A 71,597-nucleotide genomic window follows, 5' to 3' on the forward strand; every position below is an offset into this window, starting at 1 on the left:
TTCCACATTAAGAATGGCTTTGGACTGTAAGAAAATAATTTAATTAAATTTTTATATAATTATATTTAATTTTATTTTTTAAAATAATTTTTTAAATTAAAAAAATTAAAATTTTTGATTTTAAATATAAGAATTAATAAAAAAAATCAATTAAATTTATCCGTTGCATAACTGAACCAAAGTTTATGCAATTATTTAAAAAAAAAAAAAAAAGGTTAATGGCTTGAACCAAAGCCACCACAAGCTCAAGAAAGAAACGTAAAGAACTATACATCGAACTGTCTGACGAGGATTCAACGAATCTTGAATAGCAAGATGAGGCACGTGAATTTCATGTGATGCCCACGTCTTCCATCTTCTTCTCGTGCATTTCAATTTTCACGACTATTCATTGAACCTGCAGGGCACAGTCTATATCAATCAATAGTATGACTTCACGCTACGATGAAAAAGTTCAAATTTGAAGTTTTAAGTTTGATAAAATTATATATTTTTTTAATTATTATTGTTATAAATTAATTAAATTAATTATTATTATTATAAAATTATATTAAAACTCGACTTATTCTACAAAATGTAATAAATATATCAATTTAAATATAAATATTTCATTTAATAACTTTTATAAGAGGATAAATTTATAATAGTAAAATTACTATATAAGTTAAAATAGGCATACTGAGAGCTTATTTGTCATTATTATTATATTTATAAATTAAAAAAAATTAAGTTAGAGATTAATTTTTAATTTTAATATTTATAAATTAATTTAATTAAATATTTTATTATAATATTTTTATTTTTTTTTAATTTTATCAAATATCTCACTTAATATCTTTTTTATAATTTTAAGAATAAATATACTTATAAGTTAAATTATATAAATATTTATTATAATATTTAATAAAAATAAAAAATAAAAATAAAAAAAATAATTAATGCCCATTAATTTTTTAAATATAATATGAATTTACTATAACTATGTTTGGCAATGATATTGATCATTGAGATACGTAACTCCATAAATATATTAGTAACAAAGTATTAAAATTTGATTTAAAATTAAATTTAGCATATTTTAATTAAAAGATATTTAAAATAAATAAATATTTTTTTAAATAATTTTTTATATCATTATTTAAATAAAATTACTTGTTTGACCTACCAACCTCAACACAGAAGAGAATCTACCTAAATCCAACATAAAGGTATGTTCACCGGTAAAAAATTGGAATAATGATTTAATAATTTTTTTTTAAAGAATTACAAAATAGGGTTTCACATATAAAAGGTCTTTTAAATGAAGAAATAGAAAAAAACTAATTTTCTAATTTTATAAAATTCAACTGAAATTTAGAAATCAATTTTAAGTTATTTTTTAATATTTTTCTTCATAATAAAAATTATATTTTTCAACTATTTTTTAATGATAATGATAATTTTTAAAATTAAAATTAAAAATTAGTTTGAAACAAGGTTTTAAATATATTTTATAATAATTAGTTTTTTAAATATGAAAAATATAAGTAATTTTTTAATTCTAATTTTTTAATTATTAATAGGTATTTTTTTATTTTCATGAAAAATAAAAATAAATTTCTTTAAAAAATTAAAAAAAAATAAAAAATAGATAATTTTTTTTAAGTAAACATGCTCAAATACTTTCCATCAATGAAAAATAACAAATAATTTAAAATTTTTAAACATATTAAAATTATGTAAAAAAATAAAATAAGACAACATGATGAAGGATACATCAATTATTCATAGACAAATCATGGGATTTTAACTCTTATAGCTCTCAATATTTCTTCATAAAATAAAATATAAAATAATGTTAATATGGATAATTATTGTAATATTTCAATTAATTTTAACATTAAAAATTTGAGAGTGTGTAAAATAAGAAGAGTACAATTTCAGAATTAAACTATTAATCAAAGAAATAAAAGTAGTAACTTGAATTTTTAGAGGGGAAAACAAAATTGTGGGTTAGGGAGGGCCAAAAGTGAAGTATTTACAAGGTCATGAGTAAAGCTGTTTGTGAGTTATTTGAAATTCAGTTCGATAATAAATCGGTTCAGTTTCACTCATTTAGGAAATAAGTCGAGCTCAAATTCATTTAATAAATAAATTTAGTTCAAATTTTATAATGTTCGACTCGTTGATATTCACAAATCAACTCACTTGCAGACCTATAAGTCGGCTTAATAATAGGCTTATTAAATAGTTTTATGAACAGACTTATTTGTAAAAATTTTATATTAGTTATTATATTTCATTATATTATAAATATTTTTTATTTTATTTATAAATATATTAAAAATAATATATCATTTAAAATTACGATATAATCAATATACGATATAAAAAATAAATTTATTAAATATAATTATTTATAATTTAAATTTGATTTTTTACAAAAATTAAGTTTTTTATATGAGAGTTAGTTAAAATTACATAATTAAATTTCATATTCATAAACCTAAAATTTACTTTGCAAATAAATAAAGTTATTCACGAATTGCTCGAGAGTCAGCTAGATAAAAAAATTCGATTTGACTCACCTCATTTAGAGCTCGTTTTCTAAACAAGCCAAGTTTAAGATCATGAATATTTGGCTCTACTTCGTATGAGTTGAGCTTAAGCGCGGGTTCAAGTTTTAAAAAATTTTGACAAACCAAACTTGAACTCTTTAAAGTTCAACTTGGTTTGATTCATTTACGCTCATACTTATAAAAATGTGATTTTGATAAAAGCAAAATCCAGTTAAAACTACTTAACCAGTTATAAATAGAGTTTATATATTTTTGTGTTAAATTAAAAAAAATTATAGAAATTCAATTTTAAATTTTAATTTATTAGACAAATAATATATTTGAAAGCACTATTGTTGCACTTATATTGGGATTAAATCTCATGATTCTCTCGTAAATAGAGTTAATTAATTTTATATATGTCACCTCATCAAAAAATCAATAATAAAATTTAAACTTAAAATTTTTGAAGTTAAATAAATTTTTCTTACCACATAAATTAATTTCATAGGAATAGAGATAACTATTTTTTATAATACAAATAAAATTTGTTTAATTTAAATAGATAGATAGGAAAAAAAAGGACAAATTAAAAATAATTATTACATAATAATAATTATATAGATACAATTAATGAAGCGTATGCAAAATATTTAAATGTGAATGGATTAAAAATATATATATTTAAAAATTATTATTATAAAATTAAATTATAATTTAATTTTTAAAATTTAATAAAATTTACAACTTAATTTTTATATTTTTAAAGTTAAGTAATTTAATTATTTTCAATATGAAAATAATTTAATTTTTAAGATCTCAAAGATTAAATTGTTAATAAAATAAAATTTTAAAAATTAAATTACTTTTAGATTAAAAATAAAATTAAGGTAAATTTAATCATTTTTATTAGAATTAATAGTAATTTAATTAAAATTTTAATAGCAATGATTAAATTATAGATTTTATTAAATTTTAAATATTAAATTACTTAATTTTAAAATTATAAAAACTAAGTTATAAATTTTACTATAATTTTAAAATTATAAAAACTAAGTTATAAATTTTACTAAATTTTAAAAATTAAATTATAATTTACTTTTATTACAATTATTTTATGAAACTCCAATTTGATTTTTAATTCATAATTTTGTTATTGCAGATATAATTTTAATGCCATCAAAGGGCACAACTTGAAAGTGACGAAATAAAAGCGAAAGGAATGTAAAACAGGGGAGATGATATAATGTAACCATGGTTAAGAAGAGACAAGGGTTCGGAAAACACGGAAGACTAACCGTGGTTAGGGAACATGGGTTCAATTTGCTGATGGTGGTAGAGTTTGGCCTCTGGTCGGCTGCTGTTGTATATATATATATATACACAACAGCCGATTCCAAAGACGTGAGAGACTGTGAGGGGCAAAGCAGCCATTACCACATGACTCACTAACGCCATCAAGAACAACATATAAGATTTTCTTTCATAACCCCATGAAACGATTCTGCTTCTAAGCTTTTGTTCTTGATGCTTGTATATTAATATATATACTTCTCTCTGGAAACAAACCTCGCTGTCAGAGCTGACTTATAGCGTAAGGCTCCATTCACTTGCAGTTCCATTTGGAAATTTGTCGTTCCTTTCTTTGTTCTGTTTTTCTTTTTCTTGGTTTTCTTGGAATTGTTTAAATTTTAAATTAAAGAAATATCCTATCTTTGGATTTGTGTAAAAATGCTAGATCCCTATCACTCTTTGATGCATTAGTTTCATGGGTTTTATCTTGCTTCAGTGAATTCATTTTAAATTGTATGATTTTGAGCTTGTATTTCTCTATGTTTCTCATTTTTTTTTTTTTAACCTTTATGACTGAGCCAGGCTAGATCTTCATAGTGGAAAAACAAAATCCTATTGATAATGTTTATATATATATATATATATATATATATATATATATATATTGCATTGATCAGTGAAGGGCTTTTCTTTATAATGAAATTGATGATTTCTAGAATTTTTGTCTGTCAGTATTTAATCAGATGGTACAACACAAGCTAGATTAATTTGGCCGTTGGATTGTGGGATTTTATTACTTCAAGAATAGTCAATATATTTCAATCCAATTCCTTTGCAGGGACAGCTTATTTTAAGTAATTTTGTCAGCTCTTCAGCTTATTTTAAGTAATTTTGTCAGTTCTTGCTGCTTCTTGAAGGCTGTCTTATATGCTATAGTCTCCAAACCAATTGACATGTTCCATCAACGTTAAAAAAAACCTGTTTGAAGAGTTTTTCAGGGGATTAATCATCCCTTTTCTTCGTTTCTCTAATCTCATTTCCCCATTGTGTTTTGGGTTTATTGCAGGTCAGGCTTTTGGCCTCTTTCACAGGATTTTAACCTCATCCTTGTTCATATTCAAAAATTCAAAAACATTACTTGTACACACAAGGTAATTGATCAATCATTTTCCTAATCACTCACTTTTATTATTATTTGTTGTGCAGATTATCTGTTTTGTTTCATAATATGTTTGTTCCTTCCATGTTTAGTTGATGTTTGTCCATGTCTTTCTGTTCTGTATGGTATTCTAACTCCTCTTTTGATGCATCTCAGAGAAAACATCAAGAAAAGGGGGAAAACTTCTGGTCTGACCTTGTTTGTCATCTCTGTGATTGATCAAAATCCTCCCTTCTGCTTCATAACTGTCAATTGATCCAAGAAAATGGGTCTCTCAAGCCTTCCAGCCCCATCTGAAGGAGTACTCTGTGTGCTTTTGGTAAACACTGCCTTATCAATCTCCATTTTCAAAGGGATAGTCCGGTCGATCCTTCACATGGTTGGCATCCGTTTATCATCCTTCTCCTCATCATCATCTTCAACCTCCTCACCAGATTACAGTGAAGACCCCGCTGATTCATTTGAATTTCCTTTACCTCCATCAGACACTTACATTAGGGAGTTCCGGAGTAGGAGTCCTGCAACAAGATTTGATGCAGTGTGTAGCTGTAAACAGTCTCAGCATGACTGCCCAGTTTGCTTGACTCAATTCGAGCCAGACTCGGTGATAAATTGCTTATCTTGTGGCCATCTTTTTCATAAGGTGTGCTTGGAGAAGTGGTTGGATTATTGGAATGTTACCTGTCCGCTTTGCAGGTCTCCTGTGATGCCTGAAGAAGAGGATACATCTTGCTTTTGGTGAGCATATACGAAAAGTTTGTTAGTCTCAGGAAATGTTCATGTCAGCGTGTAGTGTACAAGTACTTTACTTGAGTGTATCAGCCAGGGCATGATGTTGTATACTTGTGTTTTGCACGAGAAAGTTCATTACGGATCCTTGAGAGACCATAAAATTTTGTCATACATATTGCAAGGTTTATGATGTTCTATGAATATATCCAACTTTGGTTACCAACTCTTTCCTTTTAAGCATCTTTTGCAGATTCCATCTCTCTTTGTTTTACTCCCCAATTTTTTGCTTGAAATGTATTGAATATGTGAACTGTTTTTAGAATCTGGTTAGAGAAGCACTGCACTAGAAGGATAGTGATGCTTGTGGGGAGAGGTAAATCTGATTGGGATCTAAGAGTATCTGATTGATTTGTAGTTTAGCAAGATTTTTTTCCCAAGCAATGGCATGACAAGAAGAGTTGGAGTCTACCACAAATTCATTGTTTGAGAAAGTTCCTTGCTCCATGGGAAGAAAAAGGGATGAATATGACAGTGGAAAATGATGGGTTTAACCAGGGGATCCCCAGGAATCCTTCATGAAAGGAGTGTGATTAATTTCATTCCATTTTGATATTTTCTCTTTCCCTTCTATCTTCTTATGCTGATTTTAATTCTAAATTTGCTTGGGACTTACATGGATACTTTTTTTTTTTTTGTTAAATTTTGTTGAAACTCATAATATTATTCTGATATGAACTCGAGCTAACATCCAAATGACAATGAAATTTCAAAACTAGGAAATGCAATCCCAGTTAACTTGATTTTTGGTATTTTTCAGCTTTCTAGTCTAGCTTAGGATATCTTAAAGAAAGAATGGGAAGATGCAGGGGAGTTGATCTTTGGTTTCAACTTTCTAGTCTACAAGGAACCATATTTTATCTTGAACTAAAAAAAAAATGTAAAATCCATCTTTTCACATTTGTTTCCAATAAATTACATAAAATGAATTAATGAACATTCTCATAAATTAATATCAACAGCATTACATTTTTTTTTAATGTGATATGCATAAATCCCAGTTAATTATTTTAACTGAATCATGACAAAATTAAAAAATGAAAAATATAATTTTTCTTAAAAAGTTGAATAGCTTATTATTTCACACCTCAATTTTTAAAAAGTGAAATTATATTGCAATTTTCATCAATATCAAAATTAAAAAGAAAAATTGAATTCATTAAGGGTATGATTAAGCTTTTTTTTTTATAATAAATGTTAGAAATTAATTATGTATTTGACTCTTTTAAATTTATTAAATTATAAAAATTCAATGCAAAATATTATAATTTTAAAATTGAGGGTGATACTAGATTTTAAGGTGAGAATTAATTTATGCATTTTGTCAAAAATAAAAAGAAAAATAATAAATATTTTAATATAGATTAATTGAAATTGTATTTTAAAAATAATAGAAATAGTTAACTAAAAAAAATTAAAAATAAAAATTCTTGATATTAATAGCTTAAAATTTTATTTCCAATTAATTAAAACCTTCATAATTCAAATACAATTAATTAAATCCCTAAATTTCAAATTTATTTTATTTTAACCCAAACCCTAACAAAGTTGAGTAAACATTAATGGATCTTAAAATTAAACTAAAATGACACCGTTTCTTATCGTTTGTTTTCATCTTAATCAACTTAAAATTATATTATTATAATTTACGCTTTATAAAAAGAATTTGATTATGACAATAATTAGACTTAAAATTATAATTATTCCAATTTTTAAAAGAAAAAAAAAAGACATAGGATATACCCAGACTCTTGTGTAAATTCTTCACACGTGCGAAACAAGGAGCCACGCCCTGCCATAATACTTATATTGATTAGAAATTTTATATATTAAATATATATTTTTGTAATAATATTATGAGATTTTTAATATATTATATTTTAAATAAATAAAATTTAAATTTTTTTAAAATTATTAACTTTTAAAATATAAAATATATTTTATATAAATTATTAATTAAAATAGAAAAAACTAAATGAATTTAAATATTATTTGAGTAATATAATTTAATTTAGGATGATTTTGGATAATTTATTATAAATTTTAATGAAATTTAAAATGATTTTGATATTAGTTATGTTAATTAATTTCAAATCCAGGGTGATTTTTTTGGGTCGTTCTTTCTATTCGCTCCACGGACAGAGCGACTTGCTTCTTTCATTGCGTTTTCAGTTTCAGCAACTGCTTAAATGACAAAATTACCCATACTGTATTTCCTAATTTACCAGCTGTAGACTGTCTACCATGACTTTTCTTCTTCACAATTCCTAGACCACTTATGTCTAGCCTCACACCAGGTTCATGGAAGTCGCTGGGGCTAGGCCACGGCTGCCCCGCTTCCATTTTCTCACTCCATGCATTCCCTACCGCCTTCTTGGCCCCGAGAGGTTCTCATCACCGTAAGTTCTTTATATTCATTTTGCATTGTATCTTCGTGTCATCTCTTTGATTTTCTTGTTCTTCCTACTGTAACAGGGTTGTTCATTTTTGGCGTATTCTTTTGAGTATTACCGTATTAGTGGCTGGCTGCTGCTGTTTTGTGATTGACCCAGGTTTATTTTGTACTCCCTTCTTATGGAGAAGATGTATTATTGTGTTATAGAGAGCTAAAAATAATGAAATTGAGATTTATTATTACCACCATTGAATTGGGTTTTAGGGAGCTTTATTTAAGAACTCTTGCATTAATTTGTTAACGCTTAATCACACTAAAAATTCAAAAATACATTGAAGAATTGTTTCTGAATTTCAAATTGAATTTGAGATTTGGGGGTGCCTCATCCCATATGACTACCGTTTAACGATAGATATAACTAATCATCGGCATAGGGAGTTTTTGTCCCTCTACTCCTTTTAGATTCCCCTACTTGTAAGTAATGCAAGGACACTTGTAAGGACAATTAATTCAATTATATTGATTATGATATATAAATGAAAAAAGTAATCCGTTTTTGATATATTTGTATCTTATTATTTATTATGTTTGAGATACTTACTCATATATGTGCTTGTGATATTTTCCAATTGACTTTCCGAGCTATGCTAATGTACTCATTTTATTGAACAAATTATCGTGAAATTCTCTCAGCTGACTTATCTTGAAAGAATTCAAGTCAAATGCTACACGGTACATTGGGCTCACGAGGCTTTTTTTTTTATTATTATATACATGTGGTCTCACATCATTTAAAATTAAAAAAAAAAATCTCACGAATCTATGTTAAATGTTTGGATATTTTGTGTGATTAGGTTTTTCTAATAACAAATGCAAGTATTCGGAAAAAAAATGTTTGAGAGCTAAAAAATAATGAAATTGAGCCTCATCAACTTGATTTCCGAATTAATTTAGCAAATGGGATTGAGAAATATTAAAAATTCAATGCCTGAGCAATGGAATCAGGCTAGCATGTTTCCATCTTGGAACTTGTCAAGCCATTTCTTTAACTTTGCTTGCAATGGCAGAATCTTTCATGGAATGCTTAAAACTCGTAATAAGCAGGATTAATGCCAGAAAGCTGGAACAATTGTTTGAGGAGAATACAAGAAAGCTTATAATGTTGCGTAGAAGTGATGTTTTAGGCAACGGGAAAGTGATACAGCCCAAAGCATTATTCTGTCGGGAAGAAGATGCCACTCAAATTGAAATGATGGAGAATTTCATTTTGTTTGCAGTAGAAGAATTTAAATGTTAAAAATGTGAATAGTTAATTGAAAATGGACAATTGGACACTGCAGGACCCCACCGATAAACTTCATTGGACGCCAAACCCTGACTTGTCGTTTTCTATTTATCTTTTTCTTGCTCAATTTTGATGGCTGGACTATTTTTTCTTTTTTTAATCCATCAAATTTATGGAAATTAGGCACCATCCGATTTCGATACTAAATTATTGGGTTAACATGTAATTTTATTTTTTTCAAAATTAATATCTTAATTTGTTAATGATTTAATATAACTTCAATTATTATATTATAATTTATCATTAATTTTTTAAATTTTAATTTAATTCCTTTAATTACAATAACAGATATTATAATTTTTAATATATCTGATTACATGACTCAATATGTAATTAAATAAATTTAAATTTAAAATAAATAAATTCAGTCATAATGATTATTTAATCTGATTTACTCGTTTAACCTGATAAGACACGCAATAACTCATTTATTTAATTATATTAATAGGTTAACCTATTTTATTTTAATTCCCTTAAACATGTTTTGACCTCTTTTATTTATAATTAAAAATATAACTTTACTCTCAATATCTCTTAATGTGTACATTTTTTTTATTATTTTTATGAGTTGTTTAAGCTGGTACTGCCAGGGGCTTGGCAGCCCTCGGTCAGTTTTATTTTTAAAAGGGCTCATTAGAGTTCAAAATTCAACTGTTGTAATCCTTATTGAAACTCTTGTTCATTCTAATAAAATTGAGGAGTTACGCGTCAAGTTTGGTTATGACTGTTGTTTTTTTGTTGATTGTGTGGGTAAAAGTGGAGGGTTAGCTGTTATTTGGGAGGATAAGGATATTATTTCTATTTCTGGTTACTCTAACAACTATATAGATATGAGGGAAATTGACCATATGGGGGTAACGTAACATGAAAAATACTGAAAGATAGTGTGATGTTGTTAAATTACTAAATAGGTGCCAATAGAGTTGAGCTGGAAAGTTGATGGACGAAGGCGCTATTCAAAGTAGCATCCCAAGCCGGACACTATTTATATTCACGTCCTAAACCGTTCCGGCACTCTTTTTGTAGATAATATCTGCATTTGTCAGGTCTGGACTGAGGACACTATTATAAATGACTTACAGGATGCTAGGACGGGATTTATAATGGCGTTCCAAGATTCATTTTTAATATAAATATTTTTTAATTTATAAATTCAGGGGGATTTGAACGCTAATATAGCGTTTTGTTGTAGCAAACATGCTGGGAATGCTAATTACATTAGTGTCTTGATGCCTGTAGCAACGTTAAGCCATTTTTGCTTGGATTACTTCTTGCTGCTAATATGGAGTTTGATGGGAAAATCCCAAATGGGGTACAAGGGGATTGGGAAGCCATTTTGAATTTTGATCCAAGCAACTTTGTGGATTCCATTAAGAGTTGGCTGTATCCATCTCTCAAGGTTACAACGTCTTGGAAAGATTATCCAGATGTAGAATCAACTTTTGCAACAACAGGATCTGTTGTAGCTGGTTTGAGCTCTTATGATGATTGAACTCCTTTGAACTTTAAGAGGTGAGTTAGCTGCATTGGTAAGCTGATGAGTATATATTAAGGGTCTTCTGATTGTCCTGTGAAAGTGAAATGCCTATGATGATTACCTTGGCATTTGAAGATCAAAGTCTTTCTTTTCAAAATAAGGCTGTAAAAATATTTTCCTTTCGTTTGAAAAGAAAAAATGAACCAGAGAAAAAAAAAAAAAAACTAGAGAATCTGACGCTGATAACACCAATAAAAGTGGCCCTTTAAGGTCTCTTCCTTTCTGCGTAAATAATATGGCATATGGTGATACTGACACATCATGCATAAATATGATGAGTCAGTTTCAATTGCTATTTAAACTTGTTTCTCATGCTCTGAGAAACTGATGTAGCATGAAAGAATATTCACTATGCAGATCAAACGAATGATCCGAATAAATATATGCAAATTCAACCTGTTTTTTTTTTTTTTTTTCTCCAAAACTGATGCAGAAAGACCAACTGCTTAAAACATGTTGCTTTCCTCACTGCACCAAGGTTGAATCTGCAGTTTTTTTTTTTTTTTTTACTGGTTGATTTTTTCTTTTCAAATGAAAGGAAAATATTTTTACTGGTTCATTTTGAAAAGAAAGATTTTGATCTTCAAATGCCAAGGTAATCATCACAGGCATTTCACTTTCACAGATCTTCAAAAGCATTCCCAGCATGTTTGCTACAACAAAATGCTAATTATATTAGCGTTCAAATCCCCCTGAATTTATAAATTAAAAAATATTTATATTAAAAATGAATCTTGAAACGCCATTATAAATCGCGTCCTAGCATCCTGTAAGCCATTTATAATGGCGTCCGTCCAGACCTAACAAATATCATCTACAAAAAGAGTGCTGGAAAAGTTCAGGACATGAATATAAATAGCGTCCGGTTTGGGATGCTACTTTGAATAGCGTCTTCATCCATCAACTATTCAGCTCAACTCTATTCGCACCTATTTAGTAATTTAACAATATCACACCCTTTTTTACTATTTTTCATGTTACATTACCCCTGTACGGTCAATTTCCCTAGATATGATGGTTTCTTGTGCTTCAGGAGTTTCTTTCAGGCTCACTGGTTTTTATGGGTTTCCTCAACGCAGTAGAAGGAGGAATTTCTGGGACTTGTTAATCTCACTTTCTCCTATTTGGTCAGGCCCTTGGGTTTGTATTAGAGATTTTAATGATCTTCTCAACCCAGATGATAAGCTTGGAGGTGGGGATCATCCTAATTATTTTTTCCAAGGTTTCCATAATGCTGCTGATTGTTGTAATTTTTCTGACATTCTGTTACATGGGTATCCCTTTACTTGGGAAAGAGGCAAAGGTAGTTCTCATTGGGTGCAAGAGAGACTTGATAGAGCTCTTGCTAATCTGAATTGGCTTGATTATTTTCATAATTGTCGATTATCCAATCTATCTCACTCAGTGTCTGATCATTCTCCTATGTTCCTTTACTTTGAGTTTAGGTGGTTTTCTTTTAAGAGAGGTCGGTTCAAGTTTGAAATTGCCTGGTTGATTAATAATGATTTGAAGGAAGTGGTTAGGAAGTATTGGGTTTCTTCTTCTGGTTCTTTGTTGCATTGTCTTCATGGTTGTGGTACTTATCTTAAAGACTCGAGTAAAAGTTTGCATGGGAATTATAGGCAGTTGATTGCAAGGAAAAAGGAGCAACTGGATTGCATTAGGAGGATGAATGATGCAAATTCTGGTGCCTTGTTCGCTTCTATTAAAAACGAGCTTAATTCTCTAATTGCCCAGGAAGAAGCTTATTGGAAATAGAGGGCTAAACATTGGCTGCAATGTGATGACTTAAATACAAAGGCTTTTCATGCTTATGCAAGCACTAGAAAGTCCATAAATTCAATATCTCTTCTTAAAGATGATTTCGGTAATTCATATGATGACGAAGAGGGGATGAGTGCTCTTATTTCTAATAATTTTGATAATTTATTTGCTGCTTCACGTGACTCTTCAGGTGCGCTTAGTCAATTTGCTCAGCTGGTTCTTCCTACGGTTACTAGCTCCATGAATGAGTCACTTGTTGCTCCCTTCACAGCTGAGGAATTTCGGGTGGCTATCAATCAAATGCACCCAGATAAAAGTCTTGGGATAGTTGGTTTTAATGTAGCATTTTATTAGAAGTGTTGGCCGGTTTGCGGGGTTGATGTTGTGCAGAGTTGTATTTCTTGGTTGCAATCGGGTCTTTTCCTAGATGATTTAAATGAAACCACCATTGTTTTAATCCCCAAGGTTGATAGCCCAAAGATGGTTAAAGACTTTAGGCCAATCTCTTTATGTGATGTAATCTATAAGATTTGGCTAAAGTTTTAGCGAACCGGCTTAAAAAGATTCTTCCTAGTATTATTTCAGATTCGCAATCAGCTTTTGTTCCAGGTCGACTCATTACAGATAATATTTTCGTTGCTTTTGAAATCATTCACCATATGAATAGAAAATCTTTAGGGAAGAAAGAAGAGGTGGCCCTTAAAATTGACATCAGCAAAAGCTTACGATAGGGTGGATTGGGATTTTCTTAAGATGATGATGGTGAGATTGCGTTTTCATCAGACCTAGGTGAGTTGGATTATGCAGTGTATTACTTCAGTTCGTTATTCTGTTGCTTTTAACGGAACTGAGGTAGGTCCTATTATTCCCACTCGTGGAATTCGCCAAGGTGATCCTTTGAGCGCATATCTCTTTGTTATTTGTGTAGAGGGGGCTCTCTATTTTGCTTAGGGATGCTTAGCATCATAACCTCATGCATGGCTGCAGGGTTAGTAGAAGTTGCCTAAGTGTGTCTCCTTTGTTTTTTGGCTGATTACAGCTTTTTATTTTTTCGAGTTGATTTTGTTGGGGCCAATCTTGTTAAGCAGATTTTGAATCTTTATGAAAGAGCTTCAGGTCAGCTGTGAATTTTGGCAAATCTAGCACCTTTTTCAGTCAAAATGTCGGTGCTCAAGCTCGGCAGTCTATTTCTCTTTGTTTGGGTGTGCAGCACCTGTTAAATCAGGGCAAGCATCTAGGTTTGCCTTCCTTGGTAGGGTGTAAGAAAAAGGAGATTTTCAATTTTTTAAAGGATCGGCTATGGAAGAGATTGCATGGGTGGAAGAATAAACTGTTGTCTAGAGCAAGGAAAGAAATTCTGATTAAGTCAGTTGTTCAAGCTCTTCCTACTTACAGTATGAGTGTTTTTAAACTCTCTTTCTTGACTTGCGATGATTTATACAAGATGATGAATTCGTATTGATGGGGTATGAAAGCAGATGGAAGAAGAAGTATTCATTGGATATCTTGGAATAGATTTTGTGATAAAAAAAAAAGCTGGTGGTTTGGGTTTTCGCCATCTTGAATCCTTTAATATTGCGATGTTAGGCAAGCAATGTTGGAGATTTCTTATTAATCTTGACTCTCTTCCTACAAAGATTTTCAAAGCAAGATAATATCCTCGCAATATTGGAAAAAATCCCAGGCTCAGGAGGGGTATAATCTGAGCTTTATTTGGAAGAGCTTATTATAGTCTAAAGATATGCGTTCCAAGGGTGTTCGATGGCAAATTGGGAATGGTATGCAGGTTTGGTTATGGGAGGATCCTTGTTTGCCAAATTCAGATAATTACAAGTTAAATTGTGATGTCATAGCTGGAACTGAAGATTGGCGAGTTAATGAACTTATGCTTGTTCGGAACCAACAATGGGACGTGCTGAAGCTTAATGAGTTGTTTTCGCCTGATGTGGCGTCTTCTATTTTGTATATGATTCTTTAGTTTAGCAGTTCAACAAAAAGAGAGTTTGTGGAAGCTGAATCTTCCTCTAAAGGTGAAGAATTTGTTGTGGAGACTTTGTAGGAATATTGTATCCACTGCTTATAGGTTGGCAGATAAGGGAGTTGATGTTTCTCGTTCCTGTCGTGTGTGCCTTCAAGAAGAAACTTCAGGTCATGTATTTCTTTCTTGTCCTCAAGCAATGGATTGTTGGAGGATCTTGGATGTTGATGTTTCTTGGTTTTCAAGCAGTGTTGTTGAATTTGTTGATTTTTTTATGCAACAGCAAGATCACTCTCTTTGTCTCCGTAGTTGCATGGTGTTGTGGACGGTCTGGGCTGCTCAAAATCTTCTTATTTGGCAAGACAAAATCCGTTCTTCTTAGGATGTTGTTTGGGAAGTTTTGGGTTTCTTATCAGATTGGGATGCTGCAAAAGTTTTTTCTCTAGATTGTCATCTTTCTAATCATCACCAAGTTACTTCTTCTCATTGGGTTAAGCCACAGTTGGTTATTTGAAATGCAACTCTGATGCAGCTATCTTTGCTCCTGAGCTTAAATGTGGTTTTGGTGCTATTTTCAGAGATAGCTCTGGTGCTTTTGTTGCAGCTAGATCAACCGTTATTGAAGGCATTAAGTCTCCTCATATTGCAGAAGCTTTGGCCCTTAAAGATGCATTGGCTTGGATACTTGAGCATGGTTTGTCAAATGTTGTGCTTGAGGTGGATGGTCAGGTAGTGTTCTTTGCTATGAACTCTCATGCTGAAGATAGATCAGAGTTTGGAAACATAATTCTAGACTGTAAATTATTTTTATCACAAGGTTCTTCTTTCTCTTTAATTTAGGGTTAAAGGCGAGCTAATGAAGCTACACATTGTATTGCTAGGAGGGCTTTAATTGTTGATAACCCTATGATTTGGGTTGCTCCTTCTGAGTTCTTGGTTTGTATTCTATTTGAGGACTCTTCGTAATAAATATTTTGTTTCCTAAAAAAAATTAATATTAAAAGAAAATCTAAATTCTTGTTTAATATATATATATATATTAAACAAATTATATAGTAAACTAAAAGAAAAAATTTAGGCTCAAACATTATAATTGATTTCATTATAACTACTCAATTTATATATGAACAAATTATATTAGGTTAAGAAAATATAACTATATAGTGATTCTAAATCTTTTTTGAATGTTGTTAATATTTGAAAATAAAATTTTATTTATCTGCAAGAATAAAAATAAAGGAAGAAATTTAATAAAAATCTAGTATTGATTAAAAAAAATTATGTGAATACACTAATAAAATAAATTATTGACATTATTAATTAATTAATTATTTTAATATAATTTTAATTTAATTCTTACAATAATTTAATAGACGTAATTCATATTTATATATATGAAGAAAATCATATATAAAGTTGAAATGTAGTACAGTTAGTTATTAATTGTAAGAGTGCTGGACAAACCGAGGTTCAAGTCCTATCCCCTCCCTTGCAAACTTCTCAAATTTTTTAAGTAAGCAAGTCATACGGGTTATTAAATGGTTTACATGAGTCGTGTTATATAACCTACTTAGTTGTCTTATTTTATAAATGGGTTATTAAACAATTTATATAGGCCATGTTTGTAACCTATTTAGATGACCTATTTATTAAATGAGTTACATAGGTCATGTCATGTGACTTATTTAATAAATGGTCATGTTCAGATTGAGAGTTGATGACTTGATTAATAATCGTGTGGTGTTCGAGTTGAGTATAATTGTGTCGCATCGTCTCAAAATGAGACACAACACAACACAAATTGCCATCTTTATACAATTATGACAATTAATTAAAATTCGGCTATAATACACACAATTTAAAGTTTTACCTATAATCATGAATATCCTAAAAATTTTTGATTTTTTTTTCCAATAAGCCTATATATAATTAGAAGCTTATATTACAAAGCTAAAAAGAGAAGATCAGTAGTGAAAGGGTGAAGCTCTTCCATGAAAATCAACTCATTAACAACAGAGGATAAAGCAAATTTGGTAAGGGAATGAGCTACCACATTAACATATCGGACCAAATGGACACATTGGAAAACATTTAAGGATTGAGCCTCATAAAGCACCATTTGTAATTTTGAACCAAAATAGGAAGGAAGAACAACTCTATTTCGCGCACTATTCACAAAGAACAGGACATCAGATTCAAGGATTAGTTTGAATAACCCTGCTTCTTTGACTCGACAAATACCAAAATAAGCTATAGCAGCCTCTGCTTCATCAACTGACAATGGATAAGGGAGCTTATAACAACTTAACATTTGAACATTACCATTGTGGTCCCTAACAACCATTCCTAACCCACAATACAATTCATCAACTATAACTACATATTTGTTGAATTTAAAAAGCCTATTCAACTGAGCTTTCCATTTTTGAACAAGAGTAACAATAGGGACTGGCTTGATTGAAAAACTAGCATTTTGGAAATCCTGCAATAATAATTGTTGTGCATTGTGAAAGTATGTAAATTGCAAAGAAATAAAATAAACACATAAAACACTAATATTTATGTAGTTCACCCTCTCAACATAGGGCTACATCTATAAGTATACTATCTTCTACTATCAACAATAATAAATCAATAATTACAAAATTAAGTTGTACTACCCATCAGCCCAAATACACCCAAGAGAATTCACACTACAGAATTGCTCATAGTAAATATATTAGTTAGTCCTCTCATTCTTCTCTAAATATAACCCAATATATTTACTACTACAACTACTACACTACAAAGGGTGCCTTTAACTTTATGGGCAAGAGCTCTCTCACCAATGGAAAAGAATCTCTTCGCTCTTTCTCCACCTTAGGGTGAAGCCTCTCTCCACTGCAATTGACAAGTGCCTCTCATCAATGGGCAGAGCCAAATCCTCAACAATTGGCAAAACCACTCTCCATGGGCAAAGCCAAATAACCTTTTTACCATTCTCTTATTTATAATGTTAATTTCCTCAATTATAATCTGATTCGAAATCCCACTTAATTTAAGAATAACACTAAAATAAGAGTTCTACTCTAGCTCTCCACCATCACCATTGTTGCATGTGTGACTTTCCACATGTCGCAGTAGCTCTACCTTCAACCAAACTCACTAAGATTATTCCCATGCTTTGATACTAATTATTATACACTGCGAAAGCATGTAAACTATAAAGAAATAAAGCAAACATATAAAACACTAATATTTATGTGGTTCAACCTCTCAACATAAGGCTATATCCATAGGCATGCCATTTTTCACTATCAATAATAATAAATCATTAATTACAAATTCAAACTATACTACCCATCAACCCAAATACACCCAAGAGAACTTACGCTACATAATTGCTCATAATAAATATATTAGTTATTCATCTCATTCTCTTCTAGACATTATCTAATATATTTACTACTGCAACTACTACACCACAAAGAATGTCATTAATTATATGGGCAAGAGCCCTCTCACCAATAAAAAAGAATCCATTGCTCTTGAATTCTATGTACTTTCTCCACCCTAGGCTGAAGTCTCTCTCCACTGCAATTGGCAAGTGCCCCTCATCAATGGGCAGAGCCAAATCCTCAGTAATTAGCAAAGCCACTTTCTATGGGTGAAGCTAAATAACCTTTTACACCATTCTTCTATTTATAGTGTTAATTCCCTCAATCCTAATATGATTAGGAGTTTCACTCAATTTAGAAATAGTACTAAAATAAGAATTCTACTCTATATAGAAAATATTCCTCTATTCTATTGAGAAATATTTCTCCCACTCAAATTAGAAAAGGGTCTTCAAAATCAACTAGGATTTTGAGTCATAAATCTAATAATAATAAAGCTCTCTCAATGGACTACTATGGCAAAGAACACAGATCACGAAAAATAGTAGAGTTTCTCACATTTCAAATTGCCCATAAAATCATGCAAATTTTAGCAAATTTTATTGTAACCAAAGTCAATTTTTGATCCTTTATCCAAGAGAGAAACTGACCTTCATGTGCCCGAAATGCCATGGATTGAGCTAGCCTATCAATATTGCATCGACGCAGGACAAGAGAACAAGGCATGATTAAGGGACTCCACTAAGGCACTACACCTTATGCAAAGCAAATCCATCTTGACATCTCTTCTACTCAGAGCCAAATGGAAGTTCTCCTCTACAAGCTTTGCATATTAATTGCTTCACTTGCGAAGGGATTGCCATTGTCTATAGAAATTTCCAAAAAGGATTGGTATTACCACCTAACAATGACGCTGCTACTTGAACTTAGAGTCGTTTGCATAGCTAGGTGGTAGGCACTCTTAACTAAAAAATGACCACTATTTGTAAAATGCCAAACTTTAAAAATCTTCTTTTTGCCCCATACTCAATGCAAATGCACATATTTGTTAGGCTACAAAAGGAAGAAAAATTGCATTAATAAAATCAATGTTCCATACCTTTGAATCCTCCTCCATTAACATGTCAACCGTCGCATCCTCACTAAGAAGCGAAGGAAGAGACCAAATCCAAAATCCATTCTAATTAGGAAGCCATCCATCTCTCAAAATCCTGATCTAATGCCCATTTCCGACAAGCCAGCGAGACCTATTCTCTACCAACCAACAAGCCTGCACAATGGTCTTCCATGAGTAGCTAGGTAGAAAACCTTAACTTGCTTCCATGAAAGAATGATGCGGGTAATACTTAACCTTGAATAGTTGAGCTAAGGTTGAACTATCATCTTGAGAAAGCCTCCAACACTGTTTTGAGAGCATGGCAATGTTAAATAAATGGATATCTCTAAAGTCCATTCCACCATAAAATCTAGACTTGCATAAATCTGTCCATTTGGTTCAGTGGATCTTTCTTTCCTCACCTCGTTGCCCCTACCAAAGCCCGACAATTAGAGACTCAATTTCACTACAAATCTCTTAAGGCAATAAGAAGCAACTCATGAAATATGTAGGGATAGACTGAACCACTGCTTTCAATAGACCTCCTTACCTGCACGTGAGAGATATTTTTCTTTCCACCGTAAGTTTTTGCGCTACTCTATTAACTAGAGAGCTAAACACCATCTTCTTTTTCCTCCCAATTTGACAGACAAACCCAAATACTTCGAATGGCAATCCACTCCACAAGCCCCTAACACTCCCTTCACTGCCTCCTGCATCTCAACTAGAACATGACCACTAAAACAGATTTCAAATTTCTCCAAATTTATTCTTTGACCAAAAACACTTACATAGAGCCTTAAAATTCTGACTAATTCTTTTGCTTCCATAGTAGTAGCTCTACAAAAAATGATGCTCTCATTCGCAAAAAATAAATGGGAGATCACTAGAGCTTTGCGACATATCTGAATCCCTTGGAGTTGACCATTTGTTTGTATAAAATTTTATATTTTAAAATGTTATAATTTTTACAATTTTGAAATAATATATATCAAAAGGTATAATTTAGAGGTATCTTAATTATTTGAATATGGGGTGATTGCATTTATTTACATTTTTTAGTCTCAATAATCTAAGATGGAAAGTATATATATGTGTATATTTTATCCACTTTGTTAATATAGAGGTATCTTTATTTTTTATATATAATATACTAATTTTAAAAATAAAATAAATAAAATTTTAAAATATTTTAAGATTTATTAATTAATTAATATATATAAAATTTTCTAAAATTGTATATAAAAAATAAATCACGAATATAAATAATGAGTACAGCATGCAACACATATTAAAAAAAAGTTAATTTAAATAGATTAGCTTTAAGTTAAGTTTAATAATTATCGAGTTGAACTTTAATTTTATAGGTTGATTCAATTTTAGTTATAAATCATTTATTTGACTTGGATAAATTCAAATTAAATTGACAAGTTGAATTAAAATTTATCACCTCATATAAAATATATTATTGTAAGGATTTACTATAAATATGGTATTGATGTTGGAGTTACTCTTAAAAAAAAAATAGTTTCTTAAATATATTAGTTGAAAAATATTAAAATTGATTTAAAATTAAATTTAACATATTTTCATCATAAAAAATTCAAAAAAACTAAATAACTTTTTCAACTTGTTTTTTCAAATAATTTTTCAATAACATTATATAAAAAGAAATGCTTGTTTGACCTTTAAACCTCAACTTAAAAAGGGAATTTATTTAAATCCAATATAAATGGTCGGTTTACTAGTAAAAAAATGAAATAGTTTTATAAAAAAATATTTAAAAAATCACAAAATAGATTTTCACATATAAAAATTTTTTAAATGGAGAAATGAAAAACTATTTTTCTAATTTTACAAAATTTAACTAAATTTAAAAATTAATTTTAAGTTGTTTTCACTTTTTTTTTTCACAATAAACACTATATTTTTCCACTATTTTTAAAGAAAAATATAATTTCTATATCATTAAATTTATATTATAATTTTTTAAAATTAAAATTAAAATTACCTTGAAAAATATTTATTTATAATGAAAAATTAATCATTTTATTATGAAATAAATAAATAATACATATTAAAAAAACAAGTTTTTAAATATATTTTATAATAATTAATTTTGAAATATGAAAAATATAAGTAATTTTTTAATTATAATTTTTTTATTATTAATAGGTACTTTTTATTTTCGTAAAATAAAAATAAATTTCTTTAAAAATTAGAAAAATGAAAAAATAGATAATATTTTTTTGTAAGTAACATGCTCAAATACTTATCATCTATTTATTTAAAAAAAATAATTTAAAATTAAAATTATGTATAAAAGAAAATAAAACAACATGATGAAGGTTACATCAATTATTCATAGACAAATCATGAGATTTTAACTCTTATAACTCACAATATTTCTACAAAAAATAAAATATAAAATAATGTTTTGATGGTAAAATTATTATAATTCTTAGTTAATTTAAACATTAAAATTTGTGAATGTGCAAAATAAAAATAGTATCATTTCAGAATTAAACTATTAATCAAAGAAATAAAAATAAATTGAATTTTGTTTGAGGGATAAAAAAGGTTAGGGAGAGCAAAAAGTGAAGTATTTACTAGTTCATGAACCGGACTAGCTTCAAAGCTTGTGGAGATGTGATTTTGGAATTAATTTAAGGAGACATGACCCTCTCTTAAGGACTGATATTTTTTGTGATTTGAATTTTAAATATATCTTTATGGACCCGAATTGTGACTTGATTCAAAAATTTCGTGCTGCTACTTGATTATGAACCAATATAAATATTATAATATTCTGTCATTTTGTGGTAGAGTTATGAGATATTTGAAAAACACACTGGAGTTGGGGTTTGAGAGTTCTGAGTAATTGTATCTTGCTCTTTTCATCATAGTGAAACTTTTTATCTTGTCTTGCCAGCAGACGTAGACCTTACGGTTAAACTACGTTAAATCCTATATTATTCTTCTTTTCTTTTCTATACTATGTGATTGTGCAATTTGTGTGTGTACCTTAAATTTGCGTGCATGCTATAACAAAGATAATAAATAAATTATGATAACACAATATAGTTGATTGATTTTATAAGAAATTCTATCAAAAAATATGGGTAGGTGTTGTAGTTTTTAAAGTCGCTGAACAGTTATTTAGATTTTTTATACTTAGTCAGAAAATTCAGAAATTAGTTGCATATAAATGAATATGAAGGGCAAGAAGTATAAATTTCATTGAACGGATTATACTACTAGTCTACTAGATTCTAATAGAAGAAAATTAGCCTTTATATATAAGCTTTGTATATTGCAGATGGATCTAATTAAGGGTGGCCACGGTTCATGAACCGCCGGTTACGATTCCTCAACCGCCAGGTTAGGTTCAATGAAATCATGAACCTGAACTAAATAGCTAGGTGACGGTATGGAAGACGGTTCCTAAACCATTGGTTCCGGTTTGAGCTATGGTTTAAAATGATTTAAGAGGCGGTTCGAAAAAGAACAATTCAAGACGGTTTGGAAGGGGTTTAGGGTATCCGGTTTAATGGTAGTTTAGACAAAAAAAATTAGAGAAAAATTTTATCGATTCAAAATTTAAGTTATATTTGTAAAAATATTTTAATTTTTCTTAGAAATCTTTCAATCAAAATAAAATAATAAAAAAAAGAAAGAAAATAATTTATCTTTGAGAAAAATTTAATAAGTAAAGACTTGAATCTGATTAAAAAATTAGAGATGAGATTAATTTTTTTTAAAGAAATTAGCAAAAAGTGTATGAACTTAATTTTGCCTATGTATCCCTTTAGGATTTAGAGGAATAAAAATTTCTAGTTCTATTAATTACATTTAAAAAAAAATTATATAATAATTGATAATTAAAAAAGTATAAAGAGAAGAAAAATTAAAATAGAAGGTATTAGAAATTTTATTGAGGATTTAAAGTAATAATAAAATAATTGAGATAGTACTGAAAATTTCAGTAAGTATATAAAATAATAAAGTAGGAAAATTGAGAGAGTATTGGAAATTAAAATGAGTGTAGAAAATAATTATTTAGAGAATTTGAGAAAATTTGAAAAAGATTAAGAATTGAAGAGAATGCAGAGAATAATTGTGTAGAGAATGAATTAGGAGTAAGGTACATATTTATTGAATTTTTTTATATTTAAATCAAGGTTTGAAATCGTTGGTTCAATCAGGTTCGGAACTGCCAATTCACGGTTCCTAAAAAATATGAACCTGAATCAAATCGTAGAAGGATGATTTTGGTCCATTTCGAAATCGGTTCTGGTTTTGGTCCGGTTTTGACCGAACTGGTTTTGGTTCAAAACCGGACCGTGTCCACCCCTAGATCTAACAAAAAAAACCTCTATCCTTGATGGAGAGCATATAAACCTCCAAAATAAGTTAGGAAATCACTAGATTTAAAAATAACATGATCACAATACCCAAACCCGTTAGTCTTTCCTTGGAAGAATTAGTGTGGAGTTTATAGCATTGGATGTCTATGGTCTTATTCAGCAACAATTTTTAAGTTAGTGTTCAGTGTTTTAACCATAATCAAAACATTATATTTTTTATTTATATTATTTAATGGCATAATATTAATACTAGTGTTTAGAGGTTGAGAGAGTTGTTTATAAAAAGTTACATCTTATAGTATTTAGAGGTTGAATGATTATTTTAATTGGGATAAATAAGATGATGCCACTATTTTTACATTTAACAACTAATCCAACAATTATTTTTACCGAACACTTTTACTTTACATCACTATATAAACGGCTAATATTTAATAGCTAACAACTAATAAAATAATTAACAAATACCAAAACAGCTAATAGTTATTATAACAATTACTATTACCGAATAAAGTATATATATATCATTGGTGATATTTTAAGTTAATTTTGGGTAAATGCTTTCCCATGATCCAATTAAAACTTCATAATAATCTAAATCAATTAATTAAATTGTATTTGTTAAAATTAGCAATGAATCAATGTTCAGAAGGAACTCCTTTTTTCTAACATAAATGAAGTTTATTCAGTTCACTCTGAAAATTATGACAACTTTCTATTTATAGAGAAAGAGAGTCACACTTCCATCTCACAAAAACAAAACATAAATGAACAATAATTATACAAACGTGAAACTTATGTCTACTCATAATTTTAAAATAAGTATGATAATTAAAAAATATTCTGATTTGAATTCATAATTTTATTATTTCAGATATAATTTTAATATAATCAAATGAAAATTCATTAATTATTACTAGTTGAAATATATCATTTCACATCTAAATTTTACCAAAAAAATCTTGTGACATCCTGAATTTTTAAAATATCTCATAACATATCTCTATTCTTGTAAAGTAGAATTAAGATATTTTTAAGGTCGAACGTGAATTCCAATCGTGCTGATATAACGATATGTTGACAAGAATCTGAATGATATCTTAATTTTATTTTTATAAGAGTTAAGGTATGTTACTAAAGTTTACAGGGGTAAAGTGTGAAATAGGACGTTTTAAAAGTTCAAAATATTATGATTTTTTTTTTAATTTAGGGTGAATTTATATAGTCAGTCATATTATTATGGTTACATTCTTATAAATTACAATATGCCTCTTCATAATTACAAAAAAGAAAAAATTTAGTGTTCCCTAATTTATATCGAAATGAAAGTTTTATAAAATAATGAAAGAAATTTAAAAGTTCTCAAATCTTAAATAAGTATAATTTTTAAAATTTTTTAAAAATCTTTAAAATCGTTTATTTTTCAACTCATCAATTAAATGCATGGAGAAGGGTTGTTCTCGTAAATTTTCATTTTTTAAATAATAAAAATTAAAAAATTATGAAAAACTAAATTTAAAATTTTTTTCGAGTGTTTAGTGTAAATAAAAGGCGTAACACATGAATTAAACTTAAAAAGTGCGAAAGAAAAGCAAAAGAGGAGAAAAACAAAGGAGACTAACCATGGTTAGGGAGCGTTGGTTCAATTTGCTGGAGGTGGTAGAGTTTGACTTCTAGCGCATAGCCGTTGGTTATATTCACATAACAGCCAAAGTGGTGAGAGACCGTGGGAGGCAAAGTAGCCATTGCTATATCACCTCTAAAACACCTATATGGCCTACTAGCCCCATCAAGAACAACATGGATACCATTTTCTTTCATAACCCCATGAAATGATTCTACTTCTAAGCTCTTCTTCTTGATGCTTGTATATAAATACATATATATGTACTTCTCTCTAGAAACAAGCTTCAGTGTCAGAGCTCACTTATAGCGTAAGGCTCCATTCACTTGCAGTTCCATTTGGAAATTTGTTGTTCCTTTCTGTATTCCATTTTTCTTTTTCTTGGTTTTCTTGGAAATGTTTAAATTTCATGTTAAAGCAATTCATGCTCGTATCAATCTTTGATGCATTAGTTTAATGGGTTTTATCTTGCTGTACTGAATTCATTTTAAATTGTATGATTTTTATCTTCAATTTTAGACCACCATCTAAGTCAGGCTAGATCTTCATAATGGGGAAAAAAAATCCTGTCAATAAAACATTATTGATGCACACAAGGTAATTGATCAATCATTTTCATAATCACTTCTGTTATTATTTGTCGTGCAGATTATCTGTTTTACACAATAATATGTTTCTTCTTTCCATGTTTAGTTGATGTTTTTCCATGTTTTTCTGTTATTTATGGTATTCCAACTCCTCTTTTGATGCATCTCAGAAAATAAATCAAGAAAAGGGGGAAAACTTCTGGTCTGACCTTGTGTGTCTTCTCTGTGATTGATCAAAATCTTCCCTTCTACTTCCACAACTGTCAATTGATCTAAGAAAATGTGTCTCTCAAATCTTCCAGCCTCATCTGAAGGAGTAATCTGTGTGGTTGTGATGAACACTGCCTTATCAATCTCCATTTTCAAAGGGATAGTCCGGTCGGTCCTTCACATTGTTGACAACCGCTTAGCACCCTTCTCCTCATCATCATCTTCAATCCTCTTTCCAGATTACAGTGACACCGAATCATTGGAATTTCCTTTACATTCATCAGACGATTGCGTTAGGGAGCTCCGAAGCAGGAGGCCTGCAAAACGATTTGATGCAGTGTCTAGCTGTAAACAGCCTCAAAATGACTGCCCAGTTTGCTTGACTCAATTCAAGCCAGACTCGGAGATAAATTGCTTATCCTGTGGCCATGTTTTTCATAAGGCGTGCTTGGAGAAGTGGTTGGATTATCGGAAAGTTACTTGTCCGCTTTGCAGGTCTCCTGTGATGCCTGAAGAAGAGGATACATCTTGCTCTTGGTAAGCATATACAAGAAGTTTGCTCGTCTCAAGAAATGTTCACGTGCAGCGTGTTGTGTCCACTTGGTGTTTTGCAAGAGATTAAGTTCATTATGGGTCCTTAAGAGACCACAAAATTTTATTATATATTGTGCAAGGTTTATAATGTTCTTGCATCTATCCAACTATGGTTTCCAACCCTATCCTTTTTAATCATCATTTGCAGATTCCGTCTCTCTTTGTTTTACAGTCCAATTTTGCTTGTATGTATTGAATATGTGAACTGCTTTTAGGAAAATGGAATGATGAAAACCCAAATACTTTGGTTAGAATTGCTCAGAGAAGCACTGCACTAGAATGTTAATAATGCTTGCGGTGAGAGGTAAATCTGGTTGGGATCTAAGAGCATCTGATTGATTTCTAGTTTAGCAAGATTTTCCAAGCAATGGCATAACAAGAAGATTTGAAGCTACTACAAATTCTTTGTTTGAGAAAGTTCCTTGCTCCTTGGGAAGAAAAAGGGAGGAAAATGACTCTGGAAAATGATGGGTTTGACCATGGGATCCCCAGAAATCCTTCATGAAAGGAGTAGTAATATCATTCCATTTTGATATTCCCTTATTCTCAAGTAAATTTTAATTCTAAATTTATTTGGGACTTAGTAGATCCTTCCTTTTTTTTAATAAATTTTATTTGAGATTTAGGGCTCCGTTTATTTTGTAAAATATTTTATATATAGAAAATATTTTTTATGTAAATTATTTTTTAAAATATATTTTTTATAAAAATATTTTTAATTAATTAATTATAATATTAAATTAATAACATTTATTTATGTTATACATATATAATAAAATAATTTTTAATAAATTGAGTTTAAATATAATTTTTTTATTATTTTTTTCCTTTTTTTTCTTTTTCCTTGTGAAAAGAATAGTAGGATCGTAAAACTATGTATATTATTGCATAGAATTTTTTTCTTTGAATTAAAATTTGAACTTGTTGATAAGTTTTTCAAAGAATTAGTGAGTAATATATAATTGAAAAAAAAATTATATATCAACCTGATTTATCATGTGAATAAAATATATATATATATATATATATATATATATATATATATATTTATATAGTTTATATGAGTCATTCACATTACAAATCAAGTGAGTGAAAAATAAAATATATAAGTTTCTTCATAATTTTTCATAGACTAATTTTCTTTTTTTTCTTTTTTTGAAAAAAAATAATAGAATTATAGAACCATGCATATTATTGCATTGATTTTTTTTATTTCCATTCAATTAAAATTCAAATTTATTATTGGGTTTTTTCAAAATTTTAGTAAAAAATCAATTAAAAAAAATTTATGTTTAAACCTAATTTATTTTAATTATAGCATCTATTAAATAAAATAACATATTAATTAGAGTAAACTATATATACACATTTTATTTAATGGATGTTACAATTCATGTGATATACATTTTTTCCAATTATGTTCTCTTTTTTTAAAATTGCTTTGTAAAAAGGTACAAATTTATTTTTATATTTTATATTTAAATACATATATTTATTTGAATTATTCAAAAGATAATTATATTAGTTTCAATTAATAAAAAATTTTTTAGTATAAAATTTTAATTAAAAATGAAAATAAAATATTTTTTTGTTTTAAATATAAAATTTAATCAATTAACTAAAAATGTCAAATATTTATGTTAAATTACGATTATATCTAAAATTTTTATTTGTTAATCAAATAAAATTTCAAGTACTGTAATTTAAAGTTAACTTTTCAAATTCAATTCACCTCTTGAATACAATTGTGATATATCTTATCATACACAATTTAAAGTTATAAATATAATTATAAATTGACCTAAACCATTGACAGTTTTTGTACAATTATTTTTTTTTTTCACCTCAATTTTAAAGATATGATCAAACTTAGTCAAATTTTGTCTATTTACTAAACATATATTACTTAGCTGATGGGTGTACCTATTAAGATTGAGTTTTGACTCCCCAATACAGAACTTTCAAAACTAGGATATCAATCCCATATAACTTGATATTGGTTTGCAGTAGGGCTGGGCAAAATTCTGTTTAAATCAAAAAATTAAATCGAATCGAGTCAATTCAGTTCAATCGATTCGATTTTAAAATTCAATTGATTCGCTTCGCTTCGGTTTTACAATATAAAAATTTTGGTTATTTCGGTTCGATTCGATTTTGAAGAGAAAAAATTGATTAAACTAAATCAAACCAAATAGTAATTTATATATTCAAATCAAATCAAATCGATTTTTGAATTGATTTATTTTTATAGGAAATTTATTAATTATATTTAATTTATATATATTAATTGTTTAATTTCATTGATTAATGGTTATTAGGTTCAAACCAAAGTTAAAATTAGACCAAATAACTTGAAATTCAAGTCTAAATTAAAAAACCAATCAAAAATCAAAACTGATCGATTTAAATAGAACCGAACCAAAATAGAGCGATTCGATTCAATTTTTCACCCATTTCGATTCGGTTTCTAAAATTTAATTTTTGATTTTTATAATTTAATTCAGTTCGATTCGATTCGGTTCGGTTCGAACCGAATGCTCACCCCTAATTTGCAGTCTATTTGCAGTCTAGCTTAGGCTATCTTAAAGAAAGAATGGGAAAATGCAAGGGAGTCGATCCTTGGTTTTCACTTTCTGGCTTACAAGAAAGCGTATTTTATCTTAAAAAAACAAGAAAAAAAAAACCTATTTCAATCCATTCATAACATTTGTTTCCAATAAATTACATAAAAGGAAGAATAATTTTTTTTTTTAAATTAATTTTGATTAAAATTTTAAATTCAAACTTCACAAACGATGTTAAAAATGACTCCAATATGATTAAGTTAACAAAATCATTAATTAAATAAATATCATTCTCATAAATAAGAATTAACAACTTAACCTTTCTTTTTTATCATCTAGCATTGGAGTTTGATGGTTAATTTAGTGAAATGACATTATCCCACCATAATTTGATTTTTCATACCAATATGATTATTAAATATTATTTCTATTTAGAATTATAATGAGAGAAAGTAACGGGTTATCTAATAATTCGCTTTATTGAGTATCACCTCAAATTTAATAATAAATCTTTTTTTATGAAATTGAATTAAATTAATAGTGTCAATCGAGAATTTCGGGCCTTAAATTTAAGAGGGCTATAACTGTTATGCTTAGAAAGCCCTATTTTTTATAATTAAAAAGTAAAAAGCTCAACAATTTTTTTAAGTGATATGCATAAATACTGGTAATATTTTAACTGAATGTAAAAAAAAGAAAGAAAATAAATATTTTAATTCAATTACAATTAATTACGTCCATCATGAAATAAACTCAATACAAATGCATATTTTAAAAAAAAAAATTCAATTTTATTATATTTTCACCCAAATCCCAACAAAGTTAAGTAAACGTTAATGGATTTCAAAATTAAATGAAAATGACACCGTTTCTTAATTTTTTTTTTCGCAATCAACTGAAAATTATAATTAATTTATAAAATTAAAATTATTATAATTTATAATTTATAAAAATAAGTTGATTATGATGATAATTGGACTTAAATTTATAATTACTATAATTAAAAAAAAAAAAAAACGACACAGGATATATCCAGACTGGTGTGTAAATTCTTCACACGTGCGAAACAAGGCGCCAAGCCAGAAAGGCCATCCCAATTCCATACCCTTTCTGGCTTCGCTCTTTCTATCCACTCCACAGACGCTCAGCCAGACAAAGCGACTCGCTCTTCTTTCATTGCGTTTCAAGTTTCAACAACCTCTTAAATGACAAAATTACCCATATCGTGTTTCCTAATTTACCAGCTGTGGACTTTCTCCTATGCCTTCTCTGCTTCACAATTCCTACGCCACTGACCTTCAACCCCCCACCAGGTTCATGGACGCCTCCGAGGCCCCTCGGCCACCCCAATTCCGTCTTCTCACTCCACGCATTCCCTCCTGCCTTCTTGGCCCCGAGAGGTTCCTATCACCGTAAGTTCTTTATACTCTTTTTGTGTTGTATCTTTCTGTCATCTCTTTGATTTTCTTGTTCCTCCTGCTGTAACTGGGTTCTTCAGTTTTTTACGTGTTCTTTGAGTATTAGTGGCTGCTGCTGTTTTGTGATTGAACAAGGTTTCTTTTATACTCCGTTCCTATGGAGAAGATGTATTATTGTGTTAGAGAGGGCTAAGAAATATTGAAATTGAGCTTTATTATTGGCATCATTGTATTGGGTTTTATGGAGCTTATTTAAAAACTCTTGCTTTTTAAATTTTTAATGAAAAATGCAAATATTAGAAAAAAAAATGTTTGAGAGTAAAAAATAATGAAATTGAGCTTTATCAACTTGACTCAGGAATTAATTTAGCGAATGGGATTGAAAAAATATTGAAGATTCTATGCCTGAGGAATGGAATCAGGCTACCATGTTTGCTAAAATTCTATCTTGGAACTTGTCAAGCCATTTCTTTAACTTTTCTTGTAATGGCAGAATTTTTGCAGCTCCTGGTCATGTAGTGCTTAAAACACGTAATTAGCAGATTAATGCCAGAAACCTGGAGCAATTTTTGTGTCGAATATAAGAAAGCTTTTAATGTTGCATACATGGTTTTAGGTCATGGAAAAGTGATACTGTCCAAAGCACTATTCTGTCATGAATAAAATGTGTCAAATTGTTGTCCTATTGAAAAGATAGAGAATTTCATTTTGTATGCAGTAGAAGAATTCATTGGAAGAGTTTTACTGCTTTAGCTACTAATGCTGTTTCTCTCAGCATTGTCCTAAAACACAAATTTATTCTACTTTTGAAACAGGTACGTATGCCATCATATACCTTTTGGAAATGTTTTCAGATTTGCACTTTCTAATGGGACTTCCACCTCTCTCTTGAACCCTGTAATGTCTATGAAGAAAGGTGATCTCATAAAATTCCCAATTTAAACCTTTATTGGTTGCACCGAATGCCTATAGAATGTTTAGTTATAAGATAGTATATTTGTCATTGTGTAGATATAAAATGTCTCTTTATTTCTTTGATGTTTCCTCCTTCTAATCCCATCCAAATCATATGCTTATTTGACCAGTAATATATGCTCATTCAAATTTTCTGTTTGAAATTCACCTTGTGTAATTCTTATATATGTTTTGTTATTTTGGTATTTCCTTATTGTGTGTGCATTTTTTTTTTTTTTTGTAATAATCTAGGATTTTGGAATGGACCTCATTGTCTACTTAAAAACACAATCATTCTTATTGCAATTAGACAATAATTTTTAGGAAACTGGAGAAGTGATAAACATCCTTAAACAGAAGACTATATAATTTGTCTGTAAGGGGAAGTCATTACGCACATTTCATTCTATCCAAGTCTCCTTGACATGAAAAGACTGGCCAGTCATATAATGTCCCCTTATAGGGGAAAATATTTCCATAATATATTATTTCTTTCTATTTCTAATGGATGGGCATAATTTTCTTTCTAGGTATTGTTGTTTGGCATAATCCATGCAGGAAGTACTTTCCTATAGTTTAGAGTGGCTGATGAATCTAGCACATTCTGATTTCTCAGGCCATTCAAGCACTTCTTCTGGAGGATTATGTGAGGTAGTTTGGACATTGGAAGCTGATTTGGCACCTGGTCAGGTTGTTTACATTACTGGGGATCCTATTTCATTAGGTGGTTGGCAGCCAGACATGGCTCTTCAGATGTGTTCTACTAAACATGCAAAGTTGTGGAAAACTGAAGTCAAGGTAATTTTTCGCAGCTGTGATAATCATAAAATGAGAAAGTATCCATATGATAGTTCAACAAGCATCAGATAAATTTTTGTAGCCATTTATTTAAAAAAAATGAATTCTTTCATAAGTATGAGATATGTTCAGGTTCTTGAGTATCTGATGCAGGTAAGATATGGATACATCATCATAATAAAGAATTCATAGTGCATAAAAGGCACTGTCAAGTTCTGTAAATTTTCTTCGTGCTGTCCTTTATGCTTTTCCTCCCTTGATACACAACATAAATAGGGCTGTGCAAACAGTCGGCTTGGTTTCAAACTGAACTGTACCAAAAAACCGAAAACAGAACTGTATTGAATTAAACCAAAATATTCGGTTCGGTTTACTTTAGTAATTCTATTTTGAGCTTTCTGTTTATTTTCAAAAGCAGAGAACAACATTCTTACATAGTAATTCTCCATACAAAAATGAAATCAATAACCATATGCAACAATTTTCAAGGAATTATGCCATTTTTTTTTAAAAAAAAAAAGCTACAAGAACAGAATCAACAAAAGCAAAATTTACAATTCCTTGCTTACCAATCAGACAGTTCAAATTTCTAAACCATAATCTACAACAAATTTGGACTCAAAATGCAATCAACCCAAAATTCATCAACGACAAATTTAGTTTCTATTCATACAATTGAACCAAATCTAATTTCCTACACCCTAAACAGAAAATTTAGTTTCAATTGATTCTCTCATATATCTTGCTAATTCCCTACATGTAACTTCATCGCCCTGGTAGAAATAAAAAATGAAGGTGGAGGGGAGGCCAGAGTGCAGCGAGCAGTAGAGGGTATGCAGCCGGAGCGCAGCAAAGAAAGGAGAAGTAGAGAACTGAGAAAATCTATGGGTCATGATCTATGAAACCTGGGTCTTGACTGTGGCAATGGAGTAACACCTAACACTGACAAACAAGAAAGCAGCAGAAGAATCTGGTAAATACCCGGAAGATGAGACTACAAACAGAGGCCCAGGAGCTGGATCAATAAGATTTGGATTTGGAGGACTTGGGCTTGAAGGAGAATGGTGGGAAGTGATGACTGATGACTCAGCTGGAGAAGTTAACAGTAATAGGCAGAGCTATGGAGAGGAGAGGGCAGCAAAAGGAAGGGAGGTAAGGCTTGTGAGGGACTGAAAAGCAGTAGAAGCCAGAAGGGATAGGGGCTTTTTTTTCTCTAGGGTTTTGGATATTTATACTTGGAAGCCTAACTCCAAAATGGTGTGTTTTATTGATATTGGTTCGGTTATTATGGTTTTTCAACTGTAAAAACTGAACCAACTGAAAATTATTAAAATGTATATGAACTGAATTTTAGGAAAAAAAAACTGAACCGAATTTTCGAATTAAATCAGTTTGATTGATTTTTTCGGTTTAAACTGAATTCTGTTCATTCCTAAACATAATTATTGATTAAATTCTCTTGATTATGTGGTTGCTTCCTCTTTTCTTATGAATGAAAATGATTTAGTCTCTCATATATATGTTGAAAAAAATTGATGCAACACACACACACATGTAGATTAAACTAACAATCACAAAAAGAGATAAAAAAAACTACAATGAATTTTACGTGGTTTGGTTATGTGCCTACAACCATAGAGAGCTACCTGTGGTCCTTTCACTATGAAGGAGAATATTACAAGTGCCTATTTATGGAGTTGCTAGAATTTTCCTTTAATGCAGTAATAGGAGACATTTACAATTATAAAAAATAGCCCCCTCCATGAACCCCACCTCCCATTTTGCCTTGAGTTTTTAGTGAGCAGTATCTTCTTTGAAATATGACCCACAAACTCAACAACATGCACGTGCACAAAAGCCACTTAATGTTTGGGGAAGCGGACAATGCCTTTTTACGTGGTTGGTTGTTCCCATTGATAGCATATTTTTAACAAAGATTGGTTTGATTGATCTTAGGTCTATGAATGCTTGGTCTCTTTCTGTCTGAATACTGATGACTTGGTGAGTTATGATGCTTTTTTTCATATGGGAGAAAACATTGTGTGATCCATCAGAATTCATCAATATTTCATTTTTTTTAGATGGTTTAAGAAGGCCAAAAACTTCTCCTCATTAAAAATGAGTACTTGGGCATACATTCTTACCTTTTTTCACATGTTTTTGTCATGATATCCTTAATCAACTCTTAAATATGTATTCACGGCAAAATACCCAAAAATCACCTTTTCTGCTTTGCAGATACCTTCAGGTATCAACTTTAAGTATAATTATTTCATCAAAGAAGAAACATGGCCTCCAGGTGACATCATATGGAGACCTGGTCCAGAATTTTCTTTATCAGTACCTCTGAATGTCAAACAAGATAAAAAAGTTATGGTGAGGGATTCATGGTTGAAGTTTAACACTAAAAGATCTCCACCTCATGTATGGGGATCGTGGATAGGGGAGAATTATTTACCAGTCCAACCTTTAGTTTCTGCTCAAGCCAGAGGTAATATCCTTATCTTAGCAGCCTAGTTTGCGGAACTTCCACCTTTAAGTTGTTTCTGAACACTCAAATGCTTCCAGTGCTTTGACAGATAAACAAGAGATCGTGAACCACCTTGAAGTTGATTTAAAGGAGTCTGAGGTATTCATAAATGATCTCCAAGTCAAGGATGAATTGTACTTCAATAATAAACATACAAATGCTGCCATAAATGATGGTCCAAAATTTATTTTCTCTGAAAGAGAGCAACCTGTTGAGGAACCCTGGTTACTCGAATCATCAATGATCTTTCTTGTCTCTATGGATAAGATCGTGCCTAATATGTCCAAAAATAATGGCACTGTAGAAGATGGTGCAATAAATCTGGATGTTGACAGTCAGCATCCCCAAGTCAAAGATACATTGTTGCCTGTAGATGCGAATAATCTCATTTTAAAGGATGATTCTGTTTCTACGATCATTTTGATTAATTCTTCAATATGTACCATGCAACGGATTGCTGTACTGGAAGATGGGAAATTAGTTGAATTACTTCTGGAACCTGTTAAAACCAATGTGCAGTGTGATAGTGTGTATCTAGGGGTGGTTACCAAATTTGTTCCCCATATGGGTGGTGCATTTGTGAACATTGGGCATTCAAGGCCTTCTCTTATGGATATAAAGCAAAACAGGGAGCCATTCATATTCCCCCCATTCCGTCAGAGGACAAAGAAAGGGAAAATCAGTAGTTCTGGGCTTGAAGCCCTTGGAGAGCATCCGTATACTGATGAAAATGAACATACATCACATGATGTTGAAGGCATTGATGATGTTACGGAATTCATCTCCCAGGAAGATTTGGTACCATTTGCACATGATGACCATGAGGAGCATGAAGTTGATGAAGATTTTGATATTTCAGAAGTCAAGGAAAATGTGAATGGCAGTATAATTAATTATGGTGAAGTGGATACTCATTTTGAGCACTTCTTGGATGGAAGAGAGCACCACCTGAAAGTTGAAACTATGAACAGGTTTCTTCCATTTGGAACAGAAAAATCTAATGATCCTTTAATGTCTCATCCACAAGATATGAAGGATTCTGAAAATTTATTGGCTAGTGAAAACAAGTGGATTCAAGTTCGTAAGGGCACCAAAATTATTGTACAAGTTGTCAAAGAGGGATTGGGTACAAAAGGTCCTACCCTGACTGCTTACCCAAAATTGCGAAGCAGATTCTGGGTATGTTCTGCCTAGTGCCATGCATCCCCTCCATGAAATTTAATCTGTCATTTTTTTAATTTCTTTTCCTCTCAGCCTGTCATCTTTATAAACCCATTATAGTGTTTCTCTGAAGCTCTTGCTCTGGCTTGCAGATATTGATAACTCGATGCCATAAAATTGGAATCTCAAAAAAAATATCTGGTGTTGAGCGTACACGCCTGAAAGTTATAGCCAAAACTTTGCAGCCACCTGGTTTTGGTCTTACTGTGAGGACTGTTGCTGCTGGTCATTCTTTAGAGGAATTGCAAAAAGACCTGGAAGGTTTACTTTCAACTTGGAAAAATATAGTGGAACATGCAAAATCTGCTGCTCTTGCTGCAGATGAAGGTGTAGAAGGGGCCATTCCTGTTATACTGCACAGGGCAATGGGTCAAACACTCTCAGTTGTTCAGGATTATTTTAGTGAGAAGGTAAATTTCTTGTTGGTTTTAAATCCCATGCTTGTGTGTGTCTATCCTTTATTTTTATGGTTTATCATGCATCAAAAGTTCACACAAAACGATTATAATGTTCTTTCATCTCCTGATTTGATTCCTAATTAAAATTTTCTTCAGGTTCAGAAAATGGTGGTTGACTCTCCTAGGACATATCATGAGGTATGCTATCAGCTGCAAATCAAACAGGATTTTCTTTTACTGATTAGAACTTTATGAGTTTGTGTTAGCATGCGTATGTTTTTATGTGATTGTTCTCCCAAATGAGTACGAGCAAGGTGGATTGGATCAATTCTCTGGCCTTATGCATAATCGTGTTTGCATAGATAATTTTTAATATGTGGTGTGGAAGTATTGGTAAAAATATATTTAACAGAGAAGGATGCCTACTTGAATATGTGGTTACTGTTAACTGTATAAAAGAATTAATTTTTGTGCTCATAATTTATAAGCATGTTTCTTATTGTATTCATTTCGTACGCATTTCTCTTTTAAGTACTGGCTGTTATATTTGTGAAAGCTTCGAAAATGGTGGTAAGTTAAGTAAAAATAACTCTAGTTTTCAGCAACCTTTTTGCATGTGTTTGATAAAAATCGTGTTTAGGCTGTTTGCTTGATTGCATGAGTTAAGTGCATTAATAATTTTCCTAGTGTCTTTATCATCTCAATTTTCTTGGAGTGCTGTACTGTAGTCATTTTCTTTTAATTTATATTCGTCTCAATTTGTTCTTTGCCATGAAATATGTAAAAAAAAGTTGCTTTTTGCTCCCTTCTTTTGCTTTTTGACTCGTTTCCATGTCAGGTTACAAACTACCTTCAGGACATTGCTCCTGATCTTTGTGATCGAGTTGAATTGTATGATAAAAGAATTCCTCTTTTTGACGAATTCAAAATTGAAGAAGAGATCAATAATATCCTTAGCAAAAGGTGAGGATTCAATGGTTCCATTATGTTGCCATATGTCGTTTAAAGGATCGGGGCATTTCATATATGACTAGTGTTGTTAAATCTAGTTGACCTAAGTTTCATAAAGTGTCACAATTTACAAACATGCCATAACATTCATGATAAGTACAAGAAGTGTAAATCAAAGTATTATAGTTGCAGATAGACAGGTTAAAATGAAATAACATTCTGATCTTTTTTGTATTTTGGTGCTATTGAACGCCACTTAATTTTTGATATAAACTCAAACTAAACAATGTGGTAATCTTTTTTACCTTAATGTTTTCATTCTTTGTTAGGCACTTCCCATGACTCAAGGGGTCATTCCCTCGAGTTGAAAAAGTCCTCAATTAAGTTCATGCAATCCATATAGCCATTTCAAATAATTAATAGCCATGTCAAATAATTAATTACTCTTAGAACCTCTAAAATATATTGTTGTGGATTTTTCTGTGTTTGGAGTTTTGACATTTTTCTGTTACAACAATAACAACAATAACGACTGGGCTTTAATCCCAAATTAGTTGAGGTCAGCTATATGGATAATTTTACGTCATTTAGCTCTATTAGACACTAGGTCTGCATTAATATCCAAATCTTGTAAATCATTTAATAATACCTCCCTCCAAAATCATTTTAGGCCTCCTCCTTCCCCTTCTAACTTATTGCACTTCCGTATTAGCACATTTGATTCTCTGTATTGTGTATGACCAAATCATCTTAAACGACTCTCTTTCATTTTATTTCCAATATGTGCTACATGCGTACATTTATAATAACAAAGTTGATTATTTTCATTGAGCTCAATAGTACCTTTTTTGTCGGTGTTAACTGAATCTTGTCGTTCAGGGTTCCAATCCCTAAGGGAGGTTCTTTGGTGATTGAACAAACAGAGGCATTAGTCTCCATTGATGTGAATGGTGGACATGTAATGTTAGGTCAGCGGACTTCACAAGAAAAAGCTATTTTGGATGTTAATCTTGCTGCTGCAAAACAGGTATGTTACTCTGAATTTGCTCATCACTCCATATGAAGAGGCTACATAGTTGGTATGATGGATTAATTTCTTCATTTGCATTGATCTACTTGGGCTGGAAAAACTAGTTCGTTGATCTCAAAGTTTTAATTATTTAATATTTTGTTGCAGCCAGACTCCATATAGAAGTGCAAGAATCAGATAATAATTTTTTTTGTTTGCTTCCATTTCTTTGAAATAATTTTGTCATTTATTAGCAAGTGCTGCAATTGTTGTGGATGCCAATGGCAGTTTCTTATATTGCCTATTGGACAATTGCTAATTATGAACTGAACATGTTCAATTTGTTTCTGATTGGACTGTGGTTCCACTTGCATTGGATTATGTTTTAGGCCTTAATGTACCCATATTCTTCCAGAAAAGACTCATTTGACCCAATCAATATGAAACTAGACATCATTAATATCGTTGTCTAATCATTTGGGCCCCAATGCTGAGCCTCTGACCTCAGACCCACTTGACTGAGGTTTTTGATATCCCACATTGAGTTGGAATTAAGGAGGCCTTATGTAAGTCTAAGCCACATGAGCAGGCACAAATAAGGCTCAAAGCAAACAAGTAACTTGTGAACATAACCAGAATCCAGTCAAATATACAATTAAATGGCATCATGAACAATTGAGAAATTTAACACCAAGTGTAAGAAATGAATTTTATATTCATTTAGCGTTATAGGAGAGTTGCTGTTTATATATGTATGTTTGGACAAGTATATATACTCAGACATGTCTGTGATGCTTTGACACCTCAAAAGTAGTAGAAATTTATGAAATTTTGGAACATAGGCAAGTCTGACACCTGAACTTGCACTCATACCAGAGTCCCAAGTAACAAAGTGATTAACTTGCAATAAATTGTGATTGGATAGACAATCTGATTCTGATTTCGCATCCACTAAACTTTTTCAGTGCTAGCATTTTAATAGAAACATTATGTGTTTCAGATTGCAAGGGAGTTGCGGCTGAGAGATGTTGGTGGTATAATTGTTGTGGACTTTATCGATATGGCAGATGACTGTAAGTAAAAAGCTTTTTCTCTCTTCTCTGTGTACATGTGGATCTGGTAGACTTCATATTTAATACCTTGACCCTAGGAAATATATGGAGGAGGTTGGTCTGCTGTATCAATTTGTGGAGATTTTAGGATCAGCAATTTGAGATTGGTTTTCAAACTAAATTCTCAGCCTAGTAATATATTCTATCCAAAACAAAACTTTATTTCTTTTTGCTGTACAAGTACAGGTAAATAAATTATTGCTGTGTTGGTGGAAGGAATCTGGCATGGATGGTCATGATAATTTAGTGACTTTCACATATTAATAAAGAGAAGAGCTTATTACAGATGAAGAGAGAGGTTTTTCTGTTTAGCAATTCTGCTACTTTTACTTCTTCTGTGATACAGAAATCCTTTGTAGTTGTACTGCATATCCTCTTTAAGCCAAGTTAGATTTAAACCCATTAATACTAAATGCATTCCTGGATAAGTTACTGGCTTGCTTTGTATGATAAATTTTGCTGGAGTTTTTTGTGGTAAACTTGGTTCAGATGTTTGCCTGAGAATGCCTATTCCTGTTGCTTCTCTTAAAAACAACTTAGTCAAACATAGGTGACTGCTGAGATTGAAGGATAGAGTTATTTATGAGTTGATCCATCTTCACACTCAAGTCTAACTCATACTTTGGATCTTCAATCCTTTCTTCCGAAAGGGTTAATAGACGAGGTCAATTGGCCCAAGAGCATGCTATAAGCAACGGACAATATGGATTAGATTAGGCAACATATCTTTTTGATAATTAACTCTTTTAGAAAAAAAAAATGAAGTAATCATAATTCAGGATAGGGACAGTTGAGAAGAAGCAACATGCTCGCTGGGATCACTGTTTGAAAGGTTTTACCAGATATAATCGAGTGGTTCCTTGGGTGGAGATATTAAAAGCAAGTGAGTTGCTGTAATACAACTTTAGTAGAGACCTTTTTTGCTCTTTGCTGAAATTGATCACTAATTTTCCTCTAAGAAATGAGAAGTTCAGGGGAATTATCTTGCTTGCTATGGTAATTATTCAATGTGAACACAATCTTATTTGTCTTTTTTTTTTCTTTACTGCTATATTTTCAGCAAATAAGAGATTAGTATACGAGGAAATGAAGAAAGCTGTTGAGAAAGACCGATCAACAGTGAAGGTTTCTGAATTGTCAAAGCATGGACTGATGGAAATAACTAGAAAAAGGGTACGGTGCACTATTGTAGTTATCTTCTCTTTGTTTCTAATTTTCCTTAAATTTTTCCAAGAGAAAACAACATAAAAGGCTCAACTGAGCCATATCCATCTATTTCTAATTCACTAAAAAGAGTTGGGATGGAAGTATGAAATGATATGCCTATTTAGAAGAATTTACAATCAAAGCAATAGAAATTGCCACTGCAAAACGTTTATATGCGTTGTGATTTGATAGTTTCATTTGATAATCTTTGGCTTCGTGCTACACTTGATCAACTGACGGTAACTTTTATATCTGATACTGGTGCAATGTTGGACAGGTTAGACCTAGTGTCGCTTTTAAGATTAGTGAACCTTGCACTTGCTGTCACGCTACTGGGAGAGTTGAAGCTTTAGAGACCTCCTTTTCAAAGATTGAACAAGAAATTTGCCGATTGCTTGTAAGTAGAGCTTCTAGTGTATGATCATAATTTTCTTGTAAACCACATTATTCTATATGGGCGTGGCAACCACCTCATGGTAGGACTGGCCCAGGTTCAAGATCCAGGAAAAGCCATTAACAAAAAAAAAAAAAAAATCAGCTTTGCATTTCATATTTTGGAGTTTGTCCAGGTTTGAAGCTGGGCTGGGGTTGGGTCAACCACCTTCAGACTAGATCTTGATTGGCAGAGAAATGAGCATTACTCAGAACTGTGAAATTAAAACTTGCAAAGAGTTGGATGATGACAATATTAGGAATAAGACATTTTGTTGTGTTTATTATTTATTCTTATTATTATCCTTTTTTTATGAAGGCATTGATGGACCAGAAGGCAGACCCTGAAAACCCCAAGACCTGGCCAAGATTTGTTTTGAGGGTTGATCATCACATGTGCAACTACTTAACTACTGGGAAAAGGACAAGACTTGCAATCTTGAGTAGTTCTCTCAAAGTCTGGATTTTTTTAAAGGTATGCCATAGCAGGGAGTATTTTTCTAAATTTGTATTTGAAACCTTCATGCAAGTGTTAGGATAAGAAAGCATTATTAAAAGTATGGATGCGCCACTATTTCAGTACTTGAACTTATGCATTTGGCCTTGTGCAAAACAACCTGCTTTAATTGGTCAGCCATTTCTATGTGGGAGGAAAACTACTAACACAAGGGTGACTGAGCAGTAGTTTTGATGTCTTAAGTTTCATCTAGTCAGCCACAAGTTGCATCTTTAACAGCCCAAAAATAATTTTCTTGACCTATCTTTTGGGATATCTGACTTGTCAGAACATCCAGAATTGCAATTGACAACTCGGGATTTCCAGGGAAGTATGGCTCATTTAGTTTGCCACTTGATATGTCATTGATTCAGATGGAAGATATTAGCTGATGTCCTTATTACATAGACCCTTCTTTAGCTGATTCAGATACAAGACTAGCCAGGGCCATGTGTGTCTCAGGAAGAGAATGATAAGGAAGGAAAATCATTCGTCTAGCATTAATTGATCTGTGGACTCCTACTTTTGCCTTAGATATTGCTTTTCTGCAAATATCTGTTGCTTGAAGTTAAAACGATACCCCTTCCCCAATTTGCAATTCCAAATACTGATAATAGAGGTTTTACTCCTCAGGTTGCTAGAGGTTTCGCTAGGGGGGCATTTGAGGTGAAACCATTTACAGATGACCAGGCAAATGAAAATCAACATCAAGTTGCAATATCAGTGCTAAGACAAGCAGAGACTAGAACTATCAATTCTGGCAAAAAAGTAACTCTTGTTCCTGTTAAAGAAAGCAAGTCTCGTGGGAAATGAAATTGACTTCTCACATTACATTTTTGTATAAGCCTGCATTTTTGTTTTCATTTTTATCTTTTTCGTTCATCATTATTATTTTTGTATCTACACCATTTATCTATGCTGGGAGAGGACAGTCTTTTTCTGGTTTCACATGATGTCCTGTTTGCTTGATGGTGGGATGTGGCATGTTTTAGGAGGTGTTTCCCACTGTAACTTGAAACTAGTTGGTTTCCATTGTAGTACTGCAGCATTAACTAATCTTGCTGCTAGCATTTTTGTCATGCTATGTTAATTGTAGCAGTTTTAGAAGAACTTGACGGCGGACACTAACTCACTGGCAATGCAATTTGATAAAACATCTATGGGTTTCCTGTGGCACTTGCAGTTTTGCATTAAGCCATCCCTCTATGGATTATACTTTCCAAAAATACTCATCGTAATGTTACACCAAATCTCAATACAGCAACGGCAATGTCACAGAAACACGATTACAACTACATCGGCCACTTCAAATCCCTGTTTTAATTCAATCACCACAAAGACAAGTAATACAATGTTCATTCAGGTGTACAATCCAACCACCTTCTCAACAAAGTATTATTCAGTAAAAACAGATCAAGTGTATAAATAGTCTTACAACGCTTCTTAACTGCTTGTGAATGGTCTAATAAAAATATGAAAATAAAAAGCTGAGATGCAAATTTCATCTTTGATAAGGTAACAAACAATTGCTTACACAGATTGGAATGAATCAAGAACCAAAGTGATGAAACACTGATGAAATTTTTGATATTGTTCTACAGGTACAAAATTCATGATACTGCTATTAAAACTAACAAATAATGGTAACAGTTCTCAAAGCGGAAGACAATGGCTAAACGTACATGTGCATATATTCCATTGCAGCAACAGAAAAGCTTCAAATCTCATGTATAAGAATTAACTGGCAGCGGTATTGCAGGTGTTTATGCCATCTTTGCAATCGTTAGTAAGATCATTGAACGTCTCAATCTGCTTTTTCCCTCTCAAGAACACTTCTGTATCAACAGACACCCTCATATAACCATCAAATTCAACTGGAACACCTTTGTTAAGTTTGGTTGTCTCTGAGTACCACTCACTGTTCTCATCCCATAGATCCTTGTACTCGTCAAGAAAATGGGTTGTGTATTTGTCCTTCAAGGGGTCAAAGAAGGAAGTGTCGGGCTCATTTGTTGCAATATAGATGTTCCTCCCATCTTCAATCTTGTCACCCAAAGTTGAAAGCAGAGCATCAGGAGAAGTATCTGCTGCAAGATTAGGCCAGAGCTCCTTGTTCTTTGCTTTATCCCCTCTCTCAATGTGAATTGCATCATAATCCCAATTCAATCTTGAGGCAATTGCTGAAACAATATCCATCAACCTTCTTGATTTCCATATCAAACGCCATGGCCGTTGAACGAAAGACTCTGTCTCTCCTTCACACACTCTGTACCAGTAATTATCAGGTTCAACTGATCCAAACTTCCTCATAATCAGGGTGTCTTTTACCTCTGCTAGCTTCATAGGTGTGACCCTAAAATCCTCCACAAGGTAAAGACTTAGCTTATCCTTTTTTTGCCATTTACCCCAATCCTCCCAAAACTGAGCCTGGTCCAACACAGATGCTGCCTCCTTCAAATGCTCAAAATCAAAATAAAACCTGAAATCCTTCCCTTCCTCATCTTGATTTGAAGAACTATACATCGAATTCAAACAAATAGTCAAATCCATAATCAATGTTCGATTTAGATACTGTGCTTCACCTAATGCACACAAGAAACTCCACAAATAGTGATTCATACTCTTGCATCTATCACCACCACCATTGTAAATCAAATACTTGCCACGGCTAAATGACTTCTCTGACTCGACCACAGGAAGTGAATCATTCACAGTTTCCCCAACAACAGGCAACAACACTGGCTTTTGTTTTCCTGCAGGTGCCTTTTCAAACCCAGGTTTCTGATTCTTCTTCCTCTTCCTTGCATTTACGCCTGTATGGTAATCGCCAATCCCCACAACACTAAGTGTACAATTCTCTGATCTGCCTATCACAAATCGCCTGTAATCCTTGTAAAATGCAGCAGTCTTCCCTTCCTTAGGCCTAAATCTCCAAGCCATGTCACAACTACTATCATTATTGGCAGGAACTGGTTTTCCAAACCTATAAAAATGTATGTCCTTAAAATGCTCTATTGCCTTTCTCATCATCAAATGAAACACTTCTGGGTCCCTACAATCTAAAGGACCAACACAATTCTCTGCTCTTAATTCAGGGGTACTAGCACCACCATCCTTTGGGATTTCTACATCTGTAATGTTGATAAAAGTGGCGAATGCAGTCTGATTTGAGGCCATGAAATCTTCCCCGGTTTTCACTACAGTATCATCGGATTTAAACGTGGCATTTGAGGTTGATGTGAGGAATGTGTTGATCTTTGTTGATGGATGAAAAAGCGGGTCCTCAGGCTCATATGTAGCAGCGATTATGGTGAAAATGAGGACTCCTAGAACAAATATTGTGAAGCAGAGATTCCCAATCATAGCCAATGCATTTTGGCCAAGATTTTCAGGCCTAAAACTTCCAGTTCTTGCTAAAGTGGCCCGACCCAACATCTTTCCCTCCCTCTTCTTCCAAGATTCTAAAATTAACTAAAATCTAACAACAGGTGCAAGAAATCGAAAATAACCCAGATGGTGAAAAAGGAAAGAAATGAGAGATCTAGCAATGAAGTTGATTTATGGATCTTGAAACGAATCAAACAAAACAAGAAACCAAGAATGCAAGACCCAGTGGCAGCTAAATCTAGTATAAATAATATGCTTGCATATATATGAAGATCAAGGCAAAGCACTAAAGCAGATTCATACCTTTCTCTGCGTCGCTGAGTCTGACTTTGTTTCTGTGTTTCTTAGCTAAGGAGGACTAAGCTGCTGGGATGTGTATCAAGTGAGGATGAGCTAGGCGAGCACCGAGAGCAGCGTCTCTCTTCTCTTATAAAAGTCAAAAATTTTAATATAAAAAAAGGTAAATTATTAGTTAATGTTAAAAATTATAGATCTAGGTTCCGTTATGAAAATTAATTTAATTTTTAAAATTTTATTTCAAATTTAATTTTAATAATAAATATAAAATAAGGAATTAATTATAATAAAAAGAAAATTAAATTAAAATTTAATTTTAAAATATTTATTAAAATTTATTATAAAATATAGAAATTTTAGAATTTCAAAAGTATGTTTTTTAATTGTTTGAATTATTTAAAAATATATAATCTAAAATTTAGAAAATATATTTTTTATTTTATTAATTTTCTCAGCTCATAAAAATTATTATTTTAATTTTATTTTAAAATTCAATAATATACTATTTTATTTTAAAAATAAATTATTACTTAAAATATACAATTTAAATATAAAATTATTTTGTTAAGAAAATAAAATTTGAGATATATAATTTTTTTTGAAATTCTTTTAAAATAATAATTTAGATGAATTTATTATTTTACTAATAAAATCAAATTTTAAGAATTAAAATATTTTTTTATGTATTTTAATGATTAATTTATAATTTGTTTATGAAAAAAAATAATTGGTAATATGAGGCCGGGAGTATGGGAATCGTTATAGCTGGAGACACCGATAATGGCAAAAAAGTTAATTAAATATTTAAAATTAAATAGCAAATAATTAAAAATAAAAATGATATATTTATACTTTCCGCATAAACATTAATTTCTTATAGTAATATTTACTATTTTGATTCTAATATGTTCGTTTAATTCTCTTATTTATATTATTCAGAAATATAATATTTATTTATTATTTATGATATTTATAAAAAATTATTTCTCGTAACTTTTAAAGATCGAAGAATCATTTTAATTATGATTAATAAAATTATATCATAATTTTATATTTTATAATTAATTTAATAATTATTTTTATTAAATATTTTTACTTTAATAACTACTAATAGCCGATGAAATAACTAACAACTATTAAAACAATTAATATTATCAAACAATGTCTTTAGCGATTGAAAGAGTATTTTAATTATAATCGATAAAATAATATAACTATTTTATATTTAATAGTTAATCTAATAGCTATTTTTATAGAATATTTTTACAGAATATTTTTACTTTAAATTATTATATAAATAACTAATCATTAATTGCTAATATCTAACGACTAACTATTAATAAAATAGTGAAAAATTACTAAAATAACTAATAGCTATTAGAATAATTAATATTACTGAATATGGTCTTAATAAAAAGGAAAAGACATCTAATTTTTTAAATTTATATATTTTATTTATTGGGTCGTAATTTGATATAGCTAAATATTAATGTGGAATTAATGTTAACTAGAGTTAAATAAAAAAAATCATATAACCTAATTCAATTATTTAAAAGTAAAATTAATTAGTATTGTGTTTCAACTTTTTGTAAAGCCATTAAATCGTATTTTAAATCAATTTTAAGTGTAGCTTAGGATGAAAATTATATGTTTTGCTATTATTAAAATATATATATATTTTTAAAAAAATCTATTGGTTAATTTAAAACAGTAAAAATTTAAGAATTTAGTGCACAAAAAATGTAAAATTAAGATGTTCTTGAATTTTTTTACAAATAAAAAAGAAATTCCAACTTAAAAGAAAGAAAAAAAAATTGTGAGTTTTGCATGTGAAATGATGTTATAATCAGTAGCCCATGGCACGTATCATTTCCGATAAAGATATTAAAGTTGTTTTGGCCTTTCTCTCCCATTATCGAAGCCTCTTTTACATTGGAAAACAACTGGGACATCATTCATGATAAAAGCATAAAGATTCTTGGGCCAAGCGTCTTGAGGGACCAGGTACCTTTCATATTATTGTCCTATGAACAGGGATCAGAGACTCACCCACACCCCCCCCCCCACCCCCCCCCCCCCCCTCCTCCCTCCTATTACCCATCTTTTCTCTTCCTCTGTATTGGGCAACAAACACAACCATTTACACTCAATTCCAGTCCCACCCCACCACTTTATCCATCAAAAACAAACACAAGTTACCAGAGTCATTGATAATCACAACACAAAGAACTTTAAGCCTTGCTTGCACCATTGTTTTAATTGCCGGAAAGCTAGTTAGATGAAAAAAAAGTACTTGTAATGTTGCTAGTAAAAAGACTTCTCATATATACAGGAGGGATGTACAGCACACTGTTGAGGGTCGCAATTAAGATATCACCTCAAGAAAGTAGACTCCAGTGAAATCTACTTCAGTACATTAGTATGTTCATTCATCTTCATTTGATTACAATGAAATGGGTACAATAGTTTTAACCGGCCAAACATTAAAACTCTAACCCACGTTACTCGAAAATGTTCTCCTCAAGTCAACAGGATACGCCGTGTGGATGAAATCTCAGAAGGAGTACAAGATGCAGCATTTCGCTGGATTCGGTCCATGCTATGCTCCATACTTCTTTGAACCATGTCCTGCAGCAGCCTCTTGGCCGTTTCAGCTGCTTTATCAGAGCCATCAACTCGAGCAGCAATGTCATAAACAATTCTCTTCAATACTGAGGATGCTAATTTATTTTCCTGAGGGGTATCTCTGAGCAGGTCTAAGAGCATTCGAGCTCTTTCTTGAGCTTCAGATGTTCCCTCTACAGTTAGTCGCAGAAGCCCTGGAATTGCGCCTTCTTTAAGAATAAGTTCCCTGTACTTATCTCGATTGCTCTGGCACAAAGAGAGCAAGGCCCTGACTGCATGTTCCATGCTAACAAGTGATCCATCTTCAACTGTCTCTACTAGAGTTAAAATCCCACCATCTGTGCTAGCGATTGCAGTTCGCCCTTCTTCAGAGTTGGAAATGACTTCAAGTAAAGCTGTTGCTTTCTCAGCAAATTTTGAATATTTCTTGCATTCTTTGAGAAGTTTAATGAGAGGTGAAACTGCTTTAGCATCCACAATTGGATGAGAATTCTTGGGGCAGGATAAGAGGTTGTGTAGTGCTGTCACAGCATCAACTTTTCCTTGTACACTCCCAGAGTTCAGAATCTGAACCAGAAGAGGCGCAGCTCCTGAAGCTGCAATGATTGGCTTATTAGGTTCAGCAGCTGAGAGTGTTAAAATTGCAGCAGCGGCTAATTCCCTTAAACTACCATTTTGGAACTTAAGAAGTTCCACAAGTGGGGGAATGGCACCAGCTGTTACGATCTGGACCTTATTTCTGATAAGCAATAAATATAAAAAAGACTGGATCAGATAAAATGACTACATACCTTACGTAATACTAAATGTAGCTAGAAAAACAACAAAAAAGGGCCAGAATAATAAGGACAACGGGCATAAAGTAGAGAATAACAAAGCAATCACATGAAAAAAATAAATGAAAAATAAGAGAATAAATACTAGAATAATTCACATAACAACGCGAAGATTCACCAATCACCATTATTGACTATTGTGACCGAACAATTTTCTGACAGAAAAGGGTACTTATTTGAAAGGAGGAAATAATTTCTCCTGGATACCATCTGTGGCAGTGATAAGAAAGAACACTAGCTATATGAGACCTACATAATCAAATCAGATACATTGCAAAGGAAACCAAGTCATCAATTGAGCAGAAAAAGCATTTCATGTCTGCCGTCTAGAAATGAATGAAAATATCCATCACATAAATTCATTATAGCACAACAACAATCCCAGCACAATTACAACCCTACCCCCACTCCCAAAATCCTTCTTCGAAAAACAGAAGGTACGAAAATAAAAATTGTAAACAAATTGAATCATTTCTGGCAAAACCCAATAATGAAAGAAATCCAACAAAAACCATCCACCACACCTAATTGCAGATGATTAAGCAGGGAAGGCAAGATATGAAGTTTCTCCATCTTAAAGCAAAGAAGGCTAGATTATTTCAGTCACTAGAATAAATACAACTAAGAAATGCAGCAATCATTTCAAGAAATTTCGAAACTCAAAATCACACAAGCAGATTATCCAGGCTAAAAATGACCCTTGATGCTTCGGATTGGTAATTGCCCATTTCTTCTTCTATAGTTCTCTTTAAAAATATAAATTGATCCCCATCAAAATGAAACCGCATTATAATTCGCTCAACATTAGAACCAAAAATTCGTCTGTTCAGTTATCATAAAATCCACAATAATAACAAGAGGGGCCAAAAAAACTTAATATAAAATTGGAAGCTAAAACATAAGCGTGTGTGTGTGTGTGTGTGTGTGAGAGAGAGAGAGAGAGAGAGACCGTTCATTTCTGACAGCGAGATTGAGGAGAGCAAGAAGAGAGGCCTGGCGGGCATCGAGGTTAGAAGAGAGAAGCATGAAAACGAGAGGCTGAATGACACCTGCGGCGGCGAATTTGGAGCGAGTCTTAGCGGAAGATTTTCTGACGAGCTTTCTGATATCTCTAGCAGCTTGAATTTGGGTTTGGAGATCTCCGTTGATAAGACTCTCTGAAACTTGGAGGATTAGGGTTTGCTTCCTGAGAATCCATGCCTCTTCTTCTTCGTCTCTTCCACTAGACACTGTTGATGTATCCTCCTCCTGTCCCATCCTCTTTCTCTATTGAAAGATTTTTTTTCTCGGTTTTCTTATCTTCTTGATGATTGAGATTTTGGTCTGAAACCCGCGAGAAGACAATCAGGTAAAGTTGAAATAATAATAATAATAATAATAATAATAATAATAATAATAATAAATAAATAAATAAAAAGAAAAAGAAAAGGAAAAACAAATTAAATTGCAGATATATAAAATTTACAGTTGTTTTTTGAAAATATAAAATTTGAATTTATAATAAATAAATTAAGAAATTTTAAAAATTTTCATTAGTCTAATGAAATATGAATATTATCTCATCCAATTCTTTATTTATTTGTGTTAAAATAAAAATCTAAAATGAATTATATTGAAAATTTCAATTTGATTTTTATTAATCAGTTCATTTGATTATTTATAATAGACTATTCGATTATTCAATTTTGTTATTTTAATTCGTTTTAAAACTCAATTGATCGAATGCATGGCCCCAAAAAAACAAAAACAATTACGTAGTATATGTTATTATTTATGGAGAATGAATTCTCAATTCTCTTTTAAATTTGAATTATCATAGCCAAAGAGGTTTATTAAAAGAAAATAAATTATTAAGGCTTTTTTTTTCTTGAAAAATATTTTTTTAAAAATATTTTTTTATTTTTTAGTATTGAAAATATTTAAAAAAATTAATTAACAGAAAATATTTTCTTTATAAAAAAAATTAAATATTTTTTTAAAAAATGATTATTCTTTTTTATTAAAGGAAAAATTAAATATTTTTAAGAAAAATAATTTTCTTTTTTCATATTTTTTAAATTTTGATAATTTTATTAAAATATAAAAAAATATATATATATATATATGAAATGAATATATACTATTAATTTTATATTAAGATTAAATATTTTTATAAAAATATTTTTTATAAAAATATTTTTTATTATTTAACTGTAGTATTAAATTAATGATATGTGTTTATTTCGTGTGTATATATATATATATATATATATATATATATATATATATATATATTTTAATAAAATTATCAAAATTTAAAAATAAAAACTTATTGATGAAGAAAATATTATCTATTAATTAATTTTTTTAATATCCCAAATATTAAAAAATTTGAAGAACGTTTTTCAAAAAATTATTTTTCAAGAAATAAAACGGAGCCTAAGTCTCCAAATTCTATCATCATCTAACCGAGTTTGTGTAATTGCATTCAATAATTGGTATATAATTTTTTTTTGTTTGTTCATTTTTCCTGGATATTATTGTTATTCATGATAAATTGTGTCTGCAAAATCAATATCAGATTATTGAGTAAGATGGAGAACAACATTAATATTCATCAGTCCCCTAACCCTTGGCTTTCAGTGATTGCTTGGAGAGATGGCTTCCAAGCTATGGCATTCCTCGTCCTCCTCTCTCCTCTACCAGACTCGGAATTTGAGCTTATTTTGGTACCTTGTCTACTCTTACCCTTCTTCTCAGAACCAGAAGCCTTGTGCTTGCCATCTATGCCAACGAATGTTACATGCTTTTTAATGGCACTTCTCTTTCTAAAGGCACTGCTCAAGGAACTGCTTGCAACTGAAACATCCTCTTCTTGGCGTGAATCATTTGATAGCATAGATATGGATAGGTCTTTGATAGGTTTTCTGATCCTCCGCCTGAGCTTATTAACTGTTCGAAGTGGAACGAGAAAGAATCTCTGTCCTGGGGTGAGAATTTTCTCTGGTCGGACCACTGAATCCCATGGCCTCCTGAATACCTCAGGCTTGGCTAGCACATAAGATGGGTACTTCTCCAAAATCCTCATAGCAGGTATTGCCATATAGTAACATTCTACCTTCCCACCAGCATGGACAATCCTCAAGACCGAAGGGGAATCTTGAGGCTCTCGAGGGGTTGCAGGGATCACCAGCTTGTGTTGGTGGTCACCGCTGCGCACGAAAGGTGCAGGTTTATGAACTTTGAGCAACTTGTCAAGCATGTTGATGTAGCAGTTTGTTTGTCCTGGAAGTTACCAACAAGAGCAGTTGGTATTTAAATCCTTCTTTTAATGCTAATATGCTTTGGATCATCGATGAGTTCAAGAAGCGAGAGGAATCTTTTGCCTCAATTATATTTTGCATGAAATAAACCGATGGAATTAAGATGAGATCAAATTCTGGTGAAAGATAACATCAATGCAGGATTACCAAGCAGAGTACGAGAAAAGCAACGGTTTTTGTAGTTTAGCATTTGTTTTCGTGTTCTTCAAATCTCCAAATTGCCGGACATGTAATATCACAAGGTTGAACGGGCCAATGCTCCTCGCAGGTTGTTAGCATGTTTCAGCATCTGTTTAAAGAGCCTAATTATTAACTAATCCCTAAGATTAACATTTAAATAAATATTAATAAATAATTAAAAATTATAAAAATAATAATTACTCCCTATTAACTTCATATCAAATATCTGATAGAATGAGCACGTGCCATTTCCTCCATGCATCAAGTAGAAATTATTAACTTCACCATTGATGGAGAAGAAGCAGTATTTTACAGAAGCCTCTAACACTTCAAAAAAATTTTCAATAAATAATTATACAAACTTTCCAGTGATGCTTCTAAAAATCAATTTTTTTTTTATGATAAATATCAATGAGACGACGGCTTTAAATAATTAGCCATTATTTAAAGAAAAATAAGTATACTGCTATAGCCACTATATAATATTTCTTCAAAATTGGATGTATAATACTGTTTTTCAATTTATTAATTAGGTCATTAAATTTAACGAATATCTAAATACATTATTTTAATTAATTTATTTATTTCATCAACTTAAACAAAAAATTTTGCATAATAACAAACTGTTACACAAAGGTCATTAAATTAAAGGCTTGTTTCCGACACTTGTCTGATTTAAAACCATGGCCAGGACAAACAATTAAAATGTTCACCTTTGCTTATACCAATTACAACAGTTAGATACAAGATTTTCTTGCTATCAAAATTCACTTTACAGGTAACGTAAAGACGATAAAAGAAAAGGAATTGGAAAAATTCGCCACCAACCTATATCTTACCTTCAAGAACCCTAGAAAAACCTCAAAGAGTCAGAAAGAATTGGAAAAGATTATCACCACTCAACAATTAGAATACCTAAGTTCAAAGACCTTTTTTAAGAAAGAAAAATAAGAGGAGAAAAGCTTGAGACTACTAAATGAAGGAACTGCAACACCATATGGCAGCAATACGAAAAAGAAAACTGCACATGCCTACCTCAACTAACTTAAAAAGGTCAATATCTGTTACAGGCGAATGCACTGCTTATGCCCTCAATCCAAAGCAATTATAAGATACCCACTGGCAAATTTTTCTCCAGACTCCCTTTCTAGATTTGCACTCTCTCAGTCCAGCCAATGTTGTATCTTCTGTGTTCTCCTCTATCCAAACTTGTTCCCAAAATTATCCCAAGATTAGACTTGTTTTCCTGGTGTACAAAAATATAAATCATATCCATCTTTTAGTAGTTACTAGGCCAGTTGATCTGTTGATGCTGAGGCTGCTGGTATACGCTGGCTGCAGATCCAACCATATCAACAGCTCCAGCCATGCCCTGAGACTGTTGAAGAAGTGGGTGAACAGCTGCTGCTGTCACTGCTTGTGCAGGTTGATATATGCTGGCAAAGGTGCCATGGCCAGCCTGTGCTGGGGTGAAAGTCACATGCTGACCCTGAGGAGGAAGGCTGTAGAAGGAACTTGCTGGCAAGCTAGATATATCTCGGCCAGAAGCAGCAATCCACACAGCTGAACCCTCGCTCTGCAAAATAAATCATCACCAACAACAAATGTCAATTTGTAACATAGAAAGAACAGAGGAGATTTTATGAGCTCATTATTATGGAATGCTGGTTTGACAACCGAGCACATATTCTAGGGCCTAAAATATTCACATGACCAGCACTAACCATGCACTGACAAATATATTAAATCTGTCATCTGATTAACTGATGAACTGAACAAGCAATAAGTGATTATTGAATTAGCTACTAAAGAGAACAAAAAAGAAAGGAGGAAAGAAAGAAAAGCATCTGAAACTCTACAACAGTGAAACAAAGTAATTAGGGGGGCGGGGATAAAGAAATGCTACTGGCACATGCATGTTTCTAGCAACAAAGACAAGGAGTCAAAATATAAAGTTTATAATAGCAGGTGATTATGAAAATACGACAGGAACTGCATGGATTAATCACCAAAATTACTATACTAAGCAACCAAAAACAAGCAACTAAAATAACAGCCAAAGCTGCTGATCATCACAATCACCACCTCCGACTCCACTGACTATCAGCAATGCCACTACCAGCAGTAGGATAACAAAATTGTAACCACCATTCCAATTACAAAAGCAGTCACCTCATTGTTTCACAACACATTGATTTCAAGGCAACCAATATCCGCCAACGACGTACAATATCATAATTTTAACATTAACACCACAACCCCTGCTACTGCCACCACCTAGCTCAAATGATCACCTTAAAAGTTATCCCTTAGTTTGTGATTCACCAATACAAGATCAATTAACTATGATGAAATACTCGGTCATTAGAATCCTACCTGCTGCCCGGTGATGTAAACATTACTTTCTTTGAACTGGGATGATCCAAGATCTTCATTTGTAGTAGAGTTTCCGCCTGTTGCTGCAGAACTGGGATTATAACCAGCTTGAGAGGAGCCATACAGCCCATAGCCACTAGCCATCCCAATATGAGTAGAATTTCCTGTATTAGTTCCTGCTTTGTATTGCGGAAATGAATATTTTACCCCCATTGCAGCTGCAGCTGGTGGAGCAGGATATATGCCCCCAGCTTGAGGTTGCTGGGGAAATGCACCATTACTTAAAAATTGGTGAATGCCTGGAGGTGGAACATAGAATGGGGAAAAGTAATGACCATAAGGGATGTAGTTTGGGGGATAATGAGGTATATGCAACCCTGTTGGTGGACGGAAGACAGGAAGTGGTTGCTGAGTCACAGCTATGGAACTTTGCATAAGCCCAGCAGCTTGAGTCACGAGTGGAGTTGGACCTTCTGTTGACAGAACTAATGAATTCCCACCCTGTAAATAGATATGTAGAAGAATTATAAGTTAGAAAAATATAAAGACAATATAAGATATTATGTTAACATACAAGGCACAAAAATAAATAGATCTTTGAATATAATATAATCCCTTTCACTTAACAACACCCCCCCCCCCCCACCCCCCCAAAAAAAAAAAAAAAATAAAATTTTTTGAAAATTAATCATGTCTTGGCGCAATGAAGCATCCACATTAGTAGCGCATAAAACTACCATATATTGTTGTTTACAATAAAAGCAAAATCCATGCAAATTAATAGGAACTTCTGAACTTCTGGACCTCTAGCCTTGATAAAAAGATAATATCAAACCACCAACTAAGACTAGGAAACTTAACACATGATTACGATGTAACGTGAGATTCATAGAACTTTAACCATTGATGTGTTTTGAGTCAGCATTAATCCTTATAAGGAAACACCACAGCTGAGTTGACAAATGTTATATCGCAACCAGGCAGTGGTGCATACAACAAGACCCTAACATTGCTCTAATTGCTATGGGCATGCCCTGTCATTTTGGTTATAAATATCCAATTAAAAAATTTTAACACGTGTGTACTGTGTGGTGCCTACAAATGCTCCCTATTGTTCATGGACATTCTCAAATAAGTTTTGCAGTAATTTTTTTGATAATTCATTCATAGGACAACTTTTGACAGAAAAGAAAAAGCTGAGTTCAGGCAATATTGACACTTGGGTCATTGCTTTTTCTCAAATTAAATTATATAGTCCTTAACTTTTTAAATTTCTTACACTTTATTCCTATGAAACATCACACACTTTAGTCCCTTATTTTTTAAAAATGAAACGAGAATTTACTGTAGAAGACAAAGAATTTAGATAATTTCTTTTATATTTCTTCATACAAAAATAATTTACAAGAATTCTAATTTATATACAAAGGCTAGGACTAAATAGGAAATTAATAAATATAATGATTCCTAATTATATTCTAATTTACAGCTAATTTACACAAATTAAGGGATTCTAACACTCCCCCTCAAGTTAGTTCATGTATGTTGCACATGACTAACTTGCAAATTAGGGTATGAAACCCCTTACAACTTAATCCCTTAGTGAACACATTAGCTAACTAATCTTTCGATCCTACATAAGAGATACTTAAGCTCAGTTTGGGTGGGGATGAGGGAAGGGTAAATAAGGGCAAGGGGTAAGTAACTATTATACGCTTGCTTGGAAAGAGGTGAGTTAGTAAAGGGTAGGGGTAAATAAGGGTAAGGCTTACCCCCCCCCCCCCCCTTCTCTCCCTTTTAGCCCTCAAATCCCAATTTTTCTTACACCCTAAATTAGAGTGTACGCAGGGGGAGGTGAGAGCTGAAAATTACTTTATTTTTTATTTTCCTACTTAATCCTTAATTTTTTATTAAAAATCCAATTATACCCATTAAAAATAAACATAGAGTACCACTACAAATGTCCTCTTTCTCAAGTGGCCATACATGTTTTCTCTGCTCTCAATCATTTGTTCTTTCAATAGTTTGCTGTAATTATTATGCTTCAATTATCAATTTTTTTATTTTGTTCTTTCAATAGTTTGTTGTAGTTATTATACTTTAATTATCATTTTTTTTCTAAATAATCCATTCTTTATTTAATCATCGTTAGATTTGTGCATTATTGTTTTGATTTATTTATTTTGTGATTTATTCATGATAGACTATTAGTGTTAGCCAATTCAAGATTTATCATGATGAGTTTACCATTTAATAAATTATCTAATAGAAAAGGGTATTTTTGTACTTCTAATAATTATTTACCTTTCTATCACCTCTTTCTAAACATAAAGAATTTACATTATCTCTCTTTACCTTTCCATTAATTCACCAATTTTCAAACATGAGATTTTTTTTATTGTAACTCTCCTCATCCTTCCCTCTCTTTACCCCCCTTTACCCTTCCATTAATTATCCTTCCCTCACCCCACCTAAACAGAGCCTTAAGAAACCATTGATAACCTTTTCTTTTATGAAGTGTCTGTCAATCTCTATATGCTTGATCCGATCATGCTGAACTGGACTGTGAACAATACTGATGGCAGCTTTGTTATCACAAAACAAGGATATTATGAAAAGTCAATCACTATATTATTTCTCTGTATATTCTGCATTCTGTATTCCTATTTAGGATTTCTTCCTAATTAGTAGAACACAATATATATATATATATATATATATATACTCATGTACAGATTAATTAAAATCAAGGAGAATCATCTCTTTCTACATGGTATCAGAGTAGGTCATCTATCTAGGGTGACTATTTGTTCTCACCACCCAACTCAAAAGAGACCTTGGCCGCCGACTGGCCGTCCCCTCTGATCCGGTCGCCGTAATCCCAGTGCATGAAGCTCACGAGCCCAACTTAGGTTCTCATCGTTTCTTCACTCGTCAGCGCGTGGAGGCACGTCCGCCGACCATTTCGACTCCAATCAGCATCGTCGGCGTCGCCTCAACCCCCTCATTCCACCACTGTGTGCTGTTGCTTGATCCAGTACACCATTAAAGGACTTCTGAGGTTTGGCTCTCAGATCCGATTTCGGTATTTGCTTGATTTGTGATTTTGATTTATTTTGCGACTGTATGCAATTTGGATTAGCGTTTCGGTTAGTTTTTTTGTCTCAACAAAAGACAGACAATAAGAATATTATTTCTGACGTGATTCTGGTGATAATTAAGATCACGGAACACAAACTTAATAGTTCGAATTACCTAGAGTGGAGTAAAACTATTAGGGTTTATTTGCGTAGCATTGATAAGGATGATCATTATACTAAAGACCCACCTATTGATGATACACAACAAACTTGGCTAAGGAAAGATGTTCGATTGTTTTTGCAGCTTTGAAACTCGATTCACAGTGAAGTAATTAGTTTAATTAATCACTGAATTTGTTAAGAAATTGATGGATTACTTAGATTTTCTGTATTCTGGTAAAGGAAGTATCTCCCGTATTTATGATGTTTGTAAAGCATTCTTCGTACTGAGAAAGAGGATAAGTCTCTCATAGCTTATTTTATGGATTTTAAATGGGTATATGAGGAACTTAATATATTGTTGCCTTTCAGTTCTGATGTGAAAGTTCAGCAGACCCAACGAAAGCAACTGGCTGTTATGAGTTTTCTTGTAGACCTTCATTCAGAGTATGAGACTGCAAAATCTCAGATTCTCTCCAGTTCTGAGATTTTCTCTTTACATGAAACGTTCACACGAGTCCTCGTACAGAGAGTACTCAATCTTTACAACCTACCAGTAGTGCTCTTATTAGCCGTAATCCAAATGGACAACAGGGTAATAGAAGAGGAAGTAGAGGAGGAATTACAGGCAACAGAAGTAATCAGCATAATGGGAATACTAGTTCTAATCAGGACTCTAGATGAGTCATTTGTTATTATTGTCATGAGCCTGACCATACAAAATATATTTGTCTGCAACTTCAAAGGAAAAATCAACGATCACAGATGGCAAATATGACAGCAGAGGATTTTACAGTATCTTCCTCTAATAAAACTGTTTTGGTATCTGCAGAGGATTTTGCACAGTTTTTTCAGTATCAAGTATCTCTAAAGCTTACCAGTTCCCCTGTCACTGCGATCGCTGAGTTAGGTAAATCCACTACATGCCTTATGTCTTCCTCATCCAAATAGGTTATTGATTCTGGTGACAGGTAATTCTAGTCTTCTATCTGCTTTTCAATATAATCTCACTTTCTCTACTGTTACTTTAGCTGATGGTTCCACTTCTTGTGTCATGGGTTCCAGAACTGCGAACCCGACTACGTCAATTTCTTTGCCATCTGTTTTTTGTTTACCAAAATTCTTTTTTAATCTACTTTCTGTTAGTAAACTTACTCGTACCTTAAATTGTTCTGTTTTTTTTTTTTCCTAACCAGTGTTTGTTTCAAGATCTTACGACAAAGCAGATTATTGGTAGAGGACGTGAGTCAGGTAGTCTCTACATTCTAGAAAATCATCTACCGCGGTCGCTTGTTTGCTCTAGTACCTTAACACCTCTTGAAGCTCATTGTAGATTGAGTCATCCTTCTTTGTCTACCATGAAGAAGTTATGTCCTCAGTTTCAGTCTTAATTAGTACTAGAATGTGAGTCATGTCAATTTGCAAAACATCATCGTTTGCCTTCTATATCTAGAGTCAATAAACGGGCTTCATCCCCTTTTGAATTAGTTCATTCTGATATTTAGGGTCCTTGTTCTGTTACTTCTAAAACTGAATTTCATTATTTTGTTACTTTTGTTGATGATTACTCTCGTGTTACTTGGTTATATTTAATGAAGAATCGTTCTGAGTTATTTTCTATCTTTTGTGCCTTTTGTAATGAAATCAAAATTCAATTTAATATTTTTGTGCGCATATTAAGAAGTGACAATGCAAAAAAATATTTTTCAGCACAATTTCAGTCTTATATGACACAAAATGACATTCTTCATCAGTTTTCCTGTGTTGATACCTCATCCTAAAATGGCGTGGCAGAAAGAAAAAATCAACATCTTCTTAAGGTAACTCGTGCTCTTCTTTTTTATATGAAAGTTCATAAACGCTTTTGGGCGGATGCAGTTTCTAAAGCATGTTTTTTTTATTAATCGTATGTCGTCTTCTATCCCTAATGGGGATATTCCTTATACTGCTTTGTTTCCTACAAAATCTTTGTTCCCTGTTGAACCCCGTATTTTTTGTTGTACCTATTTTGTGCGTGATGTTCGTCCACATGTTACCAAATTGGATCCGCAGTCACTCCAATGTGTCTTCCTTGGGTACTCCCGACTCCAAAAAGGGTACCGTTATTTCTCTCCTACTTTTAATCGTTATCTTGTTTCTGCAGATGTCACATTTTTTAAATCCACTCCATTCTTTCCTCAATCATCTGTGTATGAGAGTCAAGGGGAGGAGGATGATCTCTTAATATATAATGTCCAACCAATGTCTAGTCCTCTCCCACAGCCTGTTCCTTCTGCCTTTAGACCTACTCGACCTGCCGTTATTTATGTTTATTCTAAGAGATTGGAGATTCCTAACTCATATCCTCCACCAGTTACTTCGTTGGGAGATCCTATACCTCATACTGATCATGATTGTGACCTAGACTTACCCATTGCTCTTCATAAAGGTAAAAGTTCATGCACTTACCCTATTTCTTTTTTTGTTTCTTATAATCAATTGTCTTCTTGTTCTCAGTGTTTTGTTACTTCTTTAGACTCTGTTCCTTTTTTAGACTCTGTTCCTTCTTTAGACTCTGTTCCTATCCCTAATACTGTTAGTGAGACACTGTCTCATCCTGGCTAGTGTGCTGCTATGAAAGAGGAAATTGAGGCATTAGATGGTAATGGTTCATGAGAACTATTGCCTTTACCCACTGGTAAGAAAGCTATTGGTTGCAAATGGGTATTTACAGTAAAGGTAAATCCTGATGGTTCTGTGGCTAGGTTAAAAGCACGCCTTGGGGCAAAAGGATATGCTCAGACATATGGGGTTGATTACTAACATTTTTTCTCCTGTAGCTAAACTTACTTCTGTTCGCTTGTTTATCTCTTTAGCAGCTACATGTGATTGGCCCCTGCACCAATTGGCTTTTTCTTATCTCTAGTGATATATCCCTACAGTTCTCTAGCCCGAATGAATAGTAGACAGGATCTAGACTATGTCAAATAATTAGTTCCATCTAACTTTACAGAACTAATTTGAAAAGCGAGATTGTCACCGACAAATCCAGCCTTTGTTTTAGAGGCTTCCTTCCTTCCATCGGTCATTTTTCAATTAAAGGAATAGGTACTGAGGCAGAAAGCAAGAAACTGGGCAACAGAAGGTACCAAAAAAAAATAATAATAAATGTGCAAACCAGGTGTGGAAACACGTTGGTTAGAAGTGCACCAGACAGGGAAGGTCATCGGCAAAAGGCACGGCCTCGAGAAATCACCGGAAAAAAGGTGCACGCGCTAGCGCGTGAAGAATGACGCGAGGCTTATGGAGGCGCTTGAGCTCACGCGCTTCACCAGACAGTAGGACTCCGGGCGTAGGCCAATCGGCTAGTGTTCTTCCTCCTCAGGTGGGTGGTGACAGTCACCTCCGTTTCTAAAACGACGTAGTAGCTTGACCTACAAAAAAAAAAAAAAAAAAAAAGCTACCCAAAACTACACTGTTCACGCCAAAAAAATTTGGCACAGCTCTAATACCATCTAAAAGACACAGAATTTAGATAATTTCTTTTATATTTCATACAAAAATGATTTACAAGAATTCTAATTTATATACAAAGACTAAGACTAAATAGGAAACTAATAAATACAATAATTCCTAATTATATTCTAATTTACAGGCTTACAACTAATTTACACTAATTAAGGGATTTACACTAATTAAGGGACTCTAACATATACAATTTAATTCAAACTTTTTAGGAACCAAAAAGCTACTTCATTTAAAACCCAAGAGCTGAAAAGATTGATCCACTCAAACTTAGGGACTACAAATACTAAAGTGTAAAGAATTTAAGAAGGCAAGAGACCATATGATTCCACTTGGAAAGAAGATGAAAAACATGTATATTTTGCGATATGTCAAGGGTTCCCATTTTTAGATACATCAGAAATTTGTAGATGAGAGGGCTCAAGGGGGCGCCAAAGAACAGTGATCACTGTTCTACTAGCCCAATGGCAATAATTGTTTGGCAATATTCCTTTTATCAAATAAATTAAAATGCAAAGAAAGTTGGAAGTTTGTGACCAACTTGCCAATAAGAATGCAAGCTGCAGCATCAGATAGAAATGAGACAGCATACAAGGAATTAGGAAAGCAGTAAGCAACGACAGCTAGGAACCTTTTCAGTTCTTTCTAAACAAACAAAATAATATTCTATGACAACATCGATCGATTTTGCTAAATTGAATAACTAAAAAGAAAGCTTATCAATGGGAACCTCTTGAGTAGACTGAGAAGTATGTGCAGGCAACACTGCAACATTCCCATTGTATTTAGCAGCAACTGCAGCTGAAGGAAAGGGAGAAACACGACCATCACTATCAGCGCCTGAACGATAAAATTGGGCATAATAACTAGTAGGATCAAATGGTGGTTGAACCTACACAGAGAAACCATCAAATAAGCACAAATAATCAGTTTTAAGGCCAAAAACAGAGTTAAAGCAAATATTAAAAAAATTACCCTAAAAATTTATATAAATAACTACGCTCATGTTATGATAACACCAATGTTTGGGACCATAAAATAAATATTTCATCACAATAATTATACATGTCAAGCGAATTATTAAATCTATTGCCCATCAGGCATTAAAATTTTGCTAATAACAAAAACTTAAAAGTAAAAAAGATACAAGTGGATTGGTAGACAACACAAAGAACATAGTTTTGATTGGGAAGACTCACTACAAAGCTAGGAAGGCGAGAAGCATCACGTGCTTGAGATTCAGAGTTTTCAAATGGTGCAATCTGACTACTCAGCATTGGAGGCATAAAACCAAAACTGTAGCTTGGAGTGTGTACAGCCGAGTATTGCTGTCCCCCAGAAAGCAGTGCAGGATCCTGCTTGGATTCATTATACTCGGTTACTGCACTGGATGAGACATCCCGCTCACCAGTTATATTTTCAGGTGCTTGTGAAGGTGACTCTGGATGATCAGGATAAGCTCCCTCCTCATCAGCCTCATCAGCCACTAATGTATCTTGATCGCTGAAGCCAAAAAAATTACCAAAAAAATGTTACAGCTGAAATAGTATGCACTATGCAGCATACTCGTATGCAGCACACATTCTTCTAACACGTGAAAAACTTGGCCTTGTAAACAAACTATCTATTGATGTATATTATTGCTAAATAGCAAAACAATCACTAGATGCAAGTAAATAATCAAGTTCAAAACCCCACTCAAATACATCAGTATGTTTATTATTTATACTATTTGTTACCTATAAGGTTATTGTTCGAAAGAAATGAGTCAAAATATATTTTTGTTTATATACATGTTAGGGGAGAATAGAAACTGATGACAAGGATGCTCAGGAATAAATTAATTTCTTCTATTTGATATAGAAACCAAACCAGAAAAGATAATGAAGATATGACTCTGGCAGACTATCATATTCAAACATTACATACAACCTAACAACAATATTCATCTTACATACCTTGCAGCCTGTTCCTCCATAGTTTCTTCAGCACCCTGAGAAGTTTCAGACAAAGGTGTAGAACTCTTATCACTCTCTGGACCACTGACACAGCCTGTTCTTACTCCAAAACTAGCATCAAAACTTCCAAAACTCAATTTTGTTCTTTCAGATTCAGGGACATGAATATGGTTTGGAATAATAACATGTTGACGTTGTGGAAGATGCAAATCCTCCAGCTTCTTCTGCAGTTTAGAGGTTGCTTCTTCTGAATCAAGGACATTTGATAGAGGCTGTGATTGGATACTGGATTCAACTGGAATATTAGACACATCTGATGAACCAGCTATTCCAGACCCCAAAAGCACATTAGAGTTTGCTGGCTTTGGTTTCCACTCCTTAGTAGAACCAGCTGTTGAAGATGGGAATTGTGAATTATTTAGATTCCATACAAATCATCATATAATATCCAACAAGGCAACAAGTACTGAACAAAAGGCTGAAAAGCATTGAATGTTTGAAACAATCTTTTCTTCTTTTTTGCCCCAAGTTAAGATGCCTCACATTTATGTATGATGTATCTGAGGCTGCATTTGTTTCATGGAAAATATTTTCACAAGACATTCTCAAGGAAAATAGCTTCTTGCTTTCGAAATGAGAAGTCATTTTCTGGGAAGTCTTGACTATCACAAGCTCATAAAAGGGCAAGGAACCCATAAGCAACTATCTAGATGCATGACAATTGGTGCATTTACCACAGACAATTACTGGCTATTCATAGCCACTGATAGTCACCAAAGACAACCAAAACCCATCCTTTTTGTGTAATCTTCTATCATATTCACTAACAAGTAGAAAATTATGATTTCCTTATAGGTCCAAACATCTTCAAAGCTTATTTATTTAAAGAAAACAATTTCTAATTTAATGCAAAAGCCGCAAAATATTTTCCAACAGATTCTCAGTATTGCAACCAAAAAATAGAAAATAAGTTATTTTCTAATACAGAAAAATTATTTTCCACAAAACAAATGGAACCTTAAATTATGTAACAAAGCTGTTGGATCACAGAAAGTTCCTAGCTCAAATACAACTCAGAATAAAATGCTTAGCAATTTACAATCTTACATCCCAGCTTCTAACATGGAGCCTATTGAGACCTCCTGCCAAACTAGAATGCAACACAATCAGTGTTATTAAAGCGAAAGGCGATATTAAGGTGATAGGGTACCGAGGCGAGGCGAGGCCCTTTTTGAATTAAGGCGCTATAACCTAAATTGCTCAAATTATGAATGTATGCTATATCAAATAAGCCTTATTTTATTTATACTATAATATATTAGGCAGAAAAAGAAATTTTAGATGTCAAACACTATAATTTCCAAGATCATATAAAAGATTAACATGCTCTCCAAAAATAAAATCACAGTGAATGATAAGAAAGTTTGGCCACTTAACACACAAATTATGATGCTCCTAAACTTAGCCTTTAAAAGACCAAAGAATAAATATGCTCTCTAAAAACAGAATCACAGTGAATGTAATAATTATAAAGAGGACAACAATAATTTGAACTCATGTCAAAGCAATCAACCAATAATTTAAATGTCAAACACTGTCACAATACCCATGCATAGAGGAAACATATAACAATACCCATCTAACAAAATTTTAAACAAATTAAATAAAAAATTAAAATGAAACAAAAATTAAAAAAAAAAAATAAAGTGTTGCGTGACTGAGAGAATAAGAGAAGAAGAAAAGAGGAGGAGAAGGAGAGAGAGAAGAAAAAATTTTAAAAGAAAAAAAAATAAAAAATAAAATGCTGCTGTAAAAGATGGCCTGACTGAGATGAGAGAAGAAGAGAGGAGGGAAGAGAAGAATAGAAGAAGAGGAGAGGAAAGGAGAGAGAGGAAAGAGGAAGAAGAAGAGAGAAAGAGAGGAAGAAACACATGTAGGTGTTGTGTCTTCCCCAAACGGCACGAAATGAACACAACAGGTTAGGGCTTTTTTATCTTTTTACTGTTTTAAAAAAAAAATTAAAGTTTGACGTTATTTTACAGAGGCGACGCCTTTCTCACCCCACGCCTCTCGCCTTTTGCTAGATGACTCGCCTCAACCAGGCGAGGCGCCAGGGGCTCGCCTCACCTCGCCCAGCGCCTTTTTACACCTTTAACAACACTACACAATGTTTACATTTTAAAGAAATGCATCTGTGTGAATACCAGACTAGGAAAAAAACAGACAAATGAAGCAGGGAATGAGGGACAGAACAGAGAGATGAAACTCAATTTTTGAAGTAAATCTATCTAGTTTTCAGCTGTTACATTTCTGCAAATCACCTGAAAAGTTAGGAAACTCCTACTAAAAGTGCATATTCTCAATAGCAAGACTTCAAATAAGCTGACACAATGTGCACCTGAGGGATAAAATTTCCAGATCAAACAATATCTCATACTTGCTGTGAATCAAAAAATGCTAATGTTTGATGCAGAATTTATTATGTTGTTCACATCAACTCAACAATTATTGAGGTTGAAACTACTTTCTTGAAAAAGCATCATTTTAGAAGTTGTAGAAAGTAATTTGAAACAGTTTTTTCTTTCTTGAAGTTTTTATGTCCAAATTATGTAAGATCTAACTTAGAAAGACATTTTAATTGCCTTCATCAAAATATTCAAGATAGTGCGTTTCTCAATAGCAGCCACAAATAAATGTCAACAAATCCAAGGACAAATCAACAACATGAAAAGCTTTAATTCAAAATCCAATGTAACAATGTACCTTTTTGAGGGCCAATTACTTGTTGTGACCTGCTACTGTAGTTAGAGGAAGGCCGACTACCAGGAGAGCCATCATGAATTGATGCAGATGAGGGTTGAGAAGACTCACTGAGCTGATCCTTCCCAACCTGGGATTTACTCGGCATCTTGCCTTGCAGAAAAGAAGTACCAATCTCAGAAGCTGTGATCCAATAACAAGCTATGAGTTAGAACTGAAGATAAACAAAACCCGTCAAAATGAAACAAAATTTGCACAAGTGCCGACCTGATTTCTCAGCAGGACTAACTGCATTTGATTCAACAACAGTTCTATTGCTTCCCACTTCACGTTTAATGGTACCCACAGTACTGGGGAGCCGTGAGTCATTAGATGGAACAAGTACAGGATCTGATGACGAGAAACAGACTGTTGATGAAGATGCTGGAGTTACAGATACCGAGGAGTTACTAGAGGTTGTAATGGGCTCCCCATGTGCATCCCCAATTCCAAATGCAATGGTGAGGGTTTTGTCAGCATCAATAGGGGACACTATACTTCCGAACTTACTAACAGCAATAGGTGATGAAATCACTTTATTTTGACTTATGCCACTTCCTGAAGGTGAATCATAAGCATGCATTTCACTGTTGCTTCCAGAGGGTTCAACAGTGGCACCATTAGCCACAACAGCAGCAGAGCTGTGAGCCAAAATTAGAGAAAGTAATTACGCACATACCATTATACCAGTCAAGCAAATTATAGAAATGGTTTGGAATGGTAATTCATAGTCACCTTGCTGACAGACTTGTTTCCTTACTTTCCTCTTGAAGGGCTGGCATAGAAGTGCCATCTCCCTTCTCTGCAGCTTGGTTGGCTCCATTGTCCCTTGCAAGGCCCAAATTCCTGCCACCACTAGCATCTGAACCAATCTCATAGTCAAAAATCAACTTAACAATTACAATAGACCTTAGCTATAAAACAAAATCCATACCATCAAATATTAACGCCATAACTGATATTGTATTTTTCACAATTTGAACCCCATGTCTCAAATTAGTTGGAGGAACAGGGGTTCAGCTGAAAACTCAGCTAGTGGCATTCACAAACCAGTAACTAAATGAGTTATATATACAAGATACAGCTAAAAAATAACAAAGGTAAAACAGCAGAGCAATCATATATCAAACAAAGGGATTAATCCAGCAATTCTAGTTTTCAACAAGCTGTCTTAAAAGTAGTAATTTACCATGTGACGAGTGACGAGATGAAAAGTTTACCCGACCACCCTTACTCCCCCGCCCCTGTGTTCCAGGTCTCCAACGAGCATCTCCAGACTCTCTGTTGTTCACATTCTGTAACAATTAAAAATCAGAAATAAATAATGATATTAGAACCCAAATTTGATCCAAAAGACAAAAATAGCAAGTAAATTTCTATTATACATGCATTTGTATGTGACCACCCAATGGACATAATAAGATATTATTTGATTAAATGAAATAAGAAATGTCTCTTGTCTCCATCTCATTCTAAAGCCCAAAACCAGGCCACCTTTATGATTAATCTATAGCATCTTACAGATCTACTTATTCTTCTTTGTGCATTACTTGCCAAAATTATCTATTTTGAACCTACAGAATTTGAATAACCTTGTAACATTCCACTGCCAAGGTTGTTGACATTGCCTTTTAAGCAATACAATGTTCACAATGAATATCTCTATAATCCATTCACAATGATGCCAAATTAAATAAACACTTTCTAGAGATGATAATGCCAAGCAAGATTACAAGCATGCATAGCTAAACTCACGGCAGCCCACAGAGGAAAAACCATCAACTCAGTCTAGTCATTGGACAATCTCCATACAGAATGACCAAGTACAATGCCATGGAAACACTATTATCATATTTGCAGCTATCTCAAACAAAACAACCGGTAATATATCAACTGTGATTTAACCATCCAACACAAACAATAAAAAAAGGGTGATCCAGTACATGAAGCATTCCACACTTGTGGGCTCATAAGCATCCAACGCAAACAATAGTGGGAAAAAATTTATCTTGCCTCTTTTCTCCTGTCCCGTTTCCTTTTGACTTCATGAAATGGATCTGTGAAAACACATATATGCCCGTTATATTTGGAAATGGGAAAACAAAATGAAAAAAGATTAACATTGAAGCAATCCCAGTTACTATCTCTTTATATATACTTCCTGGGCTTATGTCCAATCAAGTGTAGAGCTCACAAGCAACTCGAGTGAACTTCAAAAACATAAATTCATGAAGGAAGCTCATTCTCCTGAGCCGCAGGTACTCTAGTGAAAACATTAGGAGAAAAAACCCCAATTTCTTGAGCCGAGATCTTAGCTTCTAAGTTCTCTCACTCTGTTCATTAACTCTTGGAAATCTTCAAAAGCGATTCTCATAAATCAAAATTGCCCAAAGAAATGAAAGCGAAATGCAAAGGAGAAAGCTTTCATTCTGAAATGAAAGGCTTGAAAAACAGAAGCGCCACAGCAAAATCTAACATAGCCGCACCAGTTAAAATCAATTAAAAAAAAAGCGCAGAAAAACAGTGAAGACCCATCACAGCAAATCAAAAACCCAAATCAATCCGCCCTTCCCATCGAGCAAATTCAAAACCTAAAACAAATTAAATCCGCAAGTCCAAAAAATGGATCACAGCAAAATCATAAAAACAGAAAGCATGCACTCTAAAAAATAAGAAGCTTAAAAGAAAACCAAAATGGGAAACCACAAGCCAACAACAAGAAGAAATGATAGATTAACAAAAAGAAGCTACCCTGCAAAAGAAGCTTCTGTGCGGTTTCATTGGGATCCATAGAGCAATCCTTAAGAGTCGCATAAATCTCCTCTTCACTGTGATTACCCGTGATCTCCTTTATGTTCTGGATCGTCTTCCTGACGTTGCTCGGGATTGAAACCCTAACCCCACCACCGCTCATCTTCACTAACCCCAGAAAGAGAAAAAAAGAAAGCCCCCCCTCCTCTACAAGTTAGAATACAGAAGAAATACGCTTGTGAGCGCGTGTAGAAAGAAATGATTGGGAGGGGAAGCAAAAGAAAGGGCTGATACAGAGTGATTTGATCTAAGTGATTTGATCTAAGTGATTGTGAAATGGGGAGGAGAAGGAGAGGAAGAAGAAGAAGAAGAAGAAGAAGAAAAAAATAAAAATTAAAAAACAAAAAATAGAAGAAGAAAAGGGGAAGAAAAGAAAGAGAATGGAGGGAGCAAAATTGCAGTGGATGCGTATGTGTGCGCTTTGGAGTGTAGGGCTTTTTGGTTTATTATTTTTATTTTTATATTTTTGTAAAAAAAAATAATTTATAGGATTTTCCTGTACCTGTATGTCTGTTCTGTGAACCAGTGGGCAGCTGGTGTTTTCCTGCTGTATCTGTGTTGCTGTGACAAACAGGGTCTTGATTTTAGAATATGAGAGGAAAAAAAAGAAAAAAAAGAAAAAAAAGAAAAACACATTTATAGCTGCAATAAAAATAATTATTTTATTTATTGTGCGTCCTTTTAAAATATGAAACCTAATTTTATATTATCTTGTTTGTCAAACAAAGCTTGTCAATGAATTTTCCATGAACTTACATAAGCACTTCATGTAATAATATTCATGTTACACAATATATATTTCCTCTTTTATGTGAATATAGACTTATTTTTATTTTTAAAAAATTTTAAAAAAAATAATCAAAATAATAAATTTTATTTAATCTCTTAATGTGTTCTACATTCATATTACTTATTAAATATTAAATAATTTATAAATATTAAATAATTTATATTATTAAATTATTCTTAAAGTTAATAAATTTTATTTGTTAATGTATATTAAATAGATATATATTAATAAACTAATAAAGGAAGACATATAAAATATATAATTATCTATATTTTGAGTTTTTTTTAACTGTATTTTAAGCTCATTTTAATCATAGTAAACTCTAAACATTATCTGTTAAAAAAACTCTAAATGTTTAAAAATAATTTTTTTATTATTAGTATGGCAATTAAAATAGAAACTAACCTATTTTCTCATAAAAAATGTCTTGAATAATTTTCAAAATTTTAAGTAATTAAATATTTAATTAAAATACCTATAAGTGGCTAATACATAATTGACACGCTTGGTAAAAAAAATAATTTATGACTACATGTATTATTAAAATAACTAAAAAAGGTATTAAATTATTTTTTCAAATAGTAAATTATATTAACTCAATATTTTATTTATAATATTATTAAAATATGTTTCAATTATATTAAAATATAATTTAATTTTAAAATAAATAAATAAATATTTTATAGATAAATATTTTATTAACATTAATAAAATTTGTAATATTTACCATTTTTCGATGTCAGAATTCTTGTCATTAATAGAAAAATAGTGATAAGTGTTTGTCTGTGCTACTAATAATATGTTATAGAGTTTTAAGTGTATGTTTTTGCAAATGAAGAGTAAAAGTTTTTTTTTTATGGGGGGGAGGGGGTGGCAGTGTAGTTTTCGACAGCCGAAAGCTGGGCTTTTAGCAGCTGAAAGTGCCCTCTTTGACAGCCAATGGTATAAATAGTCTTTTAACAGAAAAAAATTTCGAAAAAGAAATTTAAATGTCAAATTTCCTTTCTTTCCATATATTGTTGTTGCATGCAAACTAGTTTCTTTCATAAACCCTTTCTTGTGAGGAAGAGATTTAAGTTTATTCATTTCTTGGTGTTGAGCTAGGAATGAATCAAAGTTTTCAAAGGGTAATGTGAAGTTTCAAGAGATGTAAGTTCTCTTGTAGTGGTTTTGGAGGAAATGTTGAATGCATGTCATGTATTTTGGGGTTTTTTATCTAGTTAAGATATTTAAAAGTTATGAGCAAGGTGGTTTTGAGTTGTTGCTGTGATATATGTAGATTTCAACTGTTTTGAAGAGATTGAGGGCTGAGGGGTTTTGCCATTTGAGCAATACATGTTATTTCTTCTTTTATTTTCTTGAGTTCTAGTGTCCTGGATAGTGAAATATACTACTAAATTCTTATTGCATTTTGAGTTTTTGACTTTGAGTTTTTGGAAGAAACAATTTGATTTTTTTTTTTTTTCATGTCTTGAGCTTATGAGGGAATAAGGAGTTGCGTGTAGTAATTCTAAGTTGTTTTGAGTTTTTTGGCTTGTTGGGTAAAAGAATATGTGCTGGCATCAAGTTTTGGAATATTTTAAGTGTGGTTTAATGTATTTTTTCAAATTAAGAATTCTGAAAATTCTCAGGTTCGACTGCCAAAAACTATTGTTTCAGTAGCCAAAGTAGCTATTATTTCTCAAGAATTTTTGAAGTTTAGAACTTCGGCAGCTGAAGTAGCTACAGCCTAAAAAAGGTATTTGAGGTTCA

General features: G+C 32.1%; 7 protein-coding genes across 10 annotated transcripts; 4 read left to right on the plus strand and 3 right to left on the minus strand.

Annotated features, from left to right (window-relative positions):
• The first annotated feature begins 3,907 nt into the window (after positions 1-3,907).
• LOC110665159 (probable E3 ubiquitin-protein ligase XERICO) lies at positions 3,908-5,958 on the plus strand. Its single transcript, XM_021825169.2, has 3 exons — positions 3,908-4,131; positions 4,897-4,981; positions 5,146-5,958. Exon 3 carries the CDS (start codon positions 5,255-5,257, stop codon positions 5,729-5,731), a length of 477 nt encoding a protein of 158 aa, XP_021680861.1. The 5' UTR covers positions 3,908-4,131; positions 4,897-4,981; positions 5,146-5,254; the 3' UTR covers positions 5,732-5,958.
• A 6,111-nt stretch (positions 5,959-12,069) lies between these two features.
• Positions 12,070-12,813, plus strand: LOC131181321 (uncharacterized). Its single transcript, XM_058149350.1, has one exon. The coding sequence runs from the start codon at positions 12,070-12,072 to the stop codon at positions 12,811-12,813; it is 744 nt and encodes a 247-aa protein (XP_058005333.1).
• Positions 12,814-25,330: 12,517 nt separating this feature from the next.
• LOC110665161 (probable E3 ubiquitin-protein ligase XERICO) lies at positions 25,331-26,810 on the plus strand. 2 transcript variants are annotated; one of them, XM_021825172.2, is made up of 3 exons: positions 25,331-25,571; positions 25,781-25,858; positions 26,019-26,810. In XM_021825172.2, exon 3 carries the CDS (start codon positions 26,129-26,131, stop codon positions 26,597-26,599), a length of 471 nt encoding a protein of 156 aa, XP_021680864.2. In that variant the 5' UTR covers positions 25,331-25,571; positions 25,781-25,858; positions 26,019-26,128; the 3' UTR covers positions 26,600-26,810. The 2 variants fall into 2 exon arrangements, with proteins under 2 accessions (XP_021680864.2, XP_021680863.2); XM_021825171.2 differs by lacking the exon at positions 25,781-25,858 and having other exon boundaries at positions 25,332-25,571.
• Positions 26,811-30,326: 3,516 nt separating this feature from the next.
• LOC110665162 (ribonuclease E/G-like protein, chloroplastic) lies at positions 30,327-42,820 on the plus strand. 3 transcript variants are annotated; one of them, XM_021825173.2, is made up of 14 exons: positions 30,327-30,628; positions 31,450-31,550; positions 32,205-32,386; positions 34,625-34,877; positions 34,966-36,095; positions 36,230-36,547; positions 36,692-36,733; positions 37,374-37,498; positions 38,366-38,513; positions 39,496-39,568; positions 40,668-40,780; positions 41,091-41,210; positions 41,565-41,720; positions 42,375-42,820. In XM_021825173.2, exons 1-14 carry the CDS (start codon positions 30,477-30,479, stop codon positions 42,552-42,554), a joined length of 3,093 nt encoding a protein of 1,030 aa, XP_021680865.2. In that variant the 5' UTR covers positions 30,327-30,476; the 3' UTR covers positions 42,555-42,820. The 3 variants fall into 3 exon arrangements, with proteins under 3 accessions (XP_021680865.2, XP_021680866.2, XP_021680867.2); XM_021825174.2 differs by lacking the exon at positions 30,327-30,628 and having other exon boundaries at positions 32,119-32,386; XM_021825175.2 differs by lacking the exons at positions 30,327-30,628; positions 31,450-31,550; positions 32,205-32,386 and having other exon boundaries at positions 34,667-34,877; positions 34,955-36,095.
• A 395-nt stretch (positions 42,821-43,215) lies between these two features.
• Positions 43,216-45,533, minus strand: LOC110665163 (uncharacterized). Its single transcript, XM_021825177.2, has 2 exons — positions 45,432-45,533; positions 43,216-45,219 (listed from the first exon to the last, which is right to left on the minus strand). The coding sequence occupies exon 2, from the start codon at positions 45,174-45,176 to the stop codon at positions 43,479-43,481; it is 1,698 nt and encodes a 565-aa protein (XP_021680869.2). The 5' UTR covers positions 45,177-45,219; positions 45,432-45,533; the 3' UTR covers positions 43,216-43,478.
• A 2,193-nt stretch (positions 45,534-47,726) lies between these two features.
• Positions 47,727-50,226, minus strand: LOC110665154 (U-box domain-containing protein 11). Its single transcript, XM_058149964.1, has 2 exons — positions 49,836-50,226; positions 47,727-48,789 (listed from the first exon to the last, which is right to left on the minus strand). The coding sequence occupies exons 1-2, from the start codon at positions 50,141-50,143 to the stop codon at positions 47,946-47,948; spliced, it is 1,152 nt and encodes a 383-aa protein (XP_058005947.1). The 5' UTR covers positions 50,144-50,226; the 3' UTR covers positions 47,727-47,945.
• A 2,837-nt stretch (positions 50,227-53,063) lies between these two features.
• LOC110665164 (GBF-interacting protein 1-like) lies at positions 53,064-69,605 on the minus strand. Its single transcript, XM_021825179.2, has 11 exons — positions 68,996-69,605; positions 68,258-68,301; positions 67,434-67,539; positions 66,980-67,106; positions 66,473-66,885; positions 66,209-66,388; positions 63,446-63,836; positions 62,687-62,990; positions 62,218-62,379; positions 54,745-55,245; positions 53,064-53,944 (listed from the first exon to the last, which is right to left on the minus strand). Exons 1-11 carry the CDS (start codon positions 69,156-69,158, stop codon positions 53,648-53,650), a joined length of 2,688 nt encoding a protein of 895 aa, XP_021680871.2. The 5' UTR covers positions 69,159-69,605; the 3' UTR covers positions 53,064-53,647.
• Positions 69,606-71,597: the final 1,992 nt, after the last annotated feature.

The sequence above is a fragment of the Hevea brasiliensis genome, chromosome 7, assembly GCF_030052815.1.
Source record: "Hevea brasiliensis isolate MT/VB/25A 57/8 chromosome 7, ASM3005281v1, whole genome shotgun sequence".
Taxonomy (NCBI): domain Eukaryota; kingdom Viridiplantae; phylum Streptophyta; class Magnoliopsida; order Malpighiales; family Euphorbiaceae; genus Hevea; species Hevea brasiliensis.

Excerpts from the sequence above, each read along its gene's own strand:
- LOC131181321 (XM_058149350.1), top strand. The coding sequence starts at position 12,070 with ATGGTTTCTTGTGCTTCAGGAGTTTCTTTCAGGCTCACTGGTTTTTAT.
- LOC110665163 (XM_021825177.2), bottom strand. The coding sequence starts at position 45,176 with ATGTTGGGTCGGGCCACTTTAGCAAGAACTGGAAGTTTTAGGCCTGAA.
- LOC110665154 (XM_058149964.1), bottom strand. The coding sequence starts at position 50,143 with ATGGGACAGGAGGAGGATACATCAACAGTGTCTAGTGGAAGAGACGAA. Across the intron at positions 48,790-49,835 it reads CTCGCTGTCAGAAATGAACG|AAATAAGGTCCAGATCGTAA; the intron begins GTCTCTCTCTCT and ends ATTGCTTATCAG.
- LOC110665161 (XM_021825172.2), top strand. The coding sequence starts at position 26,129 with ATGTGTCTCTCAAATCTTCCAGCCTCATCTGAAGGAGTAATCTGTGTG.
- LOC110665162 (XM_021825173.2), top strand. The coding sequence starts at position 30,477 with ATGCCTTCTCTGCTTCACAATTCCTACGCCACTGACCTTCAACCCCCC. Across the intron at positions 36,548-36,691 it reads AGGATTATTTTAGTGAGAAG|GTTCAGAAAATGGTGGTTGA; the intron begins GTAAATTTCTTG and ends AATTTTCTTCAG. Across the intron at positions 40,781-41,090 it reads TGGAAATAACTAGAAAAAGG|GTTAGACCTAGTGTCGCTTT; the intron begins GTACGGTGCACT and ends AATGTTGGACAG.
- LOC110665164 (XM_021825179.2), bottom strand. The coding sequence starts at position 69,158 with ATGAGCGGTGGTGGGGTTAGGGTTTCAATCCCGAGCAACGTCAGGAAG. Across the intron at positions 66,886-66,979 it reads GAAACAAGTCTGTCAGCAAG|CTCTGCTGCTGTTGTGGCTA; the intron begins GTGACTATGAAT and ends TTTGGCTCACAG. Across the intron at positions 63,837-66,208 it reads AGTAATTGGCCCTCAAAAAG|CTGGTTCTACTAAGGAGTGG; the intron begins GTACATTGTTAC and ends CATCTTCAACAG.
- LOC110665159 (XM_021825169.2), top strand. The coding sequence starts at position 5,255 with ATGGGTCTCTCAAGCCTTCCAGCCCCATCTGAAGGAGTACTCTGTGTG.